Raw genomic sequence first — 72,089 nt, 5'->3', positions numbered from 1 at the left:
GCTTTTTTTTTTCAATTTTCCTTGCACGTGATTTGGTATTCCTTGCAAAGTGAATCTTTATCTCATTTACAAAGGTCTGGAGCAATTGCACTTGCAGAGTGCAACTGCACCTTGTATGGTGAACATCCTATTTGCCTTAAGTAAATCAATCCCATTGTCCACTGCTGTACTGGCTGACACCATCCACTGCTCTATTGACACCATCCTCTGCCCTACTGACACTATCCATTGCTGTACTGACACTGTCCACTTTTAACGTAGGTACATTTATATTTTTCCAGTGACATTTGTTTCATTATATTTTTCTAGGTTTTCCTTACTATATAGTTAGGCCTTGCTAGTTAATTTCTTTTAAAAGTGTGTCAAACCCCAGAGATCTTTGATCTCTTTCATGTTGTTCAGGTAGAGTTCCACCTCTCAGAGGAGGCCTACTCCTGCCCTAGAGGCTACTCCGGGTCCAGCTTAGGTTAGCAGTGGCCAATCTGGGTCATTAAAAATTGTGCAGTACACAAGGGAAGGAGACTGCTACCACTACTATGCTGAGCTGGAGCACTGCATACATGCCCATTTTGAATGGCCCAGGAGCAGACTCTAAGGGGCACATTGTTGTGAAATTCAGCCTCTCCTACAAATTGCAGAATGAACAGGAATGAGGGGTCATCATATTTTTGGAGAGGACCCCCAACAGTTGCATCTGTAATGGGAGGACCTTCACCATTTCCCAAAGGAGAAGCTATGGTATGTACTATTTGTTGGATCTACAGTTGCATTGAGGGTATTCTGAAAGTCTTCCTGAATAGTGAGCTTACACTTTAAAGCACAAATCCAGCCAGAATATTTATTTATTTAGAGTGTAGTCTAAATAAAAATCAGTGTAGTCAAGATGAATATCGTCCTAAAGGTCCTATTTATGTTTCAGATGACCCTTCTAGGCATACCTCCAGAATTCTTTTCACACTTACACTCTTTTATCAATAAGCACGTATGGAGCCAGAGGCCATCAAGAATCTCTTGGTATTCTGATTAGATAAAAATGTCAAGGTGGCCTAGCACCAGTGGCGTCCTGAGGCAGGTGTAGGGGGTGCACGTCGCGGGTGCACGTCGCACCAGGTGACACCTACGGCACAAGGTGACACCGGACCCACTCCATGAAAAGGTAAGTTGTAAAGCAAGCCGATGATCCCCGCAGGATGGATCCGATCCATCCTGCAGGGATCGTCGGCTTTCTTTACAACTTACCTTTTCGTGGAGCGGGTTCGGTGTCACCCCGTATAAGTTGCATGCTGACCTGCGGATTGGGGACTCTCTCCCTCCACCCCCTCTCTCTTACCTTCCTCACTGCCTCTCTCTCTCACCCCTTCTCTTTTTACCCCTCTTCTATCTCACCCCTTTCTCACCCCATCTCTATTTCACTCCCCTTTTTCTCTCACCCCCAGTCAAACTCCCCTCTCTCACCCACCTCTTTCTTTCACCCCCTCTCTCTCCTACCCCCACCTCTGGATCAACTGTGGGTATAGGATTATAATTTTTTTTTTTATGGTTGAACTGGATACATTTTTGGCTTTTTTCAGTCAGACTAACTATATAACTACGTAACTATGTGTATTTCAAAGTGATTTCTCAGCAAAATAAATCATGGCGATATGGATGGGTGGGGGAGTTTGCTTTGCATATAAAAATAAATTAAATAATGCTTTTGGTTTGTGGTGCTCAGATGCAGTGTAGTTCCACTTTAGCCTGCAATATGTGTTACACTACGCATTGTATGCACTTCGTGGTTGTGAAATCTATGTTCTCAGCTAATGCTGAAGTCAGGTCCCTCCCTCTCTTCCGCCCCCACCCCTATCTACGCTTTCTCTTCTCTTTACAGTATTGCTATTCTTTCCTCTTCTACATATTTGACTTACCAATACTGTATCTGTTTAATGCTGGTAAATTAAATGTTGAGACATTTTGTGATGCCTTGCATTTCCCACTCGGCAGTTATACCTTTTCAATCATCAGTAATGTAATTGTTGTTTACTCCTCTGTGTTGAACCAATTTATAACTGGTCGTACACTCTGATTTATCTATATGTAAAATCTCTTAATAACATTTAATAAACAAAAGAAACAAACACCAGTAGGGGGATATTAGTAATGAAAGGATACAGTATTCCACTGGAAATATTATTGATAGCAGAAATCATAATGATAATGATCGTACCCAAAATAATGCTGATAACAATGAAATTTATCAGAAAAATAATTAAAAAGTTGGCAATGAAGGCAGAGTACAAAATTGATATTAGTGATAATAATATTGGTAAAGTTGGTAATTAAGGTAAAATAATACAAACAAAATTACAAAATAATAAATAATGAGAGTACAAGAATTACTAATATAATAAATGTAATAATATATACTATAATGTATAATAAAAATCACATATCTAATAATGTAAGAAAATGAACAAATATAAAATTGACCTATAGAAATTGATGTTGCTGATCATCTAAGACAGTGGTTCTCAACCTTCCTAATGCCGCGACCCTTTAATACAGTTCCTCCTGTTGTGGTGACCCCCAACCATAACATTATTTTCGCTGCTACTTCATAACTGTAATTTTGCTACTATTATGAATCGTAATGTAAATATCTGATATGTAGGATGTATTTTCAATAGTTCCTTATGTGATTGTACAAGAACATTTTTTTGCTTGTCCCTTTGGATATTTTCACATGAACTGTCATTACCAGCCCTCGACAGCGGAGTACTAACCATCAGATTATCAGAAAGCGTTTTTTTTTTCGGCACCAGAATTTTCATTTCGGTGCACCACTACCAATAACACGATCAATTGATCAGCCACGGATGTGGAAGTGGATTTTGATCGATATTTGGAAGATACAATCTCAGATTATCGACCACATCTCTGTTTTCACCATGCAATCTCATAAATTGATGGAAATATGGTACAATTGATGGAAAATGCATCTCAGTGCAGCCAATCGATGCAAAACGGTCGATCATTTTGCGCCCTGGTCAATCGACTGAAGGAATTTGATGGGAACGGAAGTTAATCTGATTGCCAATTGGATCTGATAGTAAAATTGAAGTGTGTATGGCCAGTATTCCCCCCCTCCCCCCCAGGGATATCAGCCCTCTCCCACACCAAGTCGTCTGTCCTGAGGCTCCTTGTATGACCCCGGAAAGTTTGGGATTGCTGGTTGCTGTGTACTTCCCTCTAGTGGGCCGTGTGCCCCTGTGCCAGCCCTCGTACAAGTGCTGTAAGGAGAAGCCTCCATGGGAGGTGAGCGGCTGTAGGGCACACGCTCTGCAGGTAACCAGATCCCCCTTCCCCGGAGACAATGGGGGGCCCGGCTCACATCTATACAGCTGTTGTGAGCAGCTGCCCGCCCGTGGAAACATGCAGCAGGTGCAAGGACAGCCAATGAGTGGCAGCGGGGCACCTCCGACCCGCCCCTTACAGGGGAGGAGCTTACAGCCTGGCCGGCCGCTCATAACGCACAGGGAAGAGGGAGTGGGCCAATCAGTGTGCTGGTGTTAGTCCAGCGTGAGAGGCTCGCAGCAAGCCGGGAGTGTGGAACACCCTGCTGAGCCCCTCCGGCCGCCCTCACCACTACCTCATAGAGTCTATCTGCATGTGGGTGGACCCGCCTGGAGACGGATAGAGGAGCGGTTTCTCGGTTCCTAAGACCATCGGAAATATGCGTTTTCCGATGGTCTTAGGCGACCCCTGTGAAAGGGTCATTCGACCCCCAAAGGGGTCGTGACCCACAGGTTGAGAACCACTGGTCTAAGATCTCATCCCTAAATTACTACAATATTCTTAAGCTATATTGAAAAAACTATGAATGAATATACTGTATATTACAAGTAAAATAAGCACAAAATGTGCAGTGCTACTTACAATGTCAACTAAGTAAAGCACATCCTGTGATTTGAGGTTCAGATCCACCTAAGCACAATGTCAGCTTTGGGACTACAGTTGTATATAATTTATGATTTGGACTGTGAATTTATGTGAAAATATTTTAGTATTTTTTGATTTATGTATTCTGCCAATGGTAATTTCTGTGTATGATTCACCTTATTAGTTTACATTGTTAGTAGAGCTGCACATTCTTTGTTTATTTTATATATTTAGTTTACTTGGTATTGGTGTTCACTTTTAAGTGGTGTGCACGGCCAATAATACATTTTGAAAATCCTTACCATTGAGGAGAAAAGTCTAATTGAATTCTTATGACCTCATCTCTGTAATTCAAAAGATAACAGCATCTGCTCTGCCAAGGAGGAGGTGTAACAGCCGGGATGACATCATATCCTCTCGCCTCTCTCTGCAGTAAAAGGAAAACTACAGTTCCCATCAACCGCAGGGAATTATAGTGAATGTGGGCTGGTACACTAGGCCTGTACATGTTGAATGTGTCTGAGAGTCTGGCTCCGCCCACCACTGCAAGTGGAACTGAATTACATCCGTGCTTCCTGGAGAAAGAACTACAGAAGGGATGTGCCAAGACCAGTGGCTGGGGGAATAGGCAAAGCAGCCACTAATCTTACAAAGAGGAAACCAAAGAGGATTAGAGGAGAAGTACAGACAAAGCTATTTTTGCTGTACTTCTCCTGTGGATCACAGGAGTGCACTTTGTTCTGCATTCCTTCCACCCCTTTTTCAACTGCAGCTTTCTGAAGCCACATCAGTCAGCCGGGGTCCAGGTTGGGGAAAAATCACAACTTTAAAGTGGGGATCCACCAAGATGTCTGGACCGGCATCTGGCTCAGCCTCGCAGCGATCTGCTAAGAGCCTTAGGCTGGCCATACATTATACAATTTTCTTGAGAATTTTGCTTTAGATTTACCAAAAACCATATAATATGAGGTCAAACCTAAACAACACTTTCAATTGGATCCAATTAGAGGAGTTTACACAGAGCTGAGACACATTAGGTGGTGACCACAGAAAAAGGTGACAAACTGCAGATTTAGCATAACAGTCAGTCCAGTAATGATGAAGTGAATCTTGGTCCCAGAACATAGAAATCCTGCTGAACCTAATGAGATATAATAATTCATAACATCAATATGCCACCTGTATATACTGTATATATTAATAATAAGCTAATAATATAATAATATCACATATACCTCAGCACTGTACAGAGACCACTGAGCCAGTCACATCATTCTCTGTACCAGAGGAGCTTACACTCTAATGTCCCCTCCCCCACAGTCACATCAGTCTCTGTACCAGAGGAGCTTACACTCTAATGTCCCCTCCCCCACAGTCACACACTATTATTATTATACATTTATATAGCTCTGACATATACCGCAGTGCTGTACAGAGAACACTGAGCCAGTCACATCAGTCTCTGTGCCAGAGGAGCTTACACTCTAATGTCCCCCCACAGTCACACACTATTATTATTATACATTTATATAGCTCTGACATATACCGCAGTGCTGTACAGAGAACACTGAGCCAATCAGTCTCTGTACCAGAGGAGCTTACACTCTAATTCAGATGAGCTTCAACTCTAATCCCCTCCCCCACATTCTATTTTGATCCTTCCCCTTTGTGGGTTGTTTATGAGGCTCACTCTTCTCTGCTTGCTATAACAATTATCAGAATAATAATATGTTCATCACTAGTGCAGTCTCATATATACATTTGGGAGACAAATGTAGAGGACAAAACATTCAAAGTGCAGAGTTTTTGGATGTACAGCTTGACAAGTCTTATTCAAGCTGGTTAGTACTCCTTGAAGTCCCCTCACAATGCAGTGTCATAATGTGAATGTGCCACTAATGCCAAAGCATCTGGTCACATGATCCCTTCTGAAGGGGAGGATTGACCAGCCTAGACACCAACCTGCCTCTTCAGCTCATATCCCTATATATCTCCATTAATACATTTTCCATTCTCTTACCAGAATTGCACACAGGGACGTCTCTCTTCTCACCTGTAAATATAAAATGATATTGGAAACAAATTAAATAGAACAAAATAAAAACACCCGCCTTCGCTCACATAATCTAATCCATGCACTGTAGTTTGCAAACGTAAAGCTGGGTCAAATTTGAGCACTGCCCCCTATCTACTGTAATCCCACCCTCAGACAATAAAATACCCTTGAATGTTTGAGGACTCCTGCCCATTTTTTACAAGGGTAACCCCTGCTGACCCAAATTCTACCCTGTATTATGCAAAAACTTGCTCACATTGTTAAAATTGGTAACCCCATCCCCCAAAATTACAGCATATTACAATCATGCCATAGCTTGGTGAAATTGTACAATATTCTAATGCAGCCTTTCTCAACTAGGCTTCTGTGGAACACTAAGGCTCCTCCAGTGGTACCTTGAGCAAGGAGCAACTTCTGACACCAAAGTTTGTAGCCATCCATAAGAGGGGATTCTTCCCAATCCCTCCATTGTACAGAGCATTATTCCCACTGACAATTACTCTAATCTGTAGATATAGTAATTATTAGTAGGGGTTCACTGAGACCAGAAAGGTATTCCAAGGGTTCCTTCATGTGAAAAAGGTTGAGAAAGGATGTTCTAATGGAAGTACATTTAAAGCCAAAACATTTTTTGATGGAAAGGTATATAGTTAGCTCTGATATCAGGGTTTTTTCCATTGAGGAGGATTCCTATTACTTCCTGTCCTGGAGAGGGACAAGAGGAAGGAAGAAGAAATCTCCCCAAAGTGATGGGAAATCCAGCATTTTACAGATCTCCTTACTGGAAAATGTTCACTCTTTTCCTATTCTGGTGATCAAGGCCATATTGAAGGGTTGACAAAAGAGGTGGCTGCCTTGGGCACTTCAACAGAAGAGGGGCAAAGAAAAGGCAGAACCTGTAAGCAATAGTGCTGAGGGAGTTTACAGTCCATGGGGGAACATACAGTAGTTTGACCTTTTTGCTCTGGGAGTTAAAGGACCTTGTCCCAGTGACAACTGTACAATGCTGGATTTCCCATCACTTTCTGTCTTGGTGACAATGGTCACTAGAAGAAATATGCTGAATCCTTCTCTGTGGGAATACAGGGGTAGACCAAAGGTACTGGATCCAACCACAATTTAGTTTGGCAGTGTAGAGTAAAATCTGTGATGTAGAGTGCAATAATCTTACTTTTGCAAACCTCATACTGTACATGGAAGGGCATCAAAAGGGTACCTTGAAGTTTGAGGTTAGGGGTGTAGGAGAAGAACACACCAAAGGTCCACAAACCAGATAAATCATTTTTTATGAAAAAAATCTTGTTAATTGCTTCTGCTAAAATTTCATTATAGTCATATTTTTTATCAGTGGCATTTTTTCAGTGACAAAAACTAAACAAAAACTGTTTTGAATTTTCATCAAATGCCAAAAACTATGACGAAAATCAATTCCAATTTTTGTCAATGAACAAAAACAGAGCAAAAATGTGAGGGAGGGACGTTTCTTGTAACAAAACTTGGTTTTACTTATAAAGACATTATATAACGGCTAAATCTGTGTTTGCATAGTTTGTTCAAACCTTAATTTCATAAATAATATCATGTTATCAGATTGTTACTCAAGGAGTATATAATGAGTTTAGAAATTGTAGAGAAATGCCTAAATGATGCTTTACAATTTAAATAAATCCATTAGATTTCAGTCAACTAAAATATGACTAAATCTAAAATGGCATTTTAGTCAAAAGACTATGAATAAAACTAAATGGAAATTTGATGTCAAAAGTCACACTGGAAAAAAAGATTCTGGCAGCATTTAATGTGTGTAACGTTATTGTTCCAGACAAACATGAAGCTTTTCAGGACCTCCTTGTCTGAAAAATTTCACCCAAAGACTGGGCTTAATCATAGAGATCAATATACTGTTAAGCTCAGTTTATTGATTAATGTATTAGTAGAGAAGATCCCAGGCAGGGCTTTTTGTTTGTCTGGAACAATAAAGCTCCACATGATGAATTGTAATGGAGTTTTTTTTTATTCAATTGCACTTTGGGCATTAGAATAAGTCCTGCTTGGTTTTGGTACCCAATTTGTAAAGGATATACCGTACCAGGATTCATTTCACCACTAAATCCAATCATTCTCCAGAGTCCACCACTCCTTCCTATCCAGCCATTTGAGCCCTGGGTATTTGACAACCCCTGAAATGTGTTGGCTTGCAACCTTGGATTTTATGATGTCATAAATACTTTTTGACTCCAAAACTATTGATCTGGCTCTGCTACTTCTCCTACAAGCTCAGCAAATAAAACCTTGTGGTGGTTCTCACCCTTCCCAGCTCCATCCAAAATGAGGAAAAAAATGTCATCTTTAGCTTTACCTTCAAAGCAAACACATATTGTCCTAATTTACCCCACCATGTCAATTTTATAAAATCCTAACCCTTGGCAGCCACAGATTTGGAACAGTTTAGAATAGTAGAAGACATGCAGACAGAGAGCAGTAGCCCTCACCTCCTAAGTAAGCACAATTGAAGTAGCTGCAGAGTTTCCCGGTGCTCTCCAGTTCATACGTAGTTTCAATCTGCTTTGTCATCTTAAATGTTTCTCCAATGGGAATAAGGAATTCTTGTTGCTTATACACCGATAAATCTTCAATGTCCACACCATAGCAGGTTGATATGTTGAAAAAAGGCTTCTTCCCAAATCGTTCAGCAATTGTTATGTTTTTAGAGGAAGATGTAAACCGATCAAAATGCATTTCCTTAGCTACATCTACCTTACCAATCCTTGTCCCTCTGTAGACCCGAGTCTCCTTGGCACAGCCTGTTCTCAGCACCTGTAAGGCTCTAGTCAGGTAAAAGTGAAGAGCTTTAAAATGGAAATTTTTCATGTAGAAATCTCTAGACTTTCCCGCTATTGACACATTTTCGTTAAGCTGTTTATATATGGGATATGGCTTTCCCATTGTGTACAATACAACTGCTATGCCATAGTTGTCATTATATTGATTTAGATGGTGTGATCTTATCCTCTTCCAGGTATCACTAGCTTTTCCCCACATTACAGCAAACTGGTTGTATTTCAGCTCTTCTTCTAGAATTTTTGGCATTTCAAGCTCCATCAATTCAATGCAGCCAATATACTGGTCATCAAATGTATCTGGCATCATGTCCAAAATGATAGCTTGATGGCTCATCTGTGAACAAAAATGTTTAAAAAATATTTTATTGACAGTCATCTGGTTAAGCCCTGGGACAGTCAGAGCTCATTGACTCCTAGTTATTGAACAACCCAGATTACCTTCAAAGTAAGATAGATTTGAGTCCAGGATTTAGTATTTTTACCAATTCTCTTTTTACATTTTAGTGATCTGTAGGTAGGCTGTAAAGCTGCAGTCAGCTCCTTTTTAAATCATAATGATAACAGAAATCACCCAAATGGCCCGAATACAAAGTTTACATACCCTGGAATGTTTGGCCTTGGTACAGACACACAAGTTTACACACACGGTTTAAAATGCCAATTAGAGGTTAATGTCCCACATCTGTGGCTTTTTAAATTGCAATTAGTGTCAGTGTATAAATAGTCAATGAGTTTGTTAGCTCTTATGTGGAAGTACTGACTAGGCTAGATACTGAGCCATGGGGATCAGAAAAAAAATTGTCAAAAGTCCTGCGTAACAAGGCAATGAAGCTTTATAAAGATGGAAAAGGACATAAAAAGATGTCCAAAGCTTTGAATATGCCAATCAGTACTGTTAAATCATCTATTAAGAAGTGGAAAGTGGGGGGATCTCTTGATACCAAGCCAAGGTCAGGTAGACCAAGAAAGATTGCAGCCACAACTGCCAGAAGAATTGTTCGGGATACAAAGGGGGGAGCAGGTACCCACTCCCAATTCCAGCTCAGTTCTCCCCTCCCCTCTGGGAAACTCCACAGGTCCCTGAGGACTGTGGCCCATTCACAGAGTGCAGCAAGGCTTCACTGCCGGTTTCCCTCAGTCAAGATGGCAGCACCAACACCCAACAGCAGATTGAAGAATCGACTCAGGGTGAGGACACCACTGGATCTCTGGACAGGTAAGTGCTCTAATATTAAAACTCAGCAGCTACAGTATTTGTAGTTGCTGACTTTTCTTACTTCTTTGGGGGGGGGGGGCAGAACTCTGCTTTAAGTAGAAGCCTACAGGTGTCCTGTGCTCCCTTTACACTTCTTCCTGTTCTACATGCACATGTGCAATAAAACTATAATAAAAAACCTTAAATAAGCTGACTTGTGCTCCTCATTCTGAATATCCATTGACAAGAATCATTCCCTGAAATGAATGTGCCTAAGACCCTAATGCCAAGTATGTGGGCCTAGGACATGCACAATATAGTCACTGGTAAGTTGAAGTTTAATATATAATGATAATTAGCGAAGAGTTTGGGTGTCCTCCAAACTCATCTCTAACCCAAGCCCCATACTTCTGTTTTTCTTTGTACTCCAAGGAACTGCAGGCTGGGTAATTTCCTGACCTGCAGCTCACATGAGTACAAGAAAATAGCAGTTTGGAGTTAGAGATGGGTTGAGGACACGCAAGCTTTTTGATGATGACAAATAAAGAAAGTGCTTCACCCTAACATTACATCATGAAGAGCAGTTCTTTTTTTCATTGGTGGTTCAGTGTTATGTATAATTCTTTCACCTTCAGATCACCAAGCCTCTCTGTGATCTGACCACATGTGTAATAATGTGTGCATTTATAGGAAAGGACTGAGAGTTTCAGGGTATAAGGTTTACCTGTATAAACAGGGACAGGTGCAAAACACACAGCGCTTTCCCCAATTCCAACAGCATCTTTATCTGTAAATACAATTAAACTAGATGTGAACCAAATTACCAAAACCTCATTTAAGTTTTGACATGTTAAGGTAATTTCAAAGTCATTTTCAGTCTTTTTAAATCTGCAAATCTTATTAAAATATTCCTGGTGATCTTACCGTGAAAGTCCTTCTTCACCACATTTTAGGTGCCATTGAAAATACAAATACACCCCAGATGCAAATTAACTGTGTTTATAAGCATTAATCAGACAGGAGATGGAGAGATACAAAGTAACATTGTTTATAAACATTGTTCAGACCAGAGATAGAAAGTAATATTGTTTATAAACATTGATCAGATGGGAGATAGAGAGATAGAAAGTACCATTGTTTATAAACAATGATTAAATAGGAGACAACGAGATACAAATTAATGTTGTCTATAAACATTGGTCAGATGGGAGATAGAGAGATACAAAGTAACATTGTTTATAAACAATGATTAAATAGGAGACAATAAGATACAAATTAACGTTGTCTATAAACATTGGTCAGATGGGAGATAGATACAAAGTAACATTATTTATCAACATTATTCAGAGTGGAGATAGAGAAATACAAAGTAACATTGTTAATAAACAATGATTAGATTGGAGACAATGAGATACAAAGGAATGTCGTCTATACACATTGATCAGACATGAGATGGAGAGATACAAAGTAGCATTATTACTCTTCGGCTTGTCCTCCTGACTTTTATTAATATATTGTGGTATCTGGACCTCTTGGCAGTGGTGTGGAGCTTCAATTTCCATTTTTGTTACATTATACTACAAGCCAAGGGGCCCATGAAGATACTTGGGGCTGTAGAAGCCGCTTGCCCAGGAGCCAGATTATTTACATTAACATTAATAGTTTAAGATAGAAATGCCAGTAAGATAACATTTTGGGTCTAGGGCTACTTTCCTCAATGAGAAGGTCTAACCCTTCCACACTCCATCCAATACCAAAAAAAAAAAAGTTTGGGCTCTTAATGCACTTTAAAGCAGAGCTCCACCCCAAAGGGGAAGTTCTGCTTTAAGGCCTCATCTTCCACTCCCCCTTAAGGATTGGGGAGTGGGTACCCAATTTTGACAGGTGCCCATTTCCACTCTGACCGCCTAGGTGGAAGTTCTCCTCCCCCCCCCCCCCCCCCCCGCTGTGGGACCATGCACTGCTTTTGAATGCACAGTGGGCACCCGGCTGGTTGCCCACACTAAGGATGCAAGTGTTGGGGGACAGAGGACTTCTGGTAAACCTGGCTGTGGTGAGCACACCACTGAGGGGAACAGGTGAGTGGCTGTTTTTTAAAAGTCAGCAGCTACAGTTTTTGTAGCTGCTGTCTTTTATTTTTTTCACTGGAGATTGGAACTCCACTTTAAGGTAATGGATGCCAATCATATTTTTTATCCATCCACTACAGTCATGAAAACACAGAACAGCAAGGCTGCAGGAATGTGACAATGGCATCGTCAATGACTGAATTAATTTGTCACATCTTTGAAAACACTGCAGCTTCTGTTTCAAAGACGAAAAAGGCCAAAATGTCTAAGAAAATATCTCCATTGTGTATAAAGATTCTTTATGATGAGAGGAGGAATAAAGTGAAGTCGTATCTTACCAGTCTGCAGGTCTTGTGTGCCCAATATCACTCCTCTAAGATATATATAGAGAATGGCAATCATTTCAGTTTGGTTTACCATTATTAATCATGAATGATCACATTTTATCACTTTCTTCATACACCTCTGTGACGTTCTTTCTTTGCAGCATGAATTCAGATTTCAGAGTGTATTAATCAGAATGTCTGAAGATAAGAGATATAATTAGAAAGCAGACCCAGCCTTAGAGATATGTGGCAAGTTAAATATTGTGCCAGTGTAACACTTCCTCATATGCATTACCTGTCATAGAGATCATAGTATTCCCCCCGACAATGCCTTCATGAACTTTTCTCTCCAGAAGGACAGCACCATCTGTTTTTAGGAATCAAGGTCACCATTTACTTTCTGTACTGAGATGGCTGCTTAGTTGTTTAAATCTTGGATTCTCTAAGGAACCCTTTCTCAACATTTTTACCTTAGAGGAACCCTTGAAAGAATTTTCAGGTCTCAGGGAACCCCTGCTAAAATAAACTAATTGGAGGTCACTAGTAAGAAAGTTCCCATTACAGTGGTAGTCAGTGGAAAGAATGTTTCCTTTACAGTGGTAGTTAGAATGTATCGCTTACAGTAGTGGATAGTGGAAGAAAGCCCAATTTACATCAGTGGTCATTCTGAAGATTCCCCTTTTTACAGTGTGGTCAGAATGCCACTAGTGGTTAAGCTCGGAGACCAGTAACTATAGCAGTAGAGAAACCAGCAGTAGAAGAACAGGGGCAGGTCACCCTGATGGATGACGCGGGCTCACCCAAGGTGCAAGGTCAAAGTCCTAACCAGTATTCACCAAAGCTCCTGATGGTGGAGATAGTTTTTGCTGCTTGTTAATCTACAGGTTTGCCCCACCAGAAGGTGAGCAAGCTGGAGTCCTGTAGTAGATATAGTAGGTAGGGATCAAGCAGAAGCATAGCCAGTAAACAAGCCAAAGGTAGGTAACAAGTGGTTGCAGGTTGGGATCAAGGAGAAGCGTAGCCAGTAAACAAGCCAAAGGTAGGTAACAAGTGGTTGCAGGTTGGGATCAAGGAGAAGCGTAGCCAGTAAACAAGCCAAAGGTCAGTAACAAGTGGTTGCAGGTAAGGATCAAGCAGAAGAGTAGTCCAAGAACAAACCAAAGGTCGGTAATCAGTGGTAGCAAAGATACAGATGACAGCAAGATTGAGAAGAGCAAGATATTGGCTGAAGATAACACAATAATCTAGCAAACAAGAAGTGCAAAAGCATGGCTTAAATAGTAGTTCATGGGAGGAGCAAGAAGTTCAAGATTCAACCTGACACAAGACAAAAAAGTAAGTTTATCCAAGTAATCAGGGAAGGAGCTGTTCAGCATCCCAGGCAGCTCAGCAAAAAGATCTACTGCCAGATGCAGCAGGGGTTGTGGGTTTAGACCTGGGTCCTGACAGCCATCCTTAGAGTAGTGGTCATTGGGAAAAGTGACTCCTTTACCCTGATGGTCAATGGAAAGAATACTATGTTCACAGTAGTGATTTGTGGGAAGAGTTCCCTCCTTACATTGGCAGTCAATGGGAATAATGCAGTCTTTACAGACAGCCAAAAGATCATTGGTGTCATGCTGATGGCTCTAAGTGACAATGGACATGGAACTGTGAAGGCACCATCAAATAAAGGGTCAATCAGCCATAGCTCAAGGAACTCCTAGCAATCTCTGGAGGAGCCCAAGGCTTCCACAGAAACCTTGTTGAGAATAGCTGCTCTAAGGTAACCTTTATATTTTGGGGTTTATGTATACAGGTTGTTGTCCTAGCGATCCTGTCTCTAGTGGAAAACGGCCAGCAACAGAATTGTTTTGGAGGACACAGCAGGGAGTGAAAACTTTCACCTTTTGATATTTGTTGCTCCATTCTGTGTAAAGCATGATGTTGCCTCGCTGCATTTTCAACACACTTTAAACATAAGGGAGACCATTGGTTTATTAGATGAGCACCTTGGATACAAATAGCCAAATCACAGTACAGGTAGGTATAGTAACCTTCATCAGGGCTCATCGGGGCATTATTAGGGTCCAAAAAAGACTCCAGAAATCCTTGGGCACACCTAGCAGACAATGAACAGAGACAGTCTCTCTTCCTGCCTGGTCTGGCCTTTAGTATCAGACAGGAACACTATCAGTCCATCCAACACTAGAGGTCAAACAGTACACAAGAATATATAGTGGGAGAGAAACCCAGACTGTGTGGGCTATATGTTCACATCCCAGCAACTCATGTACAACTATGAACAGAACATGTAGTCAAGGACTTCTAGAGTAGAAACTGATACGTATCTTAGAAATAAATTCCGTTCACGTCAATCCAGCCTGGGGTTTGATGGGGTCCAGTCAGGCTGGATTGATATGAACTGAGTTTGTTTCTCAGATACTTATCAAGAGCCCCGTCTTTGGAATATACTGTATGTGCCCTGACTACCATGATGTCTTTATGGTGACTTATTTACATTGGGTTTGGATGGTTCTCCATTGGGAAGTTGGTCCTTCTATATTAAGATTATGTATACAATCTCATTGGCCGTTTACTGAATGTACCTGAATTCCCCACCCGAGAGGTGGTGGCTTCTCCTTGGTCTACTAATTTGCAACTCTATGGTCAACATGCACATGCTATGAATTAACTAGCTGATATTATTCTATTAAAGACTAGGAGTGAGTGATTCTGTCACACCTGTCCCTGAAGAAGGATTCCCGTAATGCATCCTGAGTCCACATGTGAACATTAATCGGAATCTTTGCATGTTGTGAACCCCCATGTGGACAGTCATTTTTAATAATGTGTAATAGATTTTAATGGTACATAATAAATTTGTTTTTACAGTACTCAGTTTCTCTTCTGTATCTTCACACAAAGTCCATGACCACATATTCTGTTTACAGTTGTACATTACACAAGAATGTCTGTGTGTCTATCTGTACATCTGTTCCATTAAATAGAAGTTTCTCCATTTGTACCAACTGTATGCTCCCCAAAACACAAGTTAATGTTCTAATTCATCTTAAGAAGTAGTGCCTGAGATCTGGGGAACTTGATTGACATTTGGGGTCTGAGGCAGAACATTCAGCTGCCTTTACCAATAGGATCTCTGCTTCCCATCCTGTCCAGATCTCTTTTCCTATCCCACTCCTTCTTCCCAGAGTTTAGAGAATGTGATGACTTGAGAGCAGACATGTGCAGAACAAAAAAAATGTTTTCTTTCGGATCGATTTATTAAGTTACTAATTTCATTTTGTTTATTCATTTTCAACCGCTTTCAAATTTTTCCAATGGATTCAAATTTCAAATCTATTTTGAAAATATTGCATCGATCCAATTGTATTGTGAAGAATAACTGGTTCTATTCTATTCTAATTCGGAAGACGAATATATCTATTCTATTCTAATCTTTTCTATTTTTTTTCTATTCTACCCTATTATATTTTATTTTCTATTCTTTTCTTTTCTATCCTATTCCTTTATTTTCTATTCTATTTTATTCTATTCTTTTATTTTCTATTTTATTCTAATCTGTTCTGTTATATTATTTCCCATTCTATTCTATTCTATTGCATTCTTTTCAAAATTTGTATTTCAGTAGAAAGCTATATTCGTTCTATTCTATTAAATTGTATTCTATTTTTTCTATTTTATTCTATTCTTTTCTACTCTATTCTTTTATTTTCTATTCCATTATTTTCTCCTAGATTGTAAGCTCTAAGGAGCAGGGCTCTCCGTTTCCTCTTGTACCAAATTGAACTGTAACTGTAATGTCTGCCTTCATTTTGTAAAGTGTTGCGCAAACTGTTGGCACTATATAGATCCCGTATAATAATAACAATAATGATATGCTTTTATTTTTCATTTTAATATTTTCTATTCTATTTCTTTATGTTATTTTCTGTTTTATTCTACTTGTTTATTTTCTATGATTTTATATTCTATTCTATTCTTTTTTATTATATTATTTTCTGTTCTATTCTGTTCCATTTTACTCTATTCTATTTTATTCTATTCTTTTTGAAATTTGATTTTGGGAAGATAGCTATATTCCCTTTTTTTTTTTTTTTTAGAGTCGATAATGCTCTTTCATGTAAAAGCAATCATTGCAGCTAATAAACCTTTGAATTGATTTTACAGGCAGCAGAAGAGGGTTCCCACCTCCCGTCACCCTCCAATTCCTCTCTGAGCTTACATCCCACAAAGGAGCCTGGGACTTAAGCCAGCGGTTCCTCCGACTTCCCCTAAAGCTGAACAGGGACTGAATCTTTTATGTAAAAGCAATCCTTGCAGCTAATTAGCCTCTGTATTTATTTTACAGGCAGCGGAAGGGGGTCCCCACCTCCCATCGCCCTCTAATACCTCTCTGGGCTTTTCCATCCCACAAAGGAGCCCAGGACTTAAGCCGGCGGTTCCACTGACTTCCCATAGAGCTGAACAGGGACTGGATCTTCCCCAATCACCTGTATGGTATAAGAAACCGGAAGTGACAAGTATTTTGTTACTTCATTTTTCTCCGGAATGTAAACAAGACAGTCAAATCGATCTTGGCTTGATCAGATGCTTTTCAGGGCAGAGTAGATTAGACCCCAGATCTCTCTGTAAAGAGAACCTGTAATGCTTACTGCTATGTTGTACATCTCTTGTGATAGCAGTAAAAGTGTCAGTGTAAAAATAAAAACAATGTTTTTTTAAGTGCCTCCATCCCCCCATGCTCATGCCCAAAGGCGAACACATATGTGAGTCGTGCACACATATGCAAACAGTGTTCACCCCAAACATGTGAGGTATCACCTCAAACATTACAGCCAGGGCAATAATTCTATCACTAGACCTCCTGTGTAACTTTAAACTGGTAACCTGTAAAGGCTTTTAAAGCATCGCCTATGGAGAGTTAGAAGTACCAAAGTTTGTCACCATTCCATGAGCGTGCACAATTTTAAAGCATGAGCATGTTAGGTATCTATTTACTCATAACACCATATTTTATATTTTACTAAATCATTTGGAATTATATTTTTTTTGTGCAGTAAAATTAATTAAAGTATTTTTTTCCCAAAAAATTGCTTTGAAAAACCCTACACAAATACTATGTGACGTAAAAATTTGCGACACCCACCATTTTAATCTCTAGGGCCTCTACTTAAAATATATACAGTTGCAAGAAAAAGTATGTGAACCCCTTGGGATTACGTGGAGTTTTGCATGAATTGGGCATAAAATGTGCTCTGAACATCAGCTAAGTCACAACAATAGAAGAACACAGTCTGCTGAACATAATACTACACAAACATTAGATGTTGCCATGGTTTAATTGCACATAACATGTAAACATTCACAGTGCAGGGAGGAAAGTATGTGAGGCCCTATCTTAATGACTTCTCCCAGAGCTAATTGGAGCCAGGAGTGAGCCAACCTTGACTCCAATCAGTGTGATGATATTGGATGTGTTGCTGACAGCTGTCCTGCCCTTAAAAAACACACACCTGTTTTGGGTTTACTGGTTTCAAGAAGCACTGTCTGATGTGAACCATGCCTCACAGAAAAGAGCTCTCAGAAGACCTACGATCAAGAATTGTTGACTTGCATGAAGCTGGAAAGGGTTACAAAAGTATCTCCAAAAGCCTTGATGTTCATGTGTCCATGGTAAGACAGACTGTCTACAAATGGAGAAAGTTTAGCACTGTTGCTACTCTCCCTAGGTGTGGTCGTCCTGTAAAAATGACTGCAAAAGCACAGCGCAGAATGCTGCATGAGGTAAAGAAGAATCCCAGAGTGTCAGATAAAGACCTACAGAAATCTCTGGCACATGCTAACATTTTTGTTGACACATCTACAATAAGGAAAACATTAATCAAGAATGGAGTACATGGGAGGACACCACGGAGGAAGCCATTGCTGTCCAAAAAGAATATTGCAGCATGTTTGAAGTTTGCAAAAGAGCGCCTGGATGTTCCACAGCACTACCTGCAAAATATACTGTGGACAGATGAAACCAAGATTGAGTTGTTTGGGAAGAACACACAACACTATGTGTGGAGAAAAAAAGGCACAGCACACCAACATCAAAACCTCATCCCCACTGTAAACCATGGCGGGAGCATCATGGTTTGGGGCTGCTTTGCTGCCTCAGGGCCTGGACGGATTGTTGTCATTGATGGGAAAATGAATTCCAGAGTTTATCAAGACATTTTGCAGGAAAACGTACGACCATCTGTCCGCCAACTGAAGCTCCGCAGAGGATGGGTGATGCAACAGGACAATGACCCAAAGCATACAAGTAATACAACAAAACAATGGCTGCAACAGCACAGAATACGTCTTCTGGAGTGGCCCAGTCAGAGTCCTGACCTCAACCCGATTGAAATGCTGTGGCATGACCTTAAGAGAGCGATTCACACCAGACATCCCAAGAATATTACTACACTGAAACAGTTTTGTGAAGAGGAGTAGTCCAAAATTACTCCAGATCGTTGTGCAGGTCTGATCTGCAACTACAGGAAACGTTTGGTTGAGGTTATTGCTGCCAAAGGAGGGTCAACCAGTTATTAAGTCCAAAGGTTCACATACTTTTTCCTCCCTGCACTGTGAATGTTTACATGTTATGTGCAATTAAACCATGGCAACATCTAATGTTTGTGTAGTATTATGTTCAGCAGACTGTGTTCTTCTATTGTTGTGACTTAGATGACGTTCAGAGCACATTTTATGCCCAATTCATGCAAAACTCACACTGGGTTCTAAATAATTTTCTAGCAAAAAAAACAAATTCTGATTTTTACAAGTAGGCGAGAAGTATCAGAATAGGCTTGGTCTACAAGTGGATATTCAATAACTCATATACAGTATATGTATGAGTAATTCTCTGCACTAATCCTTGTATCTGTAATCTCTGTGATTTGTGGTCTCTCTGCATACCACATTAAAGCTGTGTCAGAATTTAAACAAATGGGCTGTGTGGGACTACCTGGTCATCCAGCAGCCATTTAGGACCTTTGAATGGGATATTAATAATTCTCAGGACTTCAGCCTGAGATGGCATAAATCCATGGACATCAATGCGCTGGTGTGCCCCAGTGCTAGCCCTGTCATTCTTCAGACACTGGGGAATGGGTTAGCCTACCAGATCCCACTTATTACATTTATTTGGTGTTCTGAGTTTGTTTCTATTATGCTTTCCATGCGCCACGGTTTGTTGGAGCTCTTTCATTAAATGTTTAGTTTGCTGTTACATTGTATGGATATGTAACTTTGTCATGCACATATCTTTGCTTAAATTATATGTTTGAATATTACTGCATTTTAAGTGTTGCTATGCTTATGTGTAAACTCTGTCAATGTGTGTTTTTGTGATTGAGATGGTACAGTGGTTAGGTTGGGGGGGGGGGGTGTACGTAGGCAGGTGTCTAAAATGTTGCTATGTTCTGCAGAAAAGTGCATTTATTTGGGAGTTAACTGTGTGCTGTGCTGTAACTTTCCTCTGCATGTGTAATTTCCTGTCTAGCTGGTCTTTTATCTAAGCTGATCGGACGTTGTGCGTGGCATAAAAAACAGGAGATGTGATCATACTGAAGAGTGGGTCAACCTCATAGCGGGACCCTGTGATGGGACTATGGACTGATCTTCAGTAGCCATGTTTTGGAAGCATGCTAACTAAAGGTATGGAAGTGACAGCACAGTCTCAGCCCTGTATAGCATTTATAATGAGAGCATGGAATTGTGATGTGTACAGGGCGGACTGACCATTTGGAAACTCGGGCTCTGCCCGAGGGCCTGGGGTCAGTAGGGGGCCCCATGAGATGCCCCTGGTACCTTTTTTCATAGGCTTTTTTGAGTTTGGGCAAGGACACAGGAGCCCCCATGATCCTCTATTGCCCGGGGGCCCTATGAGTTGTCAGTCCGCCCCTGGATGTGTATTTGCACTAAATGTGTTCATGCAGAAACTGTAGATTCTGTACATTCAATAAAAGAAGTTACGGTTAAGAGGCAATGTCTGGACAGATTTGCTTGGATGGAGGGAGAGTGTGCTTTCACAGTGTATTGGTGAACATAGTCTGGGGAACAAAGAGTCAACTTCAGGTTAACTCTTTGGGTGACCACAAGTATAAAGTAGAAATGAGGAAAGAGAAGCAGCCAGCTCAGGAATGACAGCGGTAGTGGCTAGTGACTGAGGCTCTGTTGGTATGCCAAACCAAGCGGCTGGGCCCGATGTGGAACAGAACCTTCCTAAGCAGGGGGCCTGGGACCACGGTTGTGCAAGGCCTTTAAAATTAAAGAGGAACTTCACTCAAAAGGGGATGTTCTGCTTGTTTACATACCCCCCCCCCCCCAGCCACCACATTTGGCATTTTTTTTTTGGGGGGGGGTACCTGATTTTGACAGGTAACCGCTCCCACTTCCGGTCAGATGCATTGTGGCAATCTGAACTGGAAGTTCAGCCCCCCTCCTTCCCCAGCAGTGGGCCTGGAACCACGTTTGTGCAAGGCCTTGAAAATGAAGGAGGAACTTCACCCAAAAGGGGAAGTTCTGCTTGCTTACATACCCCCCAACCACCACATTTGGCAATTTTTTTTTTGGGGGGGTACCTGATTTTGACAGGTAGCCGATCCCACTTCCGGTCAGATGCATTGTGGCAATCTGAACTGTAAGTTCAGCCCCCTCCTTCCCCAGCAGCCTTCTAGGACACACCACAGGTTTCAGAAGACTGCGGGACCACTCACAAAGTGCAGTGCAGTGCAGCTCACGCATGCACAGGATGGAACCGGCTGAGAAGCCACAAGGCTTCACTACTGGTTTTACTTACTTAAGATGCCGGCACCTGCACCTGAAGCCGATTGAAGAATTGGCTGGAATGAGGACAGTTTTGGACCCCTGGACAGGTAAATGTCCTTATATTAAAAGTCAGCAGCTCCAGTATTTGTAGCTGCTGACTTTAATTTTTTTAGGGGGAACCTGGTTCTCCTCTTTAAGTGCAGTGTCTCCCCTCTTTGTTTTTCGGCTGAGCAAAATGAAGTGTAAAATATACAATGTTAGAAGAGCTGGTGGAGGAAAGTAGATGCTCAATGCTATTGCACTCAAAATAGTTCTGTGCAGGGGCGGACTGACAACTCATGGGGCCCCCGGGCAATAGGCGATCATGGGGCCCCTGTGTCCTTGCCCAAACTAAAAAAACTATGAAAAAGGTACCAGGGGCATCTCACGGGGCCCCCTACAGACCCCGGGCCCTCGGGCAATGCCCGAGTTTCCAAATGGTCAGTCCGCCCCTGGTTCTGTGGTTGGTGTTGGGACAGGTGCTACTGGCAAGTGTAAAGTACATTATTCTTCTGTACCCGGGGCCTAGGTGAAGTAGTTTGGCCAAATAAGCAACAGTACAATACAATCAGCATGCAGTTCCCTGGAGCTAACAGCCTAACCTCAGTACAGGAGAAGCCACTACTGGGCTCTTCTGTCGGTGTGATCAGTTTGATCAAATGATTTTTAAAAATGGCACCGTTTACATCCGGCAGAACCGGAAGTGATGGTAAGGTCATCACTTCCAGTTTCAGAGATGAACAAAGCGATTTCGATGTTTTTTAGTCTCTATGATCAGCTGGGGGGAGTGGATGGACTGGTTTCACATTTTTTATATATTGTTTTTGTATGCACTTTATTTTCTAGGATCGGATCCATGAATATATGGACTTTATATGCATTTTATCCATATGCACTTTGCTTATATGTACATTATTATATTTGTTGATGATTATATGTTTTATATTAGGACTTCTTTCTATTGTATTTATGGTTATGACTGATATCACAGTTGCACAAGTGGCTGCTTAGTATTTGATTAATGTAAACTGACGCAGCACAGATTTATTTTTTATTTATAGTCTCTGAGATTGCTTTTACAAGAGAGACGGCTCTAAAAAAAAATGTATAACCACTTGGGCATGGGTACATCTCTGGTCATCAAGTGGGTAGTTTGGTATAGATGTTGGCACTTGAGTTGACAGTTTGTCACTCTAGTTTGCAGCTGGATGGTCTAGTATAATGTGGGGGTCTAGCTTAATAGGTTGAGAGAACAACAGATTTGTCACAATTATAAAGAATCACAGTAATTTCAGGAAGTTGTTGCCCTGAAGGAATGTCAATGTCAACAGGAACCTCAAAGGTAACTAAGAACCTTCCACTCTAAGGGATTTTCTGCTTTTGCAATGCTAATATGGTCTAATATACTTGCAGTAAAGGAGTGCTCTAAAACTCTTATCTTGGCCATAGTTGCCACTTCCTCCCCTTCCTTCTAAAGGACTTCCAACTCTGCTTTGGCCTGTATGCCTGTGCCTCAGCCCGTGCTTGCACTTAGGATACATCTGTAAGGTACTCTATTGGACTGAGGGGGCCATTGGAGTACAGTGAACTCGTCACGTTCAAGAAACCAGTTTGAGATGATTTGAACTTTGTGACATGGTGCATTATCCTGCTGGAAGTAGCCATCAGAAGATGGGGACACAAGTCATTAATGGGTGGACATGGTCAGCAATAATACACAGGTAGGTCGTGGCATTTAAATGACACTCAACTGGTACTAAGGGGCCCAAAGTGTGCCAAGAAAATATCCCCCCACACCATTACACCACCACCACCAGCCTGAACTGTTGATACAATGCAGGATGGATCCATGCTTTATTTACACCAAATTCTGACCCTACCATCTGAATGTTGCAGCTGAAATCAAGATCCATCAGCCTAGGCAATGTTTTTCCAATTTTCTATTGTCCAATTTTGGTGAGCCTGTGTGAATTGTAGCCTCCGTTTCCTGTTCTTAGCTGACAAGAGTGGCTCCCGGTGTGGTCTTCTGCTACTGTAGCCCATCTGCTTCAAGGTTCGAAGTGTTGTGTGTTCAGAGATGGTATTCTGCATACCTTGGTTGTAACAAGATTTGAGTTACTGTTGCCTTTCTATCATCTCAAACCAGTCTGCCCATTCTCCTCTGACCTCAACAAGGCATTTTCATCCACACAACTGCCGCTCACTGGATATTTTCTCATTTTCTAACCATTCTCTGTAAACCCTAGAGACGGTTGTGCGTGAAAATCCCAGTAGTTCAGCAGTTTTTTAAATAATCAGACCAGCCCATCTGGCACCAACAACCATGCCATGTTCGAAATCACTTAAATCCCTTTTCGTTTCTATTCTGATGCTCAGTTTGAACTTCAAAAAGTTGTCTTCACCACATCTAGATGCCTAAATGCATTGAGTTGCTGCCATCTTATTGGCTGATTAGCAATTTATGTTACCAAGCAATTGAACAGATGTACCTAATAAAGAGGCTAGTGAGTATATATGGGTGCTGACTCAAGCCTGATGTTACCTGTAGGAGGGCGCTACCTAAAAGGGGCCTAATGCCTAATGTTACTACCTGCTGTACCTTACACTAGTCTGACACAGAGCCACCTAGTGGCAAAGTGGCTAACTGCACCTGCCTGTATGGCTTTCTGCTCTGTCTTACCATGTTGTCCTTACCCATTTAGCCTAATCATTCGATTCTCCTGTTGCTGCCCCCTGCTTGGAAAATGGAATACTCTCCTGGATTGCCGCTAGCCTTGCTCTCAGACCTCTTTTCTAGATTGTGCATATCTGCTGCCAGCCCTGACCTCTGAACTGTTTCTGGACCACACTTGCTGTTCGCTGCCCCAACCTCGAACTGTCTTGGGATAACACTACCAACTACTGCCTGTCTAGACCAACACCAGTCACTGGAGATTCATAAGGACAAGCTCCTGCAGCACTATAGATCCAGCCTGATCTGCCTTAAGAGTACAGGTATCATTTTCTTTTACCTTCACTCATTCTCAGTGTTGTCAAGCTTAGAACTATAGCATTATACCTACATGTCTTCAGGGGAACCAGGGCTACTATAGACAATGCTTGCCTGCTATAGTTTTTGATATGGGCATCAGGGTGGGTGTTACAGGAACAACAGAGATTGCAGTGTGAAAAAAAAAAAAGCGTAGGGCTGTAGTTGTAGCCATGCACTTGTATTTCTTCCCAACTGTCTAGTAAAAGTGATCTGGGTTGCTATAAAGCCGTAAAATCAATTTTACAGTCCATTTTTACAGTGGTGTGGCCCTCCTAAAGGGGTCTACAAGACCCCTGATGACTCCATAAAGAGCACCTGTCAACTGTCCAATGCTATTACATCCCCTTTGTAACAACAAGTAAGTTAAATGCAAGGGAAAAAAAAAGTAAAAAGTAAAAAAAATAAATCCAATAAAAAATATAAACCCCGTCACCCTGCACACACCTGCAAATGCAAATTCACACACAGTATGTAAACCCCAATTGCACCACATGTTATGTATCACTGCGGCAGAGCAAACATCAGTCATAGCAATAGTTCTAGGGCCATCATTTACGCTTTATTCTAAAATGAAGAGTTGTGAAGGCAATTAGGCTCCGGAAGGTTTTACCCCCTTTATGACCAGGCTATTTTTTGCTATTTGGCATGGTGCTAATTTAACTGCCGATTGCTCGGTCATGCAACGATTTATCCAAATGAAATCGAGGATTTTTTTTCACACAAATAGAGCTTTCATTTGGTGGCATTTGATCACCACTTTTTTATTTTATTGCAATATAAACAAAAAAAGACCAGAAATTTTGAAAAAAAAAAATATATATTTTTTACTTTCTGCTATAAAACATTTCCAATAAAATAAATTTAGGCCAAAATGTATTCTGCAACATTATTATTATTATTATACAGTATTTATAAAGCGCCAATAGTTCGCTCAGCGCTGTACATTACAAAGGGGGACAGAACATGTGACAAAACAATAACAATACAATGCGATACACAAAGGGTTCGAGGGCCCTGCTCTTTCGAGTTTACAATCTAGAAGGGAGGGGATAGTGGTACAGGAGGAGATAGCTGTGGGGGATGGAGTGGTTGGAAGAGTGGAGGAGATCGGCAGGTAGCAGGGGGTGGGGTAGGCTTCCCTGAAGAGGTGGGTTTTCAGGGTGCACCTAAATGAGAAGAGAGTAGGTGATATACTCTGGAACTCCCTACCCAATCCATCAGACTGAGTGGAGAAGTCCTGGAGGCGGGCATGGGAGGAGGAGACCAGGGAACTAGAGAGAAGGAGGTCTTGTGAGGAGCGGAGTGTGCGTGCTGGGTGGTACTTGGATATTAGGTCAGTGATGTAGTTCGAGGCAGTATGGTGGACAGCTTTGTACGTCAGTGTTAAGATTTAAAATTTGATCCGTTGTGCAATCGGAAGCCAGTGGAGGGATTGGCAGAGGGGGGTGGTGGAAACGGAGCGGTTGGTAAGGTGAATGAGTCTGGCTGCCATATTCAGGATGGACTGAAGCGGGGATAGCCAGCGGCGAGGCAGGCCAGTGAGGAGGGAGTTGCAGTAATCGAGTCGTGATATGATGAGGGAGTGGATGAGCTGTTTAGTGGTTTTTGGGGTTAGGAAAGTGCGGATTTTGGCGATGTTGCGGAGGTGGAGTCTGCAAGAGTTAGTTAGTGATTCGACTTGGGGCTGGAAGGATAGGTTGGAGTCTAGAATGACCCCAAGTACTCTGGCCTGCGGGGCGGGCCTGATAGTGGCATTGTTGGACGTGATGGAGAAGTCAGTAGGGGGTGGTATGCATGCTGGGGGGGAGACTAGGAGCTCAGTTTTGGAGAGGTTCAGTTTAAGGAAGTGGAGAGACATCCAATCTGATATGTCGTTTAGTAGGTTTGTGACTCGGGCGGTGATTGCGGGGGTGAGGCGAGGGTTTGAGAGATAGATTTGCGTGTCGTCGGAATATAGGTGGTAGTTGAAGCCGTGAGAGTGTATGAGTTGGCCAAGGGAGGAGGAGTAGATGGAGAATAGAAGGGGCCCGAGGACGGAGCCCTGAGGGACCCCACCAGAGAGGGGGAGTGAAGGGGAGGTGGTAGAGTTATAGGTAACGCTGAAGGATCGTTGTGATAGGTAAAACGAGAGCCAGGAGAGAGCGGAATCTCTGAGGCCGAGAGTGTGTAGTTTTTTTTTGAGGAGGAGGGGGTGGTCGACTGTGGAAGGCCACGGAGAGGTCAAGGAGTAGGAGCACTGAATAGTGGGCGTTAGCTTTGGCGGTTAGGAGGTTGTTGGAGAGTTTGAGTAAGGCAGTTTCGGTAGAGTGTAGAGGATGGAAGCCGGACTGGAGGGGATCGAGGAGGTTGTTGTCGTTGAGGTGAGAGCTTAGGCGATTGTAGACTAAGCACTTGTGGAGTTTGGATGGGAATGGGAGCAGGGAGATGGGTCTGAGGTTGTTCGGGTCATTGGGGTCCAGGGAGGGCTTTTAAAGTATGGGAGTGATGTGCGCATGCTTCCGAGTGGAGGGGAATGTGCCGGAAGAGAGGGAGAGATTAAAGATGTCTTTGGTAAAAAAGAAAATCCTAATAAGTGTATATTAATTGGTTTACAAACGATGGTATATATACTGGAATTTTTTTTTACTAGTAATGGCGGCGTTCAGCGACTTATAGTGGGCCTGCGATAGTGCAGTGGGCAATCTGACACTGACATCTCCAATGACACCAATACAGTGATCAGTGCTAATAATATGCATTATCACTGTACTGACACAGGCTTGGAAGGGGGTTAACATTTAGGAACAATCAAAGGGTCAACTTTGGGCCTAAGAATGTTTATGTGTGTACTGTGTGTTGTTTTTCCTAAGCAATGTGCTGGTTTTTACACCCTGCTTCACAGGGAAGAAAAAAATGGCACCCCACCGCAGTCTGTAGAGAGCCCTGTGTGGTTTATCAACACAGGGCTCTTTTCTGTCAATTGCTCAGCGGTTCCCAGGCATAAATCATAAATCAACAGGACCCCCTGTTGGCATTTGCTGGAGCAAATGTCAGCACAGCTGGGGTGGCATACACACTCTACCTGGAAGAGCCGGATCACATACATGTACACAATCCGGTGCAGCAAGCCTGCTCTGTCACAGTATGTGGTCACCAAGTAGTTAAAGTGCCACCTATTGATAATTTTTGGCACCATGATTTTTCACATCCAGTTTTGAAGTTTGACACGTTTGGTATCTACAGTATTTACTCTACATTACCTCATCTTTTGTTATGTAACCTGTTATAGGGTGACAGCGCTGTCCCAGTCTCCCACTTGTGCACCATGGTCTGCTGTTGTCACCATCAGATAAGCTGCTCTGAGAAATACCAGGCAGCCATCAGCAGAACCACCAGGGGCGGACTGACAACTCATGGGGTCCCCGGGCAATAAGGGATTATGGGGCCCCTGTGTCCTTGCCCAAACTCAAAAAAGCCTATGAAAAAGGTACCAGGGGCATCTCATGGGGCCCCCTACTGACCCTGGGCCCTTGGGCAGTGCCCGGGTTTCCAAATGGTCAGAACCCCTGGGATATAAACAAAGGATGAACCACAAGTGAAAACAGGATATTTAATAGATACAACTGGTCATGATACCCAGATCAAACTAAATGTCATACATGTATCCATAAAGATTAATTAAAACACAGAATTGTTTTCCTAATGAAGAGCTGCTAAAAGCTGATCTTCAATAGGTAAAAAAAAAATATGTTATCCATCAAGCCTCTTATGTGATTCTTGAGAATCATTGATTGTACTTGTAACCAGACACTGGGCATGCTACACATGTCCAGAGAATCTCATGGAAATACACAGGGCGTGTGTAGTACATCCTGCTCTCCCTCCCCCTTCCTTGCACTTGCCAGCAATTCCCAACAGTCAAAATGACAGCCGGGTGTTGCTGTGTAAACACAGCAGCTACAGTATTAGGCTTCTCACACACAGCCACACAGGGGCTGTACAGCATGGATATCCTGCATAATGACACCCCTGGGAATAGCCTGTAGCAGATTTGACCCCAAAACATTCATCATTCATTTGCATTATATGTTTATTCAGTCCAAAGAATTTCTTCATCTGCATTGCATAACAACTCCAAATTCCATAGTGTAACTTCAGCTAACAAGGCCATTCACAAATGATGTGAGGACAATGCAAAATACAACCAGCAGAGACGCTGTCACCTCAATACTGTTCTTTAGTGTTGCTGCGGCTGAAAGACAAAAGTATAACAAAATAAAACAAAGGAATGGAAAGCTACACACACTAGGATTGATCCCTAAAGCCGGCCATAGAAGGTTCAAACCATGTATGGCCAGGCTGAATTTACCCAAGTTGATCTATCGATCATCTTGGGTACAACCAGCCTGTCGGAATTTATATGTGATTATTGCTAGTGGCTATTATAGCAGCTAGCAGTAATCACTGTGTTTTCTCAATGAGGACGACTTCCCCGACCCCCGAGTTGGGTGAACACAATAGCTCCGAGTGACTGACTGTGTTGATGGGGAGTAGAACAATTTTCTTTTCTGCAATCCGCTCCATCTAGAGGAATGTTCACTTATCTCAGTGCATGAGATAAAAATTTGCTTGGCAAAGAATACCCAAGCAAAAATAATTTTTTTAGAATTTTCCTTGTATGTGGTTGGGTGTTCCTTACAAAGCTTGTTTCACATCATTTTAGCAAAATAAGTAAAAATTCAGTTTAAAAGTCACCAGACTTTAGAGCGGAGGTTCGTATTCCATTGTAGGATCCAGTGTTTTACTCTTGGTAACTGTAAATGCCCAACCTGATATATTACCATCCATCAATGTGGAGGCAGTGCAGATTCCTTGTACGTCCCCAATATTTATGAATGTCATTCATATCTATGTTGTCTATATTCCCATTGCACATGTTCCTGGAAAAAGGGCTCATCAGTAGTGGGTGCTGCAGTGACTACCAGCTGGGTGATGGAAACATCATGGATTACTGCACATATTCACCAGCACACTAATGATTAGAGATGAGCGAATCGAACCAGGCGAAGAGGAATTAGTTTTGAATTTCAGGAAAAATTTGATTCGCGGCAAATCCGAATATTAGCATACTTCGGGTGCGCGAATCGGATTTTTCCCGATCAGCCGGCAAAAGTGTCCCTGCAGAGAGCTCCGCTATTTCTGACAGTTCTCTGACAGTTCCTTCACATTTACAGCGGTTGAAACATTGTATCTATTTGTTTCCATTTAGGATACAGATGTTTTTATTCGGAAATAGATACAATGTTTCAACCGCTGTAAATGTGAAGGAACTGTCAGAGAACTGTTAGAAATAGCGGAGCTCTCTGCAGATACACTTTTTGCTGTACTGGAATACTTCTTCTTTTAATTCTTCTTTTCATTCTTCTCATTATTCTTTTTTTCATTCTTCTTTTTTTCATTCTTCTTCTTCTTTTCTTATTCATGAAAAGAAGAATGAAAAGAAGAATGAAAAGGAGAAGAAGAAGAAGAATGAAAAGGAGAAGAAGAAGAAGAATGAAAAGGAGAAGAAGAAGAAGAAGAATGAAAAGAAGGAGAAGAAGAAGAAGAATGAAAAGGAGAAGAATGAAAAGGAGAAGAATGAAAAGAAGGAGAAGAATGAAAAGAAGGAGAAGAATGAAAAGAAGGAGAAGGAGAAGGAGAAGCTTTTCATTCTTCTTCTTCTTCTTCTTTTCATTCTTCTTCTTCTTCTTCTTCTTTTCATTCTTCTTCTTCTTCTTCTTTTCATTCTTCTTCTTTTCATTCAAGAATGAAAAGAAGAATGAAAAGAAGAATGCAAAGATGAAAAGAAGAAGAATCTTTTCATTCTTCTTCTTCTTCTTCTTCTTTTCATTCTTCTTCTTCTTTTCATTCTTCTTCTTCTTCTTTTCATTCTTCTTCTTCTTCGGAGGATGAGGATGAAGAAGAAGAAGAAGTAGGATGAAAATAAGAAGAATTCCAAGCCGGCAAAAAGTGTATCTGTCTCTGCAGATACACTTTTTGCCGGCTTGGAATTCTTCTTATTTTCATCCTACTTCTTCTTCTTCTTCTTCTTCTTCTTCCTCATCCGAAGAAGAAGAAGAGGATGAGGATGAGGAAGAAGAAGTAGGATGAAAATAAGAAGAATTCCAAGCCGGCAAAAAGTGTATCTGTCTCTGCAGATACACTTTTTGCCGGCTTGGAATTCTTCTTATTTTCATCCTACTTCTTCTTCTTCTTCTTCTTCTTCCTCATCCGAAGAAGAAGAAGAGGATGAGGATGAGGAAGAAGAAGTAGGATGAAAATAAGAAGAATTCCAAGCCGGCAAAAAGTGTATCTGTCAGAAATAGAGGAGCTCTGCAGATACACTTTTTGCCGGCTTGGAATTCTTCTTATTTTCATCCTACTTCTTCTTCATCCTCATCCTCTTCTTCTTCTGAGGATGAGGATGAAGAAGAAGAAGAAGTAGGATGAAAATAAGAATTCCAAGCCGTCAAAAAGTGTATCTGCAGAGCTCCGCTAAGAAATAGCGGAGCTCTGCAGATACACTTTTTGCCGGCTTGGAATTCTCCTTCTTCTCATCCTTCTTCTTCTTCTTCTTCTCCTTCTTCTCATCCTTCTCCTTCTTCTCAGCCTTCTCCTTCTTCTCAGCCTTCTCCTTCTCCTTCTTCTCAGCCTTCTCCTTCTCATCCTTCTCCTTCTTCTCAGCCTTCTCCTTCTTCTCAGCCTTCTCCTTCTTCTCAGCCTTCTCCTTCTTCTCAGCCTTCTCCTTCTCCTTCTTCTCAGCCTTCTCCTTCTTCTCATCCTTCTCCTTCTCCTTCTTCTCATCCTTCTCCTTCTTCTCCTTCCTCATCTCCAAGGGCATTTAAATTAAAGGTACAGTGTTCTGCACTAATATAAAGGCTCTCTGAAGCCTAGAAACCCTTTTTATAAGTTAAATTTGCAGCGAATAAATTCGCATCGAATCAAATGTCTTCCTCAAATTCGGCGAATCAGCCGAATCGAATTTTTTAAATAATTCGCTCATCTCTACTAATGATCTTCAAATGTTGTCCCAAACCTTTATTGCAGAAAGATCACATCTCAAAAGTGCAAATTTTTGGAGCTGTGCAGGACCCCTTTGTCTTGATGGAGTCCTTTTCAGCTCCAAAACGTTGCACTTTTCTGATGTGATGTAATCTTTCTGTAATAAACGTTTGGGACAACATTTGAAGATCCTTGGTATGTTGGCGAATATGTACATTGATTCATATTTATGTGGCTCCTCCAACCTCACCAAACCAGGTAGTGTAAAGCACCGTCCTCCCTGGTGTACAAATTCCTAGGAACAGAACCTTATAGAGCCATCATCAACCAGAGTTTCATGGAACCCTAGAGTTCCTCTAGAGGTTGCTAGGAGTTCTTTGATCTGTGACTTATTGACCCTTCCATTTGATGGTGCCTGCATAGTTGCAGGGTCAACACCAATCGGCAAAGTCAGCTACTTACCAGCACAGATCATTTTAGCTGTCTGAGAACCACATTAAGGGGCATTCTCTTACCTTGGCTACCAATGTAAGGGGCATTGATCTAATTGGCAACCAATGTAAGGGGCATTGTCAGGAAAGGGCTCACCACTGTGGCTCACCTGCTCTATGGGCTGCATACCGGGACTTACCAGCGAGTGCCTTTCAGCAGCCAGGATCTCACCTCCTGCAATCAAGCCATCACCTGAGGCTGATTGCAGGAGGTGTACTTAAACAGGAATCAGGCCTGTAATCAGTGCCTTGGTGTTTGTTTTCCCATGAGCCTGTGTTATCCTGTTTCCCTGAACCTGCTACTGGTTACCTACTCCTGTGATCAGCTCCATGTCCTGTCTTCCCTCTTGCACCCCATGCTTGATCTCCTGTGTATGACCCCAGCTAGCCCCGACTACGCTTTTATTTCTGTACATGTATATATTGGGTGAAGGGTTTGGTTTTTGTTTGCACTGTGCGTTTTGTATACTGGTGTATTTCATAATAAATTATATTATCTACATCACTCCTGAAGCCTGCTATTCCCTGTGTCAGTCCACACATCTCTGGTCATATTCGGGTTACTGACCGACATTGATCTATTTAGCCACCAATGTAAGGGGCATTGATCTAATTGGCCACCAATGTAAGGAGAATTGATCTATTTGGCCACCAATGTAAGGGGCATTGATCTAATTGGCCACTAATGTAAGGAGCATTGATCTATTTGGCCACCAATGTAAGGGGCATTGATCTAATTGGCCACTAATGTAAGGGGCATTGATCTAATTGGCCACTAATGTAAGGGGCATTCTTCTAATTGGCCACCAATGTAAGGAGCATTGATCTATTTGGCCACCAATGTAAGGGGCATTGATCTAATTGGCCACCAATGTAAGGAGCATTGATCTAATTGGCCACCAATGTAAGGGGCATTGATCTAATTGGCCACTAATGTAAGGGGCATTCTTCTAATTGGCCACCAATGTAAGGAGCATTGATCTAATTGGCCACCAATGTAAGGGGCATTGATCTAATTGGCCACCAATGTAAGGGGCATTGATCTAATTGGCCACCAATGTAAGGAGCATTGATCTAATTGGCCACCAATGTAAGGGGCATTGATCTAATTGGCCACTAATGTAAGGGGCATTCTTCTAATTGGCCACCAATGTAAGGGGCATTTGTCAGCTGTCCTCCAATTAATTCGGTTTAACAGAGGTTCCCTGAAATGTGAAAATTATTTTAAGGGTTCCTCTGGGGTGAAAATTCTGAGAGAGTCTGCTATTGATTGTCTTACCCAGTGACATGCCCACATTGAGCAGATTAGAATGGCTGCCCAGGGCCCAAAACTCCTAGGGGGGCCCATAACTGCCTGATCTGGTTATATGAGGTACAATAAAAAATACCTTGTCAGTCCTGATCCTCCTTCTCCACCATAGCTGAAATAACTGGTAAGTTCAAGACAGGCAGGTATGGCTCAGCAGTGCAGGACAGCAGGTCCCATGTAAATGAAACCGTTTGCCAGATTAATTGATAAATGCATTAACAATAGCTTTTATGTGCAGACTCAAAGAGGTTTCCTTTATTCTGTACAAAATAGGCTAAATTCAAAGATTGAACACCAGAATAAGTGTGCTTATTTAAAAAAAATAACTGTCTTGGCTTAAATAAAGATCCTTATCCTTATGTTAAAGCTTTTGTGAATTCCTTCTAAAGTCAGTTAAATGGAAAAAATTGTATAATTCAGTATAATGAAAAACACATGTAATACCAGTGCAGGCCGATCCGCACTTTCCCAGCTGTACCCAGGGGTGTATTTACCACAAGGCAAACAAGGCAGTTGCCTAGGGCGGCATTTTTCAGGGGGGCAGTGCCGTCCCCTGAAAGAATGAAAGGCAGCAGGAACACACGCAGCACGGGGACCAGGTGGCATCTCAGAAAGGCTGCAGGTTGATTGATGGTGTATGCAGAGCTTGACTCTTGTTCCTGGGGAGCTGTAAAGATGAGTGTCTTGCTGGGGTGGGGGGCTTGCCAGTGTATGGGGGGCAGTGGCAGTGAAAGGCTCTCTCAAGTGGGGGCAGGGCTGGGGTGTTGTTGGTCAATGTCAGGCTCTCTTTGTGGGGAAGGGTGGAGTTAGCTGGTGTCATGGTCTCTCCATGGGAAGGAACCAATTTTTGTGTTGCCTAGGGCAGTATGAAACCTAAATACACCACTGGCTGTTCCAGGTTTATGGATATGTATCAATAAAGGAGTCCGTTCTATTGGAGTGCAGTCATCCACTTTTTTTGTTTCCTATAAATGAAGATGCACTAATCTAACCAATTCTAACCTGTGTCTTGAAATGCCGCCACTTCACATCTTTTATTTCGCAATGCAAAAAATTGTGTTTCACATTCTGGCCAGCAATCTCCGGTATGATATATGATGAGCAAAGCCTGTTTCTAATTAAAAATAAAGGAGGTTCTTACCTGAATTGTACATGCAGTGCTGTCGTTTAATGCCTGGAAAGACAAAATGCGGGTAAGTGAGCGAGGAATTTATATATATACACACACATATATATATACACACACACACACACACATACACACACACATACATAAATACACACACTGTATATATGTAGTGATGCTTAACACTGGCATTACTGGCTACTGACTCTCCTGATCCAGTAACATTCTAGCTGTACAGATACAGGATAACCCTTTCCTGAGTCAATACAAGTTCTGATTATATCATAAGCCCTTATGTTTGGCGAGTCCCTCCTCCCTCCCCCCTCCCCCAGAAGCATGTTGGGTGCAGATATGTGTGGTTCGTTTTGTTCTAAATTTAAAACATTTAAATTCAGATTCAATTCTCATTATTCTATGATTCGGATGTATCTGAGTTTTCGAATTACAATAGTAACAAATTTAAACAAATCTTAAACACAAAATTTCATCCAAAATTCTAATTGATTTTGAATCGAATTTCAAAACCGAAATCAAATTAGAAAACAAAAAAAAATTAGAAAACAAAATTTGAAATATTAATATTGCTGACTGAAAATAAAAAGGACAGAACAGAAAATAAAAGGAATAGAATAGATTTGAATAGAGTAAAACAGAATAAAATAGAAAATAAAGGAATAGAATAGAACAGGATAGAAAAGAATAAAATAGATTTGAATAGAATATAAAATAATAGAATAAAATAGAATAGAAAAGGAATAGAAAATAAAACGTAAAACAGAAGAGAATAAAATAGAATTTAGAAGAATAGACTAGAGTCTGGATGGACTTTTGTCTTTTTTTCAGCCAGACTAACTATAACTATGTAAGAATAGAATACAACTATACAACGATCTTGTGTCTCTAAATATCACCCAAACCGTACTCGCCGCTCCTCACAAGACCTCCTACTCTCTAGCTCCCTTGTCTCCTCCTCCCATGCTTGTCTCCAGAACTTCTCCAGAGCTTCCCCCATCCTCTGGAACTCTCTATCCCAATTTATCAAACTATCACCTACTCTGCCCACTTTTAGGCGATCTCTGAAAAGCTCTTTCTTCAGGGAAGCCTATCCTGCCCTCAGCTAATACTGGAATCTTCTACTCTTCCAACCACTCCATCCCCCACAGTTACTGCCTTCTCTACCACTAGCCCCTCCCTCTTAGATTGTAAGCTCCAAGGAGCAGGGCCCTCCTAACCCTCTTGTATTGAACTGTATTGTTGCTGTATTGTCTCCCGTTATATTGTAAAGCGCTGAGAAAACTGTTGGCGCTATATAAATCCTGTATAATAATAATAATAACTACTGTCTTCCAAAAGTCTAAAAGAATAAAATAGAATAGAAAAGAACTAAATTATCATTATTTGGTGATTCAGACGTATCTGAGTTTTCAAATTACAATAGTAACGAATTTAAAAAATCTTAAACACAAAATTTCAACCAAAATTCTAACTTTTTTTGTTTTCTAATTTGATTTCGGTTTTGAAATTTGATTCAAAATCAAAATTAGAAAACAAAATTTGAAATATTAACATATTGCTGACTGAAAATAAAAAGGACAGAACAGAAAATAAAGGAATAGAATAGAAAAAATAGAATAGATTTGAATAGAGTAAAACAGAATAAAATAGAAAATAAAGTAATAAAATAGAAAATAAAAGGAATAGAATAGAACAAAATAGAAAAGAATAAAATAGATTTGAATAGAATATAAAATAATAGAATAGAAAAGGAATAGAAAATAAAGCGTAAAAAAGAACAGACTTTTTTTCAGCCAAACTATGTAAGAATAAAATACAACTGTCTTCCAAAAGTCTAAAAGAATAAAACAGAATAGAGTAAAACAGTAAAATAGAAAATAAAGGAATAAAAAGAACAGAATAGAAAAATAGAATAGAATGAATATAACTGTCTTCTGAAATTCGAGTAGAACCAGTTATTCTTCACAATGAATTCAGATCAATTTGATTCCATTCAAATCCACTGGAAAAAAACAAATAAACTAAATTAATTTAATTACAAATTCAACAAAACAAAATGAGTAATTTAAAAAAATCGATACAAAACAAAAAACAATATTTTTTGTTCTGCACGTTTCTAGTTGGATGTTTTATGTGTGAACTACTAAAGTAATTTTGACATTGGGTGACTTGATCCTCAAAAGAAATGGTAACAGAGAATGGCCGAATCTAGGGGGGTGCTGGAGTGGGTTGTGCCCCCCCCCCCCGATGCCGATTCTGCCCCCCCAGACCTACCTGTCGGACATAAGTCAAAACAACAGCGTAGCTGCAGCAGCCTACACACAGTGCTGATTGAGGCTTAGACTGTCTGTAATGGATTCCAGCTTATGTGCTGTGTGTATAGAGGAGTTCAGTGATCTGTGACCAGGCTGAGTGGGGTATTTTAGTAATGGTGGGTGAGCAGAAGAAGTGCCATCCAGGGGTGGACTGACAACTCATGGGGCCCCCCGGGCAATAGGGGATCATGGGGCCCCTGTGTCCTTGCCCAAACTCAAAAGAGCCTATGAAAAAGGTACCAGGGGCATCTCATGGGGCCCCCTACTGACCCCGGGCCCTCGGGCAGTGCCTGAGTTTCCAAATGGTCAGTCCGCCCCTGGTGCCATCTGTACCCTCACCCTGAAGAGTAATACCAGCTCTTGCTCCCTAAATTTAGAAGTGATTCACTGCAGCTTTCTGTAATATAGATACTACCATTATTGAGATCTGTGCTGTGGTTGTGCAACAAAGTCTATGTAGTGCAATGTGCCTCATTTAGCGAACATTCCCTAGCTCATTGTCTTTCTCAAAATATATTAGCAATTCATTATGTATCGTTTCTTAGTTCGCAAAGTACGCACTGACCCAGACGGTAATACAACCTTCCAGTCCACTGGTCCTTCACACAATCCAGAAGAGCTCCCATGCACTGGCCCCTGGACAAGCTCTACCCCACGCACTTCCAACCAAAGTAAGACTCCACGGTCACAGGCACCGCAACTTTAGAAGAGTGTTTCTCAACCTTTTTTCAGTCAAGGAACCCTTTAAAATTATGGACAGTCCAGTGGCACCCTTTAACATTATGGACAGTCTTGAGGCACCCCATTCTAAAATGGGGTGCCTCAAGACTGTCCACGATTTTAAAAGGGCACCCCATTTTAAAATGTGAAAAACTTCTAATAGATTTATATAACGCAGCAACACCCACACATGTAGGACACCCAACATTAGAGGGGATTTATTCTTCCAACGCAAATACACTTTTGCACACTGGTACTGACTAGTACTTCAGTGTTTCTCTTCTCCCTCAGTTTTTCACCATCACTGAGCTAATGTGACCCCAGCACTGATGGAGAGAGGCGGGGAAGGGTCAAACTAGGATGCTGCGCAGGCAGCCAACATCCTCCTTATCAACTGATGATGTCATTGGTTGTCAGGACACCTGTGGCTAGAAGGTCATAATGGAGCACAATGAAAACCTGTGGCTTTGTGTAACTAAAAGGCGGGCTTGTTCCACCCGCTGGCTAGTATACAAGTTCTGGGCAAATTTTAGACATTTTGCCAAGGCACCCCTGAGGAAACCTCAAGGCACCCTGGTTGAGAAAGGCCGATTTTAGATCATGGTTCAACCTCCCTAGCGGTATGATTATTTATTTAATTTATTTCAGGTACTTATATAACGCCGTACATTTACGCAGCACTTTACATATATATTGTACATTCACATCAGTCCCTAACCCTCAAGGGACACTTCTCTCTGACACACAGTCTCTGTTGGATAGCTAGCCCAGACCCTAGATCAGGGGTGTCAAACTGGTGGCCCTCCAAGCTGTTGCGAAACTACAAGCCCCATCATGCCTCTAATTTTGGGAGTCATGCTTGTAACTGTCAATCTTTCATTGCCTCATGGGACTTGTAGTTTGGCAACAGTTGAAGGGCCGCCAGTTTGACACCTGTGCCCTAGATGAACTCCTCTTCACCCAGTAATCTGAAGGTTTTCTTCCCGAGCAGGGGATCTGGCTCCTCTTCCCTTAAGTAAGGTGCACAGTTACTAGCAAAGGGCTAATCTGGCTTCCCTCCAGAGTGCTCCTTCCCCTATCCGCCCAGGGGGTGCAAGTGTACTCACTCACATCCTCTTCTGTACCGCTTGTGGATTGGCTGCTGCTACTAGGCCTATCAGCTGGGCTGCTCTTTTCCTGCCCCTCTCTCAGGGGGCCAGCAAGTCCTGAGTTTTCTTCCTTTCCAGCTCCAAGCTTGCAGGCAGGCCCCATCCCACTAGGCCTCTTGGTGACCTTCCTCCTCCAGCCTCACATTTTCCTGCGTCTCACTCCTCTCCCACCACCACCCTCCTTCTACTGAGCAGGCTCCAGCACGTTTAAGGGAGTCCAGCCCCTTGCCAAGCCTCCTGTTCGGGATTACCTGAAGTATCTCAACAGTGCAGCCAACCACTCCTCAGATCCATCCACTGCCTCCAAGGCCCTCCTCCAAAAGCATCAGAGCAGGGGAAGTTTCCAGAGGGACTGGCCTGCAGTCTCTCATTCCTGACCAGAATTTGACCCCTCTGACTATCTCACCTGAGCTGCTAATCTGCTCTTCTCTAGCCATCAGGGTCTAGCCCCCCCCCTAGTTAAAGTAGAAGGGTGCTACACATCTAAATTGTGTAGGTTTTCTTTTACTAACGTGGGGACACCAGCTGAACCAGTAAATACTGTGATTTCAGAGTGGTGATGACAGAGGTGCAAGATAATAAAATTGCAACTTCTGTTGGCAAGTGCAGCAAACTGTGAAATACAAGATGACAACAAAGGCAATGGCAGCATGCAATGTGTCACATAATGACAGTGCCACACTTAAATGGACACATTTCAGAGTGGTGGATGGCATTGCTGATTGATGTTATTACCCATTGAGATTTTCATCAGCGTAGCACTCTACACTTGTTTTATGTTAGATAACTTTGTTGAATCTATATGGATATATTTCTGTTTCATACCACTAAATATGGTAGCTGTGCATGCTAGATAGTGGATGTCATTATGGACCTTTGTTGTTGGGACTTATTTGCTTCATACGGGCTTTGCAGTCCCATATAAGTCTATGAGAATTAAAGTAGGTCAGAAGGAGGTCAACTGCTGGTCAGAAGGAGGTCAACTGCTGGTCAGATGGAGGTCAACTGCTGGTCAGAAGGAGGTCAACTGCTGGTCAGAAGGAGGTCAACTGCTGGTCAGATGGAGGTCAACTGCTGGTCAGATGGAGGTCAACTAAGGGTCAGAAGGAGGTCAACTGAAAGTCAAAAAGTGGTAAAAAAAAAAAGTCAAATACAAACTAGAGGAAGGTCAACTGCAGGTCTGAAGGACAACCGCAGGTCAGATGCACTTATCAATGAATTCTGAATGTTCCCAGAGGCATTTCAAACTGATGCCTTAAACACAAGCTCTTATTAATGTATCCCGTTGCTCAAGATAGAGAGAGACTCCCAATCTCCAAGCACAACTCCTCCTGTAGGTGCTAGCCCAGGCCATGTGCTGCATAGATGAGAACAAAGGAAGTCCGATTGGCTGCCCTCCAAACAATCCACTTCATTGAACCCAGATAAAACCAATACAGACAATGGAAATACAGTAGGGGACTGTTTGCAGTGCAGCTGATCGGACTTCCTTTGTTTACAAGCTCTTATTAACCTCAATCATGATTTACCTGTTAGGCATAATTATGTTATATTGTTACTGGAAATACTGTATATTGAATATTATATACCATGGGACAGACTTGGGGAGAGAGAGGTGATTCAGATTAGGGTTATACCGGTATTGTGGTCTAAATATAACACAAATGACTACAGTAAAGAGGAGTATTGTTTTTGTGAATTACAATTACTGTATGATGTTAAACAGAACATAATACAATATTATTTGGAATCAAGGCTTGTGGTAGGGAGGCACTAACCTTAAAGTGGTTATAAACCATTACATACCCAATGAACAGGGGCAGACTGACAACTGATGGGGCCCCCGAGCAATAGGGGATCATGGGGCCCGTGTCCTTGCCCAAACACAAAAAAGGCTATGAAAAAGGTACCAGGGGCATCTCATGGGGCCCCCTACTGACTCCGGGCCCTCGGGCAGTGCCCGAGTTTCCAAATGGTCAGTCCGCCCCTGCCAGTGAAGTGACTGACCTTAGGTGATGCACAGAGATGAAATTAATCCTCCCACATAAGCTGTACCTGTTTATCTGCAACCTTCTCTTTTCTACAGCCATTAAAATGCAGAATTTACACAGCATCTCTCAGCTATGAAAAGCAGGGGGCAGGGAGCTGAAGTTACACTGTACAGAGCTCAGTGAAGGGATCTCGGAGCCCTGATTGGAGGGAAGGGACACACCCTTTCCCCCTGAGGCTGTCAATCTGCTGGAGCTCCCTCCCATTACCTTTTTTCTTGTCAGAAGTGGCTAAGGCTATAGGTTCACACCTATGCAGATTGCGTTTGAGCCATTTCTGCATTGAGTTTTGGATGTGAATTTTCCACATTTTTAATGAGGTTTTTTTTTGGGGGGGGTTCATTTTTCTTGTTGCTAGGCAGATATAAAATGCAACATGGATCAAAAATGCGGCAACAATGCAATACATGCTTTTCTGCAGCATTTCCATTGAAGTCTATAGAACCAAAAACGCATCTTTTTGCATCCCCGACCCTTTCCAAAAAATGCACCGGGTGAAAACGTACAGATGTGAACATGTCCCATAGGAAATCATGTTAAATAGACTGTACTGCATTTCTGAAAAATACAAAACGCTGCAGAGAATGCTTAGCTGCGATCCTAGGGTTATGCAGATAGAGGAAGGAGGCTGCAGAGAAAAATGATACTAAGTGCTCCGGATTCAGACAAGTACACACTATATGCTGTTTTCATACGGTATTTCATGCTTGAGATTTGCAACCACTTTAAGGATTACATACATGGTGCAAATTATATCTGGACCTTGGGAATTAGGTAAAAAAAAATACCCCCTCAGTAGGCTCACCTCTGTACTGCAAGGGTTACATGCTTGCTTAGTCTATGGGTAGAGCAATAGGCTGTAACACTTACATTTTTCTTCCCCCCCCCCCCCATCCCCCAACAGGCTTTTGGTGCTCACTTCTTTTCTCTGATACTCCGAATTGTGGACAAGCCCTTGTTGTCCTTATGTACAATGCAGGTCTATTGGTCCTGCATTGTACTTGATGACCTAAGAATAAACCCCAAGCCTGAGCATCTTAACAAAAGAAAAGACTTTGGGGGACCAATTGCATAGATGGAGGGAGCCTGCCAGAGCAAGAAATAAGGAAGGTACCACTAGACTAAACAAGTATTAAAAGTAAACCTTGCAGTGGGGGTGGGGGATGCTGCAAGGGTAGTTCTTTAAAATTCCCAGAATTCAACTTTAAGGTCTTGGACCTAAGACCTAACACTCCCAATACTGAATTATGTTTTGGGGTGGTTTAAGAACTGTATGGATGAGCTTTTGTCTTGTGTTGACAGTATCAGTTTGGTGCCATTACACCAGGGCCAGTGCTTCCACTAGGCAAACTAGACAGCTGCCTAAGGCACACTGGCACCTAGGGGCGCCTGGGTGCAGAACAGGCCAGAACTCTCTGCATGGAATGCCACCACGTCATGAATGATCCTCCAGCTGGGGGAGAGGCAGCAGAGGGGAGGAAGAAAAGACAGAGGAAGATACCCAGTGTCTGGGGCCAGTGTAGCAGCTGAGCTGCAGCTCCTTCCAGTGTTCCTCTCAGACACAGTCTCTTACTGCAACCTGGCTAGCAGCTGCTGCTGATCACTGGAGTTCCAGCCGTTCTGTTCCAATTCATTAGTGGAGGTGAAGCTGTACCTGAGGAAGGTAATGTCTGGCTCTGATGTCTCGTGTCTGTGTGAGTGTGACCCGGCCGGCCACCCATCTATCACATGTGCAATGTGTCAGTGAGTGATGACATCATCACAATCGTAAAGCCTACTTTTCTAGTGCCTGCTGATCTGTGTCAGTGTTAGTGGTGGTGTGTTGTGTTGGATCTGTCACTGTGTGGGATCACTCAGTTCAGGTGTTCGCTCGGTGTGTGTGTGTGTGGGAGCTGGGCTGCCTGCTGTCATAGCGTTTTATCTCCTCCCCCTTGCCTGGGGAATTCCAGCTTGGGCTGTCAGCAGGGGTGGACTGACAACTCATGGGGCCCCCAGGCAATAGGGGATCATGGGGCCCCTGTGTCCTTGCCCAAACTCAAAAAAGCCTATGAAAAAGGTACCAGGGGCATCTCATGGGGCCCCCTACTGACCCCGGGCCCTCGAGCAGTGCCCGAGTTTCCAAATAGTCAGTCCGCCCCTGGATGTCAGAGTGTGGATCCATCATCCTCCACTCATTGCCACCCAGCCACTGCCAGCTACAGATACAGTCTGTCCAGGACACGGATTTCATCTTTAACCACTTGTCTACCGGGCACTTTTACCCCCTGCCTGCCCAGGCCAATTTTCAGTTTTCACCGCTGTTGCACTTTGAATGACAAATTGCGCGGTTATGCAACACTGTACCCAAATTAAATTTTTGTTATTTTTTTGAGACAGATAGAGCTTTCATTTGGTGGTATTTAATCACCTCGGGGTTTTTATTTTTTGCTAAACATCCCAAAAACAACTGAAAATTTTGAAGAAAAAAAAGTTTTCTTAGTTTCTGTTATAAAATTTTGTAAATAAGTGATTTTTCTCCTGATGTGTGCTAATGAGGCTGCAGTGATGGGCACTGGTAGGTGGCACTGATGGGCATTGACAGGCATCACTGATGGGCACTGAAAGGCAGCACTCATATATGGCCCTGATAGGTGGCACTGAAAGGCAGTTGAGATGGGTACTGATATGTGGTAATGATGAGCAGTGATGGACACTGACAGGTGGCACTGATGGGCACTGACAGGTGGCACTGCTGGGGCTACACTGATCATCAGGGCACACTGATAATCAGTGCCCTGATGATCAGTGTAGATGTCCCCTCTGAGGAATGCCGATTACTGGCTTTCCTCTCCTCTCCTCTGTCAGTGTGACAGCTCGTGAGGAGAGAAATGCCGATAACCGGCATTTCCTTATTTACATGCGATCAGCTGTGATTGGACACAGCTGATCACATGAGAGAGCCGACATTTTCGACTCTGTCCGTTGAACGGTGAACCACTGTGTCCCAGGGACACAGCGCACCACCGATCGGCGCGCTGCGTGCTCCCAGGGGCGAGCATGCGCGATTAGAGTGGGAGGACGTCATATGATATGAGGGAGGCGGTTAATATTGGTGCTGGTGGCATCTGTTTTTAATTTTTTTTTTTGGGGGGGGGGGGGGCGCAAGTAGCTGGTCTTGCCTAGGGCACAAAATAGTCTAGCACCAGCCCTGCACTACACCATTCATTGGAAGGAACATTTGATCTGCATTGACCTCAATTGCATTTGACCTGCTTCTAGTGGTTTTTGTATCATCATAGACTTGTATGGGAATGCAAAGCCTGCTTGAAGTGAACAAAAGCCTGTCTACACAGGTCCATAGGATGGCTTGTTCATTTCCTATGGACATGCACACATTTTCAACTTTAATAAAACATTTTCAGTAAGTGCAATTATGCTATCTCCTGCAAAGTTTTATTGCACAGTGGGGCCCCGTTAGGTATAACTGGCATGGTTTTAAGTAATTTTTAAATTGATACCAATAGAAACATATAATATGTTTTTTTAATAGTTCTGCATGGATCTGCCTCAGTAACCCACACTCCACCCTCTCTTCTATTACCAATTTTTATTATACAGGATTTATATAGCGCCAGAAAGGTTTGCTCAGCGCTGTACATTATAATGGGATACAGTACACGAGACAGTACAGTGACAATATGATTCAATACATGAGGGGTTCAAGGGCCCTGCTCCTTGGAGCTTACAATCGAGGAGGGGATAGTGGTACAGGAGGAAATAGCTGTGGGGGATGGAGTGGTGGGAAGAGCGGAGGAGATCGGCAATTAGGTGAGGGTGGGGTAGGCTTCCCTGAAGAGATAGGTTTTCAGCGTGCGCCTAAAGGGGAGGAGGGTAGGTGACAGTCTAATGGATTGGGGTAGGGAGTTCCACAGGATGGGGGAAGCCCTGGAGAAGTCCTGGAGATGGGCATGGGAGGAGGAGACCAGGGGACTAGAGAGTAGGAGGTCTTGTGAGGAGCGGAGAGTATGTTTAGGGTGGTATTTGGATATCAGATCGGTGATGTAGTTTGGGACAGTATTATGAACAGCTTTATACGTCAGGGTTAGCATTTTGAATTTTATCCGTTGGGCAATCAGAAGCCAGTGGAGGGTTTGGCAGAGAGCGGTGGCGGATACGGAGTGGTTAGTAAGGTGGATGAGTCTGGCCGCAGAATTCAGGATAGACTGAAGAGGGGATAGCCTGCGGTGAGGTAGGCCGATAAGGAGGGAGTTACAGTAGTCGAGTCGTGATATAATGAGGGAGTGAATGGGTTGCTTAGTGTTTTCCGGGGTTAGGAACGGGCGTATTTTGGAGATGTTGCGGAGGTGAAGTCAGTTAGAATTGCTTCATTTACAGGTTTCTTTGCTGCTTTCTCTAGTGGCAATACTTTGAACATGCTTACTGAACAACTGCTGTAAGAAATGTTGTTACAGGATAAACCTGAGTACCAATATTGCAGCTTCACATGGGCCCTCTGGGGCTTTGTGAACCATTTTTAGTATAGATTTGTCTACAACATTGTATACATAGTGAATATTTATTTATACTGGGGCAGTAGCTGAATGGGAGAGACAAAAATGTGTTCTTGGCCAGGGCCCCATTGAGGACTATCAGCTAAGCCCTGCTGTGATGTTTAGCACAGGCACTTTTGCAGCTCACAGTGGTGGAATGCGAAGAGTGCCAAAGTAATATAAATCTGTTGAAGGATCTTAGCCTGATCTGAGCTCCCCTTTAACTCACCTCCCAGATAGGCACAATTGTAGAAGCTGCATCTCCTGCTGGACGACTGCAATACAAACTTGTTGCCCTTCTCGATGTAGCGCACAACATGGAAGACCTCATCCACCGGGATCAGAACTTCCTTCTGGGACGGGAAGTAGGAGAATTTCTCTATGGCGGCCCCAAAGCATGTGGTGATGTTGAAGAAGGATGCGTTGCCGAATTGTTGCGCCTCTTTGATGTCGGTAGATGAAGAGGTGAATTGGCCGAGTCTGACAGGGTCACTGAGGTTGGAAGGGGGTTCAAACATGATCTTGCTCGATCCCCGGTATGTGAGCCATGGCTGCCCTGCACACCCATCACGGAGCAACGCCAGGGCTCTGGTGAGGTAAAAATGTAAGGAGTGGAATGAAAAGGATGATGAATTGGTGCCATATTCCCTTACTGCCCGATTTAACTGTTTGTACACCGGTAGGGTCATATTGCTGTAGACTAACAAGGCAATCCCGTACTCTTCTTTGAATCCAGCTGGAAGAGATTTTATCAATGTCTTTCTGATTGGCCATGTTTCAGAGGCGTCCAACCAAGCCACATCCAGCGCCTTGTTTATCTGTCTTTCTTCTTTGAGTATATCTGGTGCCAGGGATTCCATTCTATCCACACATCCAACATATTGGTCATCAAAAGAGTCCTGGTAGATTCCCAGTTGGACCCGTAGACTCACAACCTTCATAGGGTAAAAAAAAAAAAAAAAACCACAAACTGAAGCACTGGTTCAAGTTAGTCACACACGTTACAAACAAATTCTACACATTTTGCACACAGTCTCCCTTACACTAACATTTATGTAATGAAAGGGCCTAGCTAAAAATTAATTCTGTCCATACCCAATCAGACAGTCCCTCACACTACATACTTGCCAGAAAATCTAGGAGCCCTTCCAGACCTAACCATTATGGAGCCTTTCTTTGGCACCCAAAGACAATGCCCCTTAGGTGCACATACATTGCAGTACACCACAATGAAAGTTTGTGCATTATCATGGTCCTAGCAGGGGCAGACTGACCATTCAAGCACTCGGGCACTGCCCGAGGGCCTGGGGTCAGTAGGGGGCCCCATAAAATGCCCCTGGTACCTTTTATAGGCTTTTTTGGGTGTGTTTTGAGTGTGGACAAGGACACAGGGGCCTCATGATCCCCAATTGCCCGGGGGCCCCATGAGTTGTCAGTCCGCCCCTGGGTCCTAGTGTGCTACATCAGAAAAAAAATGGTATATGTACAATTTTTGGCTAATTTGTGTGTGTTAGCATCTCTGCTACACATTATCTGTTTAGCATCTCCTTGGGGAGATTTAACCTATTTATCCTGGTCACCTGGACCTTTGTCCTGGATCATTTGACAGGCATAGAGCTTTTGATAGGCTGTCAAATTTGCTTTAACCAGAAATGAACTCTCCTGCACTCTGAGACCCAGATAGGTGGCAGATAGATGGAACCAGAACTGGAAAAATTTGACCACCAGTGCATATAGGGTTGTGCAGTTTCAAACAAGGCTGGGGAAGCCCGACCAGTACTGCAAAGCGAAACAAAACAAAAAGCGCACCAACCTTGCGCATTACCTCAGTAACAAAATTTTATTCAATACAGAATGATACTCACAAACAGCGAAGTAATTCAAGCATTTAAGTCCTCAAAGGGACTTGAACATTAGGCAGCCTCCGCGAGTGTCAGCACTGCAGTGAATCACAGAGGGGACGCCACCTTAAAGGACCTGCCAAAGTATGTCTGAGCATTTGAGCAAACCATCAGCTGGACTCCCTAGTGCCTCCAACAAGTTTTCTGTGTGATCCCCAGTGACTCCTAACACTTCCAGTGCTCCTGAGACCCAAATATCTGCCAGCTGTATCCTATTCTTGTGTAACCCATGTGCACCCCAACTTTTTTCCTCCAACCTGCTTCCAGCAACCCTGTGACTTACAGCATCCCAGCATTCTTTCTGGCAAATCACAAGAGATTTATTGTTAGTAATGCTGAGGGAAGATATACATATTTGAGGTAACCTTGGAGAGTGGTCATTGCCTCCTAGACTTGCCAGGAGAGTACACAGTGTTGGAGGTCTTTTCCTCCCAGGCCTGCTTTTTGGGGAGCTGTGCTGAAAGAGGGTACTGCTGAGTATAAGCTGCTGGTGGTAGTGGACATTTCAAGAAGTTCTGGCTTCTCACCCTAGAAGGTATTCATTTTATTTGGTTGTGCCCAATAGTCCACCAATACAGATTGCCAGCTTCAGCTTGAAGGTCCATAGTCTTATTGGCTGTTGCTGGAAGAGAAGTCTGGAGCCAATTGTATCTACTGTGGGTTATCCTTTGACTTAATCCCCTCTCCTGATTTTACAGTGTTTTGAAAAAACTGAGACATACTAAATTGACTGGCACCCTTTAGGTTGGTAGGTTAAGGTCGGGCCCACCTAAGAGGGTTACACTTTTAAAGGCTTCTAGGAAGGAGGATGAGTTTATTTCCTTCCTGGCAGGTTCTCTGAAATAGTGTGGGAGAAGTTTAGGTAGAAGGAGAAAGTTGCTGGCCATGGGAAGGAGAGCCATGAAGGGGAACAGCACATAGAAGCAGGAACTTACCCCTTTTCCTTTCCCCCTGGAGATGGGCACAAGGGATACCTCACTAACCCTATGGGACTAGGGATTGTTTTTGGAGAAAAACCTGTTTAACAGACTGTGTTGGGCCCAAGGCCTGATTGACCATAGTACACTGATTCTTCAGCAAAGAAGTTTGTCTACATGCAGCCACTGTGTGAGTTCTTCAGGTAACATAGTGGATGTAGTGAGAGAGCAAGAGTGATCAGAGATGCCACTTGGCTGCTGAGCCCTGGGGAAAGTGGGCCAGCGTCTAGATACCCCTGGGAGTGAGGGGGTACAGCCACACAACCAGGAGAGTGGGCAGAGGATCCACTCACTGGTCCCCCACCCGCACATCAAGAGTAATAGAGTGTAACCAACAGGTCAGTACTTTACAGTAATGTGTAATCCAATTTTACCACCCCCTACTAAGTTAAAGCATGAGAATGCACCAACCATGGTGCACTGCATGATACAGCCATTTGAATGGCACTCTCAATGTACTATACCTGTAGAGGGCAATGCACTAGACGCAAAAACGGTAATGTAGGTGCATGGTCAGCCCATAAAGTAATGTAACCAGGAGCGGACTGACCATTTGGAAACTTGGGCACTGCCTGAGGGCCCGGGTCAGTAGGGGGCCCCATAAGATGCCCCGGTACCTTTTTCATAGGCTTTTTTGAGTTTGGGTAAGGGCACAGGGGCCCCATGATCCCCTATTGCCCGGGGGCCCCATGAGTTGTCAGTCCGCCCCTGAATATAACTTAATGTACAACCCCTGTTGGCAGCAAAAAATCCAAACTCAGATAGGTGCTGTCATTTAAAATATAGCTTTGAAGGTGCAAGGATTCAACCTAGGTCTGTAGCCCCTGTCCTCGTTATTTTCACCCTCAGGCCCGGGAGAAATAAAGCTCCGACACAGAAGTGTGCAAGCCAGGGGCGGACCGACCATTTGGAAACTCGGGCACTGTCCGAGGGCTCGGGGTCAGTAGGGGGCCCCATGAGATGCCCCTGGTACCTTTTTCATAGGCTTTTTTGAGTTTGGGCAAGGACACAGGGGCCCCATGATCCCCTATTGCCCGGGGGCCCCATTAGTTGTCAGTCCGCCCCTAGTGCAAGCTAAATCTCTGAAAGTTTAATGCGTGACAAGAACTGTTATACAGAACTCCGTAGGCGTTGATTAATCTCAGGATGACCAATTAAACATTCCATTCTGATCAGTATAGTAACATGAAGACCAGAAACTGCAGTTAGTTGAGGGATCCCATATAAGGAAGTTCCGTTTACAGAAATGAAACTAATGTAAGGAAACGAGAGAGAAGTTACAAAATCGAAACTAACTGATCACACATCTAGAAATGGAGGCATTATACAGAATGGATACCTGTTCATAAGACATTTCCTTACAGAAGGTACGTCTCTCCAAATTCCTGAAGTCTCAGCAGCTCCATTCCCAGGGGCGGACTGACCATTTGGAAACTCGGGCACTGCCCGAAGGCCCGGGGTCAGTAGGGGGCCCCATGAGATGCCCCTGGTACCTTTTTCATAGGCTTTTTTGAGTCTGGGCAAGGACACAGGGGCCCCATGATCCCCTATTGCCCGGGAGCCCCATGAGTTGTCAGTCTGCCCCTGTCCATACCTGTAATATTTTGCTCATTGATCACCCTCTGCTCCACCTTTATGTCCTGAGCTGTGCACAGTGGACGGCAGTGGGACACAATGGTGATCACTCATACCAGAAACAATAGATAATTTGGCATGGGGACGATCATTGACATCTTTACATGTAGAACCAGTCTCCTGCTGGAGTGAAGTATTCTATCCATCTAGAAGTACCTGGATTAGTAAATATGAACAGCTCTTTACATCCAGCAATGTTATAAACTCAGGATTTTTGTTTTTTCACAGCTTTACTCCATACAGAATCCGCCTCATATTCAGGACAGATACAGCAAGAGACACCCCTCCATGAGACAGAGACAAGGTGACCACAACATCTCTATTTACATGATCAAAATGGGTTGCTGTGCCCATTATGAGAGGTTCCCACCATCCCTGTGCTGAGTTCCCAGGTCTGTACACCTGCTGTGCCAAATATGAGGGGTTATCGCCATCCCTGTGTTCAGTTCCCAGGTCTGTACACCTGATGCACGCATTATGAGAGGTTCCCGCCATCCATGTGCTGAGTTCCCAGGTCTTTACACCTGCTGTGCCCATTATGAGGGGTTCCCACCATCCCTGTGCTGAGTTCCCGGCTCTGTACATCTGCTGCACCCATTATGAGAGGTTCCCACCATCCCTGTGCTGAGTTCCCTGGTCTGTACATCTGCTGTGCCAAATATGAGGAGTTCCTACCATCCCTGTGTTGAGTTCCCGGGTCTGTACACCTGCTGTGTAAAATATGAGGGGTTCCCACAATCCCTGTGCTGAGTTTCCAGGTCTGTACACCTGACTTGCCCATTATGAGGGGTTGTCACCATCCTTGCACTGAGTTCTTAGCTCTGCAGAGCTGCTGTGCCCATTATGAGAGGTTCCCATCATTGTTGCACTGAGATCCTGGGTCTGTACACCCGCTCTGCCTATTATGAGGGGTTCCCACCATCCCTGTGCTGAGTTCCCGGATCTGTACACCTTTTGTGCCCATTATGAGGGATTCCCACCATCCCTGTGCTGAGTTCCAGGATCAGTACAGCTGCTGTGCCCATTATGAGGGGTTCCCACCATCCCTGTGCTGAGTTCCAAGATCTGTACACCTTCTGTGCCCATTATGAGGAATTTCCACCATCCCTGTGCCGAGTTCCCGGGTCTGCAGACAGACAGGAGGGGGCGGAGACAGGACCAGCCACCCTGCACAAGGAAAGGGGGCAGCAGCGAGCAGTCTTTTTTTACAGGAAGTCTCACACTGGATTACAGATCTGGAAGAAAAACACAAAGCACCCAAGGTTCAAGAAGAATACAAATGAGGAATGGATTTAGATTATATTTACTGATCCTGGAGTTGAGCTTCAATGTAAAGACTGAAGAGGCGGGGTCTCCATAATAATCCATTACAATATGAAAGTAAGATTTTGGTAAATTATAGATTAAAAAAAGGGGAAAGAACATCGTTTTACCTGTTTGTAGGTTAGCAGGAGGAGGAAGAACCCAGAGACAAGGAGTGCCATCATTGGTCAGAGGGACACCTGTAAAAAACCCCAAAAAATTAAATCAGTGCCATCATCCAATCAGATAAGAGACAGGGAGGGACACTAGCCACACAAGGGAGGGTAATGCAAAACCAAACTTAATTTTGACTGGAAGCAGAGGCCAGGACACCCCTGCCAAAATCAGCAGTAGTCAAGGCCGCAGGTTCTATACAATAATGAGCCATGAAGGTATGGACAGAAGACCATGTAGCCACTTTGTAGATTGTTTCCGGGGAAACTCAGCCCACTGCTGCCCATGAGGTTGAAACCCCTCTAGTGGAATGAACTGTGACCCCCTCAGGCACAGGCACCCCTCTCGTCCCCAATGTAGCGATTACTGTACTAGAAGCTCTCGAGCCTTTCCATGCACCGTTAGGGATGGTGAAAAGATGATCTGACTTCCTGAGCTTGGAAGTAGCATCCACATAGTCTCTCAATGAGTGCCCAACTTCCAATGGACTTGGGTCCTGGGAATTTTTCGAAAGGAGCATTGGGAGAGTAATATCTTGCGTCATGTGAAACCTGGAGGCAACTTTGGGTACGAATCCTAGAATTGGTCTAAGCAAGATCCTATCCGAAAAGAACAAAAGAAAGGGTTCTTTAACCATTTCAATACCGGGCAATTTTACACCTTCCTGCCCAGGCCATTTTTCAGGTTTCAGCGCTCTCACACTTTGAATGACAATTGCGCGGTCATAAAACATTGTACTAAAACTAAAATTTTATCATTTTCTTCACACAACTAGAGCTTTCTTTTGCTGGTATTTAATCACCGCTGGGGTGTTTATTTTTTGCTAAATTAACAAAAAAAGACTGAAAATTTTTTTTCTTTGTTTTTGTTATAAACGTTTACAAATAAATAATTGTTCTTCATAAATTTAGGCCGAGATGTATTCTGCTACATGTCTTTGGTGAAAATAACCCAAATTAGGATGTATTTTTTAGTCTGTAGGAAAGTTATAGAGTTCACAAACTATGGTATAGATCTGAATATTGATCAATCCTGAAGTACTGACAGCCAATCTAATTTCTTGAGGTCCAAGAATGTCAGAATAGTACAGATATCCCCCAAATGTCAGAACAGTACAGATATCCCCCAAATGTCAGGACAGTACAGATATCCCCCAAATGTCAGGACAGTACAGATATCCCCCAAATGTCAGGACAGTACAGATATCCCCTAAATGTCAGGACAGTACAGATATCCCCCAAATTACCCCTTTTTGCAAAGTAGACAGTCCGACGTATTTCATAAGAGGCATGGCGTGTTTTTTGAAGTTGTATTTTTTTTGTCATAATTTTTCGGAAAATGAAAAAAATTATTTTCACTATTTTTTTTTTTTTTACATACTGTCACCAGTGCAGTACAGCGTCATCATATAACTGGCATGGCGGTGAACAGGGAAACTGACTGGTGACCGTATGAAAAAAAAAAAAAAATTTTTTTTAATTTTTTTATTTTTAATTTTTTATTAATTTTTTATAATTTTTTTAAAGATTTTTTTTCATATTTTACTATGACCAAAGTAGTACAATGTTACCATACGACTCACTGTCAGCCTGACCTACTCTGACCTACAAAGCCATTCACAATGCCGCCCCAAACTACCTAACCGACCTGATACCCAAATACCACCCTACCCGTACCCTTCGCTCCTCACAGGACCTCCTACTCTCTAGCTCCCTGGTCTCCTCCTCCCACGCCCGATTGCAGGATTTCTCCAGGACTTCCCCCATACTCTGGAACTCCCTACCCCAATCCATCCAACTGTCACCTACCCTCTTCACCTTCAGGCGCACCCTGAAAACCCACCTCTTCAGGGAAGCCTACCCCACCCTCAAATAACAACTGACCTCCTCCACTCCTCCCACCACTCCATCCCTCACAGCCATTAACTCCTGTACCACTTTCCCCTCCCTCCTAGATTGTAAGCTCGAAAGAGCAGGGCCCTCGAACCCCTCGTGTATTGTATTGTTACTGTCTTGTCTCATGTTCTGTCCCCCTTGCTATTGTACAGCGCTAAGCAAACCCTTTGGCGCTATATAAATACTGAATAATAATAATAAAATTCCCATAAAACATCCTGCTTTTCTCTTGCCAAAGGTAATTTTGTCGGGGCAAAGATTCTGCGGGGATGCCTCAGGAACTTCCAAGTATGGCCGAACCGGATGGTGGAAATTACTCAAGGCTCCTTTACCTCAGGTGCCCACACCTGACGGAACTTGAATAATCTGGCTCCCACGTGACAAGTGTGAGCCAGCAGATAGTCAAAAAGACTTCAGGGACTCCTGTCCCAGAGACGAAGTTGGTCTCTTCGACTTGCAGTATGCAGCAATGTTAGACCATCGATGACGACATTCTCTCCCTGGCCTGTAAGACTTAGGATCTCTACCTCTGGTCCTTGGCAAATTTTTGTATGCTGCACTTCTGTGAACCAGCCTATGATCCTGGGGAATAAACCCCGACTTCCCCCCCCCCCCCGTGGGTGGGGCGATGGCAGCGTCTAATTTGTTTCCAAACAGGTACTCCCCTTCAAATGGTATCTTACACCATCCTTGTTTGGAGGCTGCTGGGTCCACCACCGAGGGCCTAAGCCATAGGGCTCTTCTGTCTGTTACTGCATTAAGCATGATCCTGGCCAACATCTTAATTAGGTCAATGGATGCCTCTATCATAAAAGTTGTTAGCTTCAAAATTGGCAAAGGAGGCCAAGACCTTGACTTTTCTCAGGTCACTTCCCACTGCCACTTCTGACCCCAAGACTCCATGGCCTTAGAAATAGCTCCCAAAGCCATAGAAGGTCTACACGCCCCACCAGCAAGTGTGTAAATCTTTTTAAGATCCACATCCACTCTTTTATCCAACAGGTCCTTGAATGTTCCTGTGTCATCTAGTGGAAGGGTTAGGTGTCTAGCAAGGCGCATAAGTGCTGCATCCACCACCAGAGGCTCCTCATAACTCTTAATACTCTCAGACTTGAAGGGGTATAGCTTTGCGAGCCGATTCCTAAAAGTGATTCTCATATCTGCTTGGTTCCACTAATCAGTAATTATGTCCTGAATTTCTTCCATGAATGGGAAATTCATCCCCTCCTTTTTCATTTTTGTTGAAAACGTCCTCTGCTTCTTCTGAGGTTCTTTCCAAAGCAAAGCCGGCCTAATCTCTTTCACGAAAGGCTGAACCAATGCAAAATCAATATCATCATAACGGCCCTCATCCTCCTCTGAGGAAACAGCGTCTCAGGCCGAAGGTTCCTGAGCCTCTTGAATCGCCTGGCTAGCTGGCGGCATCTGTGGAGACAAGGAGCACGAGGTGGACAGAACTGGGGCGGCGAAGGCTGCAATGCAAACGCCTTTAGCGTCTCCTCAAATGCCTGCTTCATTAGCGATACCATCTCCACCTTATCGGGTTCTGTGTGTTTGGTTGCTCTTTTAAAGCAAGTCTCACAAGCCGTCTTGCCCGGCATGGCTCTTATAGGGCATGCCCAGCATCTTCCTGGTCTGGGCTGGCAATTATGCAAATCTCTGTTGTATCGTGATGGGGAGTACTGACCCCTAAAGGCTCAACAGGAACATGAGGCCTCTATCCTTCTCCGGAAATGTCAATCCTCTCTTGCAGATGACCGCCTCCTACACCTTTCTGAGTTTATTCTTTCTGATCATTGGGAAGGATCATGACAGAGACCCGAGGAGCTGGGTCAGCACAGACAAAAAAAAAATGAATATGTGCCTCTGGCGACGTCTCCGCTACCTTCTCTGAGAACGCTGGTCTTTAGAGGGGGTAGGCATGTTATCACTGCTATAAAAAGACAAAACCAAGAGCATGAGGCAGAGCAATACAGCAGATAGAACCATAGGAGCACAGCCTTGCAGGTGCAATGCATACCTGCAGGAGAGAAAGGGAATAGCAGGCGCAGGCAGACTGCAGGGGCACAGTCACATAGGATGCCAGATGCTTCATCCAAAAGCATCTTTAAATTTTGGCTCCCTTAACCCTGGGCCCGCCTCCCTTCTCCTGATTGGCCGAGCGGTCCCTCACATGCTCGGAGCGGGCTGCAGCGTGCACTCCATACTGGCCCCCACACACTAACCGAGTAGCACGGGTAAGAAGCAGGGAGACCAGCGCAGCTCCAATTAGCAGTGTCCACAACTCTCTATCCACCACTACCATCATTCCCAGCAGCCACCATGGAAGGATTTTATCCCTACCAGCGGCTGACAGGAAACCACCACAGGTGTAAATCGGGCACTGCCCGAGGGCCCAGGGTCAGTAGGGGGCCCCATGAGATGCCCCTGATACCTTTTTCATAGGCTTTTTTGAGTTTGGGCAAGGACACAGGGGTCCCATGATCCCCTATTGCCCGGGGGCCCCATGAGTTGTCAGTCTGCCCCTGGTACCACTCCATAGCCGGCAATACTTTACCACGGCCTGATGCCACCCCGAGGACCAGCAGCGGGGCTCCCTGGTCAAGCTGCTGTTAGCAAAAGGAATACAGGGACCGCATCCAACCATGAGAGCGATTCCGGATGGACAGCCAGCCATTAGACCAGCTAGGAGAGGAGACGTCACCTGTCCTGATTGCAGGAGGAAGAAAAAAGAATGCCTAGGCTGAGGTGGGTCAAACATTTATTGAGTTATGTCCTGATCAGGCAGGGGGTAGGTGGGGCCTCACCCCGGCTGTCCTGACATGCAGCCATCAGGAAAAAAAGTTTGTGCTATTGATTAAAAAGAAAAAAAAAAGAGCAAAAGAAAATACAAAAAAAATTAAATCAGCTGGATAAATTGCTCCACTGCTGCTAAAATAAAGCAATCCATGGACAAATAAAACAAAATCAGCTAAACAAACTGTTATACTGTTGCTAAAATAAAGTGAGCAAAGGACAAAACAAAAAATCTGCTAAAAAAAACACAAACAAAAAAAAAAAAACACGTTTGCACGATTGATTAAAAAAAAAAAAAAAAGCCGAGCAAAGGACAGAGCAAAAAAAATAAAATCAGCTAAACAAACTGTTACATCGTTGCTAAAATAAATCGAGCAAAGGACAAAACAAAAAAGTGAAATCAGCCAAAAATGTTTGCATTGTTGTAAAAAAAAAAAAAACACAAGCAAAGGGCAAAATAAAAAAAAAGATCAATCAGCTAAAAAAAAAACCCTGCTGCTCATTTTAAAGTGAGAGACAGGACAACAATTCTTCACCTTCCCCTCACCACCAAATGCTACTATGATGATTAGAAATTGTCCTCAAAAATTTCTCAGACTCCAACACATCCGGGAATGCTGACTTCTTGATCCCCTTGTTGACTTGAGTGATTCATCTCACTGACCCCTTATGTCATGTCCCTACAGGACACAGTGCAGACATGAAGTTGACGGATAGAACCACTGACTGTAATGGGGGGGGCAGAAAATCACCACTGCTGGAAGTATAGAATCCTAAGGAGGTTGATGGCTCTTTCACACTGCTCCATTTAGAAAAAAAGGGATTAAAAATGCATATGCGTTTTTTGCCACCGTGCGTTGCATTTTTTGATGTGTTCGCATTGCATTTTCACTGGAAAAACAACTTCCCACTGGCATTTTTCATTTGAAATTAATTGAAGGGGAGGTGCATTTTGGTTTCTTTTTTTTTTTACTGCACCAAACATGCACCAAAAATGCAGCAAGCAGGACTTTTAAAGGACCCTTTCACATTGATCAGTTGTTCAGTTTAAAAAAAAAGTGGAAGAAAAATACATGAAAAATGTATCAAGGATAAGTTCATCTTCGGGAGCATTTTACATATTCCACCAATTTTTAGGGTGGAAAATGTAACATGTTCCCGCTCCTGCTGTTGCTCCCTGATCCCCCCCTTCCTTGTGACAGCAGGTCAGAGATCTTCTCCCCACGCCCACTGTCACTATGTGAAAAAAGTGCAGCTATGCCGGGCTCCGCCCACACGGCCATATCATTCACGTACAGAGTTCTGTGAATGGGGGAACTACAAGTACCAACAGCCTTTGCAGATGTCGGCTTGTAGTTCTCAGTGAACAACCGTGGCGCTGTGGAGCTCTGAGGTAGTTCATCGAGTCTTCCTGTCAGACTGTCTGCTTGCTCAAGGGGGATGTACAGGCACACAGATACACTGACAGTGTGCAGGAGCTCTGCATGGCACAAGAGATCTGATGAACGCTGGTGCAATGTTTTCCAGGCTCCAAGGGAAAGGAAAAAAAATAATAAATGCACTTTTTTTACCCGCAAAAATATATGCATTCATTTTTTTTTTTTTTTTACAAAAAGGTGAACTTATCCCTTAACTCCCATGGAGCTCTTTACAACTGGTCAGTTGTGTTGAAGGTGCATTTTTAAAAGTCCTGCTTGCTACATGTTTGGTGCAATTACAAAAAAAAAAAAAAAAAAAAAAAAAAAAAAAAAGAAAAGCACTAGAAACACACCTCGCAGAAGTGCTTTGTCCAGTCCAGAGATAGAGGAAAGACGCCAACATAAATGCATAAAAATTGCATTTTTTCAAAGAAGCAGTGTGAAACAGCCCAAAAAGGCAACTGAACTGACCAGTGTGACGAGCCCCATGGGATTTAAAGGGGTGCATTTTTCTTCACTGAAAAACTGATGGTAGTGAAAGGACTATGAATCTATCCATTCAGTCACATCCGCCCCTTGGTGATTGCACGGACCGTCACTCGTAAGCAACTTTTTCCATGAATTCTCTTAGCAATTATTTTACAGGGTAGGTTGCCAGGTCTTTCCCCAATCCCCACCATGCAGGATCCCACATGGCCAGGGAGGAAACTAGGACAATTTAGACAGGATCCAATTAACCTACCAGCATGTCTTTGGAGTGTGGGAGGAAACAGGAGTACCTGGAGGAAACCCCCACACAAACACAGGGAGAACATGCAAACTCCATGCAGGAGGCACCATGGTCAGGAATCGAACCCATGACCCATTTACTGCAAGGCAGACGTGATAACCACTAAGCCACTGTGCCACCCAGACTATGAATAAGATCGTCTTTATTAAGATAAATAAATGAATAAACCTTTTTTTTATTATTTGGAGGTTTTTAGGTTTTGCATAGTTGTGCCTTGCCCCTATCATGCTCTCTAACCCACACCTACCTGCAGTACCCTCAGTTTCTTGGCAAGCAGGGGTGCCTTTTGCCACCTTTTCCTAAACTGGGCCACTAGTCTTGGCTTAGCTTTAGCAGAATGAATGGACTGGAGATTATCCCCGATCAGGGGCGGACTGACCACTTGGAAACTCGGGCACTGCCCGAGGGCCTGGGGTCAGTAGGGGGCCCCATGAGATGCCCCTAGTACCTTTTCATAGGCTTTTTTGAGTTTGGGCAAGGACACAGGGGCCCCATGATCCCCTATTGCCCAGGGGGTCCCATGAGTTGTCAGTCCGCCCCTGGCCAGTATGGTTCTCAGGGGAAAACAAATGACAAGGCGGCTTCATCCTGGGACAGATCAACCAATGGAAGCCATCCTAGGGCTGGAATATCTTTTGCTTTTAGTATTACTAACAAAGTATAGACAGAGGTGGTGGATTCCCTATTGGATCGCTTCACAATATTTCACCGTGATTGCCATACTTATATTCTTACAGACAATTTATAGCTCTTACTCCAATGATTTTTATGGACTTTATTTATTCTCACTGTTATGCTGCACTTTACTGTTTCACATTTATTGAATGATTTATTCAACATTTTTTATATTTGATTTATATATGCTGCACTTGACTGTTCCGCTGTTTTTTTTTTTTTTTTTCTCGCTATTTGTCAGATTGACTTTGCACTTTATTTTCACTATAATATCACTTATTGTAGCGCTGCACTATCTATATATTTATACAGTTCTACTGCCCTCTAGAAGTCTATATAGAGGTCTACTTCTGTGGCCAAGCCATAGCTGGTTGGTGCAAAACGCATCACTCGGCAATGTTTGTGGAGAAGCATGGGCTGAGCTCGTTTCTCATTTCTATCTCACACGGGCTGACTGGGAGAGCGGCGTCCATTCCACCCTATTACCGGTCACTTTCTGGATAAATGTAGCAGGATGATGGCACCCCGTCTCCAAAGGAACTAGGGGAGAATCTCCTCTATACCTTAGAGCAGTGCTCCAACCTTCTTATTTAGGTCAATCACAGGGGTCACCTGATTGGCTGGTCCTTCCCACCCCCTGGGCATGAGGACTCTTTTAAAAGGGATAGAAGGGGGTTAAGGATTCTGCATAAATAAAAATAAAAAAGGATTCCCTATACATATATAAAAACAAAAATAAATTCCCTACAAATAAAAATAATAATAGATTTCCATTAAATATATAAAAATAAATTCCCTATAAATAAAATATATATATATATTTATTAATAATAATAAAATATAGATTTCTTATAAATTTATAAAAAATAAATACCATATCTCTCCATTCAGTCGTATCCAACCCTTGGCGATTGCATGGACCGTCACTCTTTTTCCATGAATTCTCTTAGCAATTATTTTACAGGGTAGGTTGCCAGGTCTTTCCCCAATTCCTACCATGCAGGAGATCCCACATGGCCAGGGATGAAACTAGGACAATTTAGACAGGAATCAATTAACCTACCAGCATGTCTTTGGAGTGTGGGAGGAAACCGGAGTACTCGGAGAAAATCCACACAAGTATAGGGAGAACATGCAAACTCCATGCAGGAGGCACCATGGTTGGGAATTGAACCTATGACCCATTTACTGCACGGCAGTCATGCTAACCACTAAGCCACTGTGCCGCCCAGATACCATATAAATCTATAAAAATAACAATAGATTCTCTAAAAATACCGTATTTTTCACTCCATAAGATGCACTTTTTTCCCCCAAAAAAAGGGGGGAAAATGTTAGTGTGTCTTATGAAGCGAATACCGGTCCGGTATTTCCACTGCCGCCGTGTCAGAATACCGGGCCGGCCGCTCAGCTCTGCGGCGGGACCTTATGGAGATGACTGCTGACCTTTGGGGGGGGGGGGGGGAGCGGGTGCCTGAATTTGACAGGTACCCGCTCTTACTTCCGCTGAGTTGTTCTTTGACCTTACCTGTTCCTCTATCCAGCCGCGCGCTGTCTTCCCGGCTTCTGTAGTGTCAGCGCTCGGCTTGACAGCCGGGTGCCAAGTGCGCATGCGCAAGAAGCGGTGCTTTTTGTGAATGGTAAGGTGGTACCTGGGACACATGACAGATCCCAGAAGCCGCCGGACCAATCACAAAGCGCAAGTGTTTCTCGACCATGCGCACTGGGCACCCGGCTGTCATGCCGAGCGCCCACACTACAGAAGCCGGGAAGACAGCGCGCGGCTGGATAGAGGAACAGGTAAGATCAAAGAACAACTCCGCGGAAGTAAGAGCGGGTACCTGTCAAATTCAGGTACCCGCTCCCCACCTCCCCAAAGGTCAGCAGTCATCTCCTGTACTGTCCGCAGTCTCTGGTCATCCCTGTGCGGTCCGCAGTCTCTGGTCATCCCTGTACTGTGTCCGCAGTCTCTGGTCATCCCCTGTACTGTGTCCGCAGTCTCTGGTCATCCCCTGTACTGTGTCCGCAGTCTCTGGTCATCCCCTGTACTGTGTCCGCAGTCTCTGGTCATCCCCTGTACTGTGTCCGCAGTCTCTGGTCATCCCCTGTACTGTGTCCGCAGTCTCTGGTCATCCCCTGTACTGTGTCCGCAGTCTCTGGTCATCCCCTGTACTGTGTCCGCAGTCTCTGGTCATCCCCTGTACTGTGTCCGCAGTCTCTGGTCATCCCCTGTACTGTGTCCGCAGTCTCTGGTCATCCCCTGTACTGTGTCCGCAGTCTCTGGTCATCCCCTGTACTGTGTCCGCAGTCTCTGGTCATCCCCTGTACTGTGTCCGCAGTCTCTGGTCATCCCCTGTACTGTGTCCGCAGTCTCTGGTCATCCCCTGTACTGTGTCCGCAGTCTCTGGTCATCCCCTGTACTGTGTCCGCAGTCTCTGGTCATCCCCTGTACTGTGTCCGCAGTCTCTGGTCATCCCCTGTACTGTGTCCGCAGTCTCTGGTCATCCCCTGTACTGTGTCCGCAGTCTCTGGTCATCCCCTGTACTGTGTCCGCAGTCTCTGGTCATCTCCTGTACTGTGTCCGCAGTCTCTGGTCATCTCCTGTACTGTGTCCGCAGTCTCTGGTCATCTCCTGTACTGTGTCCGCAGTCTCTGGTCATCTCCTGTACTGTGTCCGCAGTCTCTGGTCATCTCCTGTACTGTGTCCGCAGTCTCTGGTCATCTCCTGTACTGTGTCCGCAGTCTCTGGTCATCTCCTGTACTGTGTCCGCAGTCTCTGGTCATCTCCTGTACTGTGTCCGCAGTCTCTGGTCATCTCCTGTACTGTGTCCGCAGTCTCTGGTCATCTCCTGTACTGTGTCCGCAGTCTCTGGTCATCTCCTGTACTGTGTCCGCAGTCTCTGGTCATCTCCTGTACTGTGTCCGCAGTCTCTGGTCATCTCCTGTACTGTGTCCGCAGTCTCTGGTCATCTCCTGTACTGTGTCCGCAGTCTCTGGTCATCTCCTGTACTGTGTCCGCAGTCTCTGGTCATCTCCTGTACTGTGTCCGCAGTCTCTGGTCATCTCCTGTACTGTGTCCGCAGTCTCTGGTCATCCCTGTGCTGTCCGCAGTCTCTGGTCATCTCCTGTCGGCAGTCCATTAGTTCAGAATTTTTTTTTCCTGTTTTCTGCCTCTAAAACCTAGGTGCGTCTTATGGTCAGGTGCATCTTATGGAGCGAAAAATACGGTATATAAAAATAGATTCCCTATAAATATATAAAAATAGATTCTCTATAAATAAATTTATAAAAAATAATATATTCACTATAAATATGTAAAAATGGATTCCCTATAAATCTCTAAAAATAATAATAGATTTCCTATAAATATATATAAAAAAATAGATTCCATATAAATATATATATAAAAAAATAGATTCCCTATAAATAAATAAAAATAGATTCTCTATAAATAAATGTAAAAAAATAATATATTCACTATAAATATGTTAAAACGGATTCCCTATAAATCTCTTAAAATAATAATAGATTCCCTATAAATATATATATATATATATATATATATAAAAAAAACAGATTCCCTATAAATAAATAAAAATAGATTCTCTATAAATATATAAAAAAAAATAGATTCCATATAAATAAATAAAAATAGATTGCCTTGTTTAGTGGACAAACATGAACATTGAAAAAGTCAGAGGGCGTGAGGAGAGAGGAAGGAAGAGTGAAGAATGACTGGGGGGGGGGTCAGGTCAGGCAGGGAGGGGGGCACATAAGAATGGGGACTTTTGTCTCTCTCACCTGGTGGGCACAGCCAGGGCCCCCCAATCTGACTTTCCTGTTGCAGAGACGAGCTGTAAATAACAATGGATGAACTTTCTTCCTGCGTTCTATTTATAGGAGCAGCTGTCCCAGAGAGACACGGGACCCAGCAGCAGAAATTGTGACATTTTACATTGCGACAGAACACTGAGCTCTCCTTTCCTCTCCTCTGACTTCCTTTGTGGAATCTGATCAGCTGAGCTGTGCTGAATCAGGTAGATTTCAGGGTGGGAAGGTCAGACATGTAAATCCGGGCGTGTCTGGGGACCATGAAAACATAAATAACTCATTATACTCATAATAATATGATATAAAATAAAATCTCCGTCATTGTCCAAGAGAATGTCAAATGTCCTAAAACTAGGGAATTGAGAAATGGATCCGGATGTGAGCAGGGGCAGACTGACAACTCATGGGGCCCCCGGGCAATAGGGGATCATGGGGCCCCTGTGTCCTCACCCACACCCAAAAAGCCAATGAAGGCCTATTAAAAAGCCAATGAAGAGGTACCAGGGGCATCTCATGGGGCCCCCTACTGACCCCGGGCCCTCGAGCAGTGCCCGAATGCTCGAATGGTCAGTCCGCCCCTGGATGTGAGGATTATGGAAGTGTCAGGACTGGCTCCCTCTAGGACACGGATCACACGCATGTCTGCTTGCCATGTCTGGGGTGCCATCAACAAGGAATGGCACTGCAAGTTTGGCGCACATTTTTGCGTGTTCAGTGAATGCACAAGAAAACACACGCTTTTGCCTGGATTCACAGAATGCTTAGTTGTCGGCGGTCATATCTAGAGTCCACATGTTGGCAAGCATGTGTTCATATATTTCCGCACTACACGCATCGGGGAGCCCATTCATTTCAATGGGGAGCTCTGCATGTGACAAATACACCCAAGATGTACCTTTTTGGGCATTGAGCTTCATGCAAGTTTTTATCTGCGCATTTTGATATGCGAAAAAGGCACATCAGCTTTAGTACCTCCCTCAGGGCTTGTATGCACTTGGGAGCAGTAAAAACACATATTTGAGCTGCATTTTTACCACCCCAAACGCTCCCCCCTTAGAGTCCTTTCACATTGCCGCACTGTGGCTTGGCCACTCCCCTCCCCCATTTATATCACTACCAAATCAGTCCTCCTTAGACTGATACAGGCAATACAAATACATTTTTCCTTTTTTCTTTCATTGACACCACTGACACAAGGACCTTTTCCCTCCCAGTGACACCACTGATGCAGGGGCATATTTCTTTCCAGTGACACCATCAATAAAGGGACATTTTTTCCACCAGTGCAAGGCCAATGTTGTCCTTTTATTGACTCCACCAACTCATGGACATTTTTTCCTTCCAGTAACACCACCAATTCTGGGACATTTCTCCCTTCCAGTGACACCACCAATACTAGGACATTTCTTCCTTCCAGTGACAGCACCAGTGGTGGGACTTTTGTTCCTCCCAGTGACACCACCAATGCTGGGACAATTGTATCCTTTTATTGACTCCACCACGCATGGACATTTGTTCCTTCCAGTAACACCACCAATGCTGGGATATCTCTTCCTTCCAGTGACACCACCAATGCTGGGACTTTTGTTCCTTCCAGTAACACCACCAATGCTGGGACTTTTGTTCCTTCCAGTAACACCACCAATTCTGGGACATTTCTCCCTTCCAGTGACACCACCAATACTAGGACATTTCTTCCTTCCAGTGAGACCACCAATGCTGGGACTTTTGCTCCTTCCAGTGACACCACAATTGCTAGGACATTTCTTCCTTCCAGTGACACAACCAGTGCTAGGACATTTCTTCCTTTCAGTGACACCACCAATGCTGCGACTTTTCTTCCTTCCAGTGGCATCATCAATGCTGAAGCATGTTTTCCTTCCAGTGATACCACCAGTGCTGGGACATTCCTTCCTTCTAGTGTCACCATGGACAAAGGGACATTTTTCCTTTAAGTGACTATACAAAAGCAGGGACATTTCTATATCACTGCCAAATCAGTCCTCATTAAACTGACACTGCCAATACAAAGACATTTTTCCTTTTTCCCTTCCATCAAAACCACTGACACAGGGACCTTTTCCCTTCCAGTGACACCGCTGATGCAGGGGAGTATTTCTTTCTGGTGCATTGGCTCCCAATGCTGTCAATCACAGCCAGTGAGGAGAGGGGGGTGGGGCCAAGCCTCAGTTCTATGGGCCTTATGGATGCATAGAGTGGGGCTCGGGAGCAATCACCTATTAAGAAGTGGAAAATTCGGGGATCTCTTGATGCCAAGCCAAGGTCAGGTAGACCAAGAAATATTGCAGCCACAACTGCCAGATGTGTTCAGGATACAAAGAAAACCTACAGGTAACCTCAGGAGAAATACGGGCTGCCCTGGAAAAAGATGGCGGCGTTGTTTCAAAGAGCACAATACAAAATACTTGAACAAAAATTAGCTGCATGGTCCACTTGCCAGAAAGAAGCCTTTGCTATGCCAGTGCCCAGGGGCAGACTGACAACTCATGGGGCCCCCAGGCAATAGGGGATCATGGGGCCCCTGTGCCCTTGCTCAAACTCAAAAAAGCCTATGAAAAAGGTACCAGGGGCATCTCATGGGGCCCCCTACTGACCCCAGGCCCTCGGGCAGTGCCCGAGTTTCCAAATAGTCAGTCCGCCCCTGCCAGTGCCACAAAAAATCCTGGTTATATGTCCGACAACACCTTGACACGCCTCACAGCCAGGGGCGGACTGACAACTCATGGGGCCCCTGTGTCCTTGCCCAAACTCAAAAAAGCCTATGAAAAGGGTACCAGGGGCATCACATGGGGCCCCCTACTGACCCCGGGCCCTCGGCAGTGCCCGAGTTTCCAAATAGTCAGTCTGCCCCTGCCAGTGCCACAAAAAATCCTGGTCATATGTCCGACAACACCTTGACACGCCTCACAGCCAGGGGCGGACTGACAACTCATGGGGCCCCCGGGGCAATAGGGGATCATGGGGCCCCTGTGTCCTTGCCCAAACTCAAAAAAGCCTATGAAAAAGGTACCAGGGGCATCTCATGGGGGCCCCTACTGACCCCAGGCCCTTGGGCAGTGTCCGAGTTTCCAAATGGTCAGTCCGCCCCTGCTCACAGCTTCTGACACACTGTAATCTGGAGTGACAAGACCAAAGTAGAGTTTTATGGTCACAACCAAAAGCGCTATGTTTGGAGAGGGTCAACAAGGCCTATAGTGACAAGAACACCACCCCCAATGTGAAGCATGGTGGTGGCTCACTGATGTTTTTTTTGGGGGGGGGTGAGCTCAAAAGGCACGGGGAATCTTGTGAAAATTGATGGCAAGATGAATGCAGCATGTTATCAGAAAATACCGGCAGTCAATTTGCATTCTTCTGCACAGAAGCTGCACATGGGACGCTCTTGGACTTTCCAGCACGACAATGACCGTAAGCACAAGGCCAGGTTGACCCTCCAGTAGTCACAGCAGAAAAAGGAGAAGGTCCTGGAGTGCCCATCACAGTCTCCTGACCTTAACCACTTGCCTACTAGGCACTTTCACCCTCTTCCTGCCCAGGCCAATTTTCAGCTTTCAGTGCTGTCGCACTTTGAATTACTATTGCGCGGTCATGCAACACTGTACCCATATGAAAATGTTATAGTTTTTTGAGACATATAGAGCTTTCTATTGGTAGTATTTATTCACCACTGGGTTGTTTTTCAAAAATTTTTACATTTTTTTTTCTTAGTTACATAGTTATTCTGGCTGAAAAAAGACAAAAGTCCAGTTCAACCATAAAAAAAAAGTTATAATCCTATATACACAGTTGATCTAGAGGAAGGCAAAAACCCAGCAAAGCATCCAATTTGCTCCTGCAGGGAAAAAATTCCTTCCTGATCCCCCAAGAGGCAATCGGATATTCCCTGGATCAACTTTACCTATAAATGTTATATCCAGTTATATTCTGTGTATCCAAGAAACAATCCAGGCCATCTCTAAAGCAATCCACTGAGCTGGCCAGAACCAACTCCTGAGGGAGTCTATTCCACATTTTCACAGCTCTTACTGTGAAGAAACCTTTCTGAGTTTGGAGATTAAATCTCTACTCCTCCAGACGTAAAGAGTGCCCCCTTGTCCTTTGTGATGACCTCAGGGTGAATAGCTCTACACCGAGCTCACTATATGAACCACTGATGTTTTCATACATGTTGATCATATCCAGGCCCAGTCTGGCCGTAGGGCACACCGGGCATTTCGCTGGTGGGCCAGGGCCGAGCTGCCTGTGGATGACTGGGCCGCACAGTGGGAGGTAAGTGGCCAGGGTTAACACAGACCATGGTTGCCACTTGCCTCCCACTATGCGGTCATGCCTACAGCAGGGCTGGTTCCGGCAAACTAGGGGGAGCAGAAGAGGACCTGCTAGTAGGGGACACACCTCCCAGGCCGGCCGCTGGAAATGCACTGTACTCAGCACAGCAGGATCTCATCTAACCATGATGGCTGCACAGGGCAGGAAGGTGAGTGCAGTGCAGCCATACATCCCTCTCCGTAGCAGCGGTGTGAGTGTGTGTCAGGGATTGGGCTGTGTCTTTGTTGGATTGGCCTGTCTCTTTGCTGGACTGGGCTGTCTCTTTGCTGGACTGGGCTGTCTCTTTACTGGACTGGGCTGTCTCTTTGCTGGACGGGCTGTCTCTTTGCTGGACGGGCTGTCTCTTTACTGGTTTGAGCTGTCTCTTTACTGGTTGAGCTGTCTCCTTGCTGGATGAGCTGTCTTTACTGGTTGAGCTGTCTTTTTACTGGACGGCTGTCTCTTTACTGGAGGGGCTGTCTCTTTGCTAGAGGGGCTGTCTCTTTACTGAATGGGATGTCTCTTTGCTGCATGGGCTGTCTCTATGCTGGACGGCTGTCTCTTTGCTGGACTGGTCTGCCTTTTTGCTGGACGGGCTCTTTTTTGTACGGACTTTCTCTTTGCTTGATGGGCTGTCTCTTTGCTGGACGGGCTGTCTCTTTGCTGGACGGGCTGTCTCTTTGCTGGATGGGCTGTCTCTTTGCTGGACAGGTTGTCTCTTTGCTGGTTGAGCTGTCTTCTTGCTGGACGGGCTTAATCTTTACTGGAGGCGCTGTCTCTTTACTGAATAGGATGTCTCTTTGCTGGACAGGCTGTCTCTTTGCTGAATGGCTGTTTCTTTACTGGATGGGCTGACTCCTTGCTGGAGGAGCTGTCTCTTTGCTGGACAGGCTGTCTCTTTGCTGAACGGCTGTTTCTTTACTGGATGGGCTGACTCCTTGCTGGAGGAGCTGTCTCTTTGCTGGACGGGCTGTCTCTTTGCTGGAGGGGCTGTCTCATTGCTGGATGAGCTGTCTCCTTGCTGGAGGGGCTGTCTCTTTACTGGAGGGGCTGTCTCTTTACTAGATGGGCTGTCTCTTTGCTGGACTGGGCCGTCTCTTTGCTGGACTGGGCCATCTCTTTGCTGGATTGGGCCGTCTCTTTCCTGGACGGGCTGTCTTTTTACTGGTTCAGCTGTCTTCTTGCTGGATGGGCTGTCTCTTTGCTGGATTGGACTGTCTCTCTGCTGGATGAGCTGTCTCTTTACTAGAGGGGCTCTCTCTTTACTGTATGAGCTGTCTCTTTGCTGGAAAGGCTGTCTCTTGGCTGGATTGAGATGTCTCTTTTCTGGATGGGGATGTCTCTTTGTTGGATTGGGATGCCTCTTTGCTCAGTTGGGTCCAGCAAAGAGACATCCCAGTCCAGCAAAGAGACAGCTCAGTCAAAGAAGGGACATCCCCATCCAGCAAAGAGACATCCCATCTCTTTGTGGATTGGGATGTCTCTTTGTGGATTGAGATGCCTTTGTGGCTTGAGATGTCTTTGTGGATTGAGATGTCTTTGTGGATTAGGATGTCTCTTTGATGGATTGGGATGTCTCTTTGCTATATGGGGATGTCTCTTTGCTGGACTGGGCTGTCTCTTTGCTGGACGGGGATGTCTCTTTTCTGAATTTGGATGCCTCTTTGCTGGATTGGGCCATCTCTATGAATATATAGGGGGCACTATGATTAGATCTCTAGGGGCACTGTAATGAAAGGGGCACTGTGCAGTCCCCTTTATATCACAGTGCCCCTTTACATTTTAGTGTGGAGGATCTGCCCCCACGATTGCCCTTGCACCATCCCCCCCCCCCCCCCCCCCCCGTAAATTGGCTGCTCAGTCTAAAATGCCCGGCCTATTTTTTGTCCAAACCCGGGCCTGATAAATTCAGTTACCACTTGCCCTCCAGAGGATCCCCCCCCCCCTTCCTTACCAAGCCATTTTTTGTGCTACAGCGCTGCATTACTTTAACTGACAGTTGCGCGGTCATGCAACGCTACACCCAAATGAAATTTATGTCCTTTTTTCCAATAAATAGAGCTTTCTTTTGGAGGTATTTGATCGCCTGTTCATTTTTTATTTTTTGCTTTATAGACAAAAAAGACAATTTAGAAATAAAAACAATATTTTTAACTTTTTGCTATGAAACATATCCAATAAAAAAAATTTAAAAGTCAAATTTCATCATAAATTTAGACAAAAATGTATTCTGCTACATGTCTTTGCTAAAAAAAAAATCCCAATACATGTAAATTAATTGGTTTTCCTGAAAGTTATAGTGTTTACAAATGGCGGTATATACAGTATACTGGGATTTTTTTTTTTATACTAGTAATGGCGGTGATCAGCAACTTATAGCGGGACTGCGGCTGGCATTCTGACACTGGATGGGGGGAACTGACTAATGCTACTCATATCCCCAGTGACACTAATACAGTGATCAGTGCTAATAAAAAGCACTGACATTGTACTAATGACACTGGGCAGGAAGGGGTTAACTTTTGGACAATCAAAGGGTTAACTGTGTGCTGTGTGTTTTACTGTGTGCTGTGTTTTACTAGGGAGACATGCTGTGCAGAGAGATACATAGCAGCATGTCCATGCTAACAGGGGAGAGACCTGTGTTGTTTACACACAGGTCTCTCCCCTGTCAGCTTTACCTGATGATCGCCAAGTGCCGGCCAGGAATCACCGGCCGGGACTCGGTGATTGACATCCCTAGCCGCCAACAGTGGTGGAGTAGGGTGGTGCGCACGCAAATCATGTATATATACGTGATTTTTCACAGCCCTGCTGCCTTGTAGAGGTACTTCTGCTATAGATCAGTGGCAAAGAGGTTAATATCATAGAGCCACTCTGGGAAGATCTCAAACATGTGGACCATGCAAGATGACCAAAGACTTTGCCTGACCTAGAGCCATTTTGCCAAGGCGAATGGGCAGCTATACCACCTGCAAGAATTTGGGCCCTCATAGACAATTATTACAAAAGACTGACCACTGTCATTGATGATAAAGGGGGCAATACACAGGATTAAGAACTAAGGGGATGCAGACTATTGAACAGGGGGCATTTCATTGGTTTGCTTGTTGCCATGTTCTGTTTTATGATTGGGCCATTCTGTTATGACCTCCAGTTACAAAATATGAATCCCATAAGAAGTAAAAGAAATTGGTTTTGCCGGATCACTCATGCTATTTTTGAAAATGTTGCATACTATATATTACTAATTCTCCAAGGGGAGGCACACTTGTGAGCACAACTGTCTCTGATGATCCGGGTAAGGCCTTTGACTCTGTGTCGTGGACCTATATGTTCCAGGTATTAGAGGTCTCGGGATTTGGTCTACATTTTCTTTGCACGTTAGGGATCTTATTCGCTCAACCTCAGGTTAAAATTAAATTACTTGGTCATCATTCTGCAGCGCAAGAGGCACTTGTCAAGAATGCCCCTTGTCCCTGTTAATCTTTGCAATTGCGATGGTTGCAATAGCCATTCGTGACAACCTCAACATTAAAGGGGTCTTATGTGGTTCTCGGGAACACAAGTGTGCACTCTTTGCTATTTGTATCGTCTCCTCCAGGGATGGACTGACAACTCATGGGGCCCCCAGGCAATAAGGGATCATGGGGCCCCTGTGTCCTTGCCCAAACTCAAAAAAGCCTATGAAAAAGGTACCAGGAGCATCTCATGGGACCCCTACTGACCCTAGGCCCTCGGGCAGTGCCCGAGTTTCCAAATGGTCCGTCCGCCCCTGGTCTCCTCGTACCTCTATCACAAACATACTTCAGACACTGCACAAATATGGATCTTTTCTGGGCTCAGAGTGAATGAGGTGAAGTCATCGGCGCTTAATGTGAATATTCCTGGTCCTGTTTTCAAGCTGATGTGAACATTCTTTTTGTTTTTGTGGCAAGATGGAGCATTACCGTATTTGGAGATTGGTCTATCTGCCTCCTACTCAGATCTTTATATGATTAACTATTTCCCATGATTTCAATGTTTGTGGGACCTTCTCTCCAGTTGGACTCTGTTCAGCCTATCGTGGCTCAGTAAAATACACTCAGTCAAAATGACTACCCTGCCCAAACTTTTGTACTTTTTCCAGTCTTTGGCAGTATCGATGCATAGGGTAGATCTACACTTTCAATCCAAAGTCCTTAGTTTAAATTGGGGCAAGTGGAGCCATAGACTAGCAAGAACTACTACAACTGATTGGACCTAGAGCCCGGGGTGGGCTTGGTGTTCCTAACTTATGGAACTACATGGCGGCACAACTGACACAAATTTCAGTGGTGTACTCTAGGAGTGAAAAACCAGACTGGGTCTAAATGGAGAAGCAGGCTATACGCTCCTTCACTATTGATTATTTACTCGCATACCTAAAGATAGACCCTCGATTATGGCACCAACATTTGCACTATGGGACTGTTTGAAGACTAATGACTCGCTGGTGTTGGATTTTACTTCCCTTGCCTATTTGTCTAACAATCCCAACTTCCCTCCAGGTATGAATCTCAGGGCATTTAAATGGTGGACTGATAAGGACTTCTATTCTTTTTCACCCACAGAGAACTTTTTACTCTTTACCATTGTACAGCTAACCAGGGGATGCCCCTGACTGAACGTTTTGTTTTTATCAAATTTCCCATTTTTTACATTCTCTTTGGCCTCATACATTCTACCTTCCTTCCTTGACAACCTTGGAAAAATGGTGTACCAGAGATCAGGGCTCAAGGGGTGGTGTCTCTCTGATATATGAGCTATTGCTTATCTGCCCCCAAAAGCAACCATACATGTTGGCTTGGGAGATGGAGCTTGCATTTGATCTGGAGCCAGAATTCTGGAATACCCAAGCACAAGCCTCCTTCAAGGGGATTCTAAATATCTCCTTAATAGACACTAATCTAAAGGTTAGGAACAAATGGTATTTAATCCCCTCTCGCCTTGCTAGAATGTAACCAAATTCCTCTCTAGAGTGTTTTAGGGGGTTACTTGATTCGGGGCTCTATGATCCATGTATGGTGGGAGTGAGGTGTCTGGAACAGGGTGTTGTCCTTGTTCCATCGAGTAACCGATATCTCTATCTTAAAGCAGCCTCATATAGCATTGTTGAATGAACTTGCTCCAGGAATCCCCCGTCTTACTTGACAGCTAATCTTTTTTGTTTTCTTTAGCCACTAAAATGATGGTTGCAGGTGCTTTGAAACCACCCTCAGTTTTTCTGCAGTGCATGAAATGTAAGATCTCCTGGATTATGATCCATGAGAAAATAACAAGTATTGCTAATGATAGCCAAAGGCAGTTGGAATTAACATGGGAACCATGGGCTACCTATGTCAATG

The 72,089-nt window shown here is 43.8% G+C and overlaps 2 protein-coding genes across 3 annotated transcripts; both read right to left on the bottom strand.

Annotated features, from left to right (window-relative positions):
• Positions 1 to 4,931: 4,931 nt before the first annotated feature.
• LOC149442248 (ecto-ADP-ribosyltransferase 5-like) lies at positions 4,932 to 10,793 on the bottom strand. The gene is made up of 4 exons (XM_089656276.1): positions 10,737 to 10,793; positions 8,467 to 9,151; positions 5,939 to 5,971; positions 4,932 to 5,059 (listed from the first exon to the last, which is right to left on the bottom strand). Exons 1-4 carry the CDS (start codon positions 10,791 to 10,793, stop codon positions 4,932 to 4,934), a joined length of 903 nt encoding a protein of 300 aa, XP_089512402.1.
• A 14,212-nt stretch (positions 10,794 to 25,005) lies between these two features.
• LOC149442247 (ecto-ADP-ribosyltransferase 5-like) lies at positions 25,006 to 62,488 on the bottom strand. Of its 2 annotated transcripts, XM_089656313.1 has the most exons (5): positions 62,365 to 62,488; positions 50,947 to 51,015; positions 45,230 to 45,935; positions 34,241 to 34,273; positions 25,006 to 28,510 (listed from the first exon to the last, which is right to left on the bottom strand). In XM_089656313.1, the coding sequence occupies exons 2-5, from the start codon at positions 50,998 to 51,000 to the stop codon at positions 28,413 to 28,415; spliced, it is 891 nt and encodes a 296-aa protein (XP_089512439.1). In that variant the 5' UTR covers positions 51,001 to 51,015; positions 62,365 to 62,488; the 3' UTR covers positions 25,006 to 28,412. The 2 variants fall into 2 exon arrangements, with proteins under 2 accessions (XP_089512439.1, XP_089512440.1); XM_089656314.1 differs by lacking the exons at positions 25,006 to 28,510; positions 34,241 to 34,273 and adding an exon at positions 36,044 to 36,242.
• Between the last annotated feature and the right edge of the window lie 9,601 nt (positions 62,489 to 72,089).

The sequence above is a fragment of the Staurois parvus genome, unplaced genomic scaffold (assembly GCF_062004578.1).
Source record: "Staurois parvus isolate SC_StPar_1 unplaced genomic scaffold, SC_StPar_1.0 ptg000897l, whole genome shotgun sequence".
Lineage (NCBI taxonomy): Eukaryota > Metazoa > Chordata > Amphibia > Anura > Ranidae > Staurois > Staurois parvus.
Note: the sequence above shows the minus strand (reverse complement) of the source record. Positions and strands in the feature narration are given on the sequence as shown.

Bases quoted from the DNA above. Each gene is read 5' to 3' on its own strand.
- LOC149442248 (XM_089656276.1), bottom strand. From the start codon at position 10,793: ATGCTGTTGGAATTGGGGAAAGCGCTGTGTGTTTTGCACCTGTCCCTG. The intron at 9,152-10,736 runs GTAAACCTTATA...TTTTGTTCACAG, and splicing joins ACCTGTCCCTGTTTATACAG to ATGAGCCATCAAGCTATCAT. The intron at 5,972-8,466 runs GTGAGGGCTACT...TTATATTTACAG, and splicing joins CAATTGTGCTTACTTAGGAG to GTGAGAAGAGAGACGTCCCT.
- LOC149442247 (XM_089656313.1), bottom strand. From the start codon at position 51,000: ATGATGGCACTCCTTGTCTCTGGGTTCTTCCTCCTCCTGCTAACCTAC. The intron at 45,936-50,946 runs GTAAAACGATGT...TACCCTATGAAG, and splicing joins TCCTGCTAACCTACAAACAG to GTTGTGAGTCTACGGGTCCA. The intron at 28,511-34,240 runs GTAAGAACCTCC...TTTGTCTTTCAG, and splicing joins GCACTGCATGTACAATTCAG to CCGCAGCAACACTAAAGAAC.